This window comes from Piliocolobus tephrosceles, chromosome 4 (genome assembly GCF_002776525.5).
Source record: "Piliocolobus tephrosceles isolate RC106 chromosome 4, ASM277652v3, whole genome shotgun sequence".
NCBI lineage: Eukaryota > Metazoa > Chordata > Mammalia > Primates > Cercopithecidae > Piliocolobus > Piliocolobus tephrosceles.
This window is the reverse complement of record NC_045437.1, coordinates 32,297,194-32,369,282: the sequence shown is the minus strand read 5'-3', so window position 1 is coordinate 32,369,282 and position 72,089 is coordinate 32,297,194. Positions and strand designations below refer to the sequence as shown.

At 38.0% G+C, this 72,089-nt stretch overlaps 1 pseudogene; it reads right to left on the bottom strand.

The window, feature by feature from the left end:
• Positions 1–32,399: 32,399 nt before the first annotated feature.
• Positions 32,400–33,322, bottom strand: LOC111545597 (annotated as a pseudogene).
• Positions 33,323–72,089: the final 38,767 nt, after the last annotated feature.

Sequence of the window (72,089 nt, the reverse complement as noted above, 5' to 3'; positions counted from 1 at the left end):
CAAATGCAAATTGTGCTGCTATAAACGTGAGTGTGCAAGTATCTTTTTCATATAATGACTTCTTTTCCTCCAGGTAGATATCCAGTAGTTGGACCGCTGGATCAAATGGTAGTTTTACTTTTAGTTCTTTAAGAAATTTCCGCACTGTTTTCTGTAGTGACTGTACTAGTTTACATTCCCACCAGCAGTGTAGAAGTGTTCCCTGTTCACTGCATCCACACCAACACCTACTATTTTTTGATTTTTTGATTATGACCATTCTTGCAGGAGTAAGATGGTATCACATTGTGGTTTTGAATTTGCATTTCCGTGATCACTAGTGATGCTGAGCATTTTTTCATATGTTTGTTGGCCATTTGTATCTCTTCTTTTGAGAATTGTCTATTCATGTCCTTAGCCCACTTTTTGATGAGATTGTTTTTTTCTTGCTAATTTGTTTGAGTTCATTGTCGATTCCGGATATTAGTTATTTGTCAGATGCATAGATTGTGAAGATTTTCTCCCACTCTGTGGGTTGTCTCTTTACTCTGCTGACTGTTCCTTTTGCCATGCAAAACCTCTTTAGTTTAATTAAGTCTTAGCTATTTATCTTTGTTTTTATTGCTGGGACTGGTTAGTTTTGATGAAAGGGGGAAAGGTCTCCAGGGAATATGATACCTTAAAGAACAGCAGATGACAGGGACCTTCAGGAGAGTGCCTGAGATACCCAGCTGGGCTATGCGAAGGTACTGAGTGTTGGTGAGAGGATGGCTAGAGTAATTAAGGAGAACATAAGAAGGGAAGAGAAAATTCTAAGAGAGAAATTTTTCATGGTGTCTACCTTGGCAAAGAGCCTTGACAAAGGCTCCTTGAAAAGCATGAGCTCACACATGGAGCAAGTGTGGGGTGCTCAGAGCACCTAAGAATGCTGTTCCTGACTTTGATTATGGGCAGAGGCTTAGGAATCCAAGACCAGGAATTAATTGTCCCCTGGAAGGCAGGTTCCTGTGTCTCTCTCCAGCTTTTTAGTGCTCCCCGGCAAGTCAAGGTGAGTTGGCAGGAAGAGGGAAATGAGTTAATTTCAAATATAGAATTATTTTTCTTATTAGTCATGAGTGGCACATTCTCTTCTATAAAATAAGCCCAAGAAAATTGGAATGGATATATCCTGCAGATCTAAGAGAAAAAATAATGAAATTCTGATATGAAATTAAATGAAAGAGGAATTCTTTCTGGAGTATCAGTTTATCTGGGGCAATGTCTTTGCTGCATGAACCCAATGTTTAAATGAAGACAGAAAAATTAAATCAGGTAGTCATAGTTTTAGTCATACTATGTTTTTCCTATATTGCCTATTGCATATTAGGGGATTTATGGACAAACATTTCAGGATTCACCAACATGTTGAATGTTATAGAAGTTAAATAGTGCTGCAATCAGATAACAAAGTATTTCTCAAGTCATTTACATTAGAGCTTCCAGAGTATCCCTTAAAATGTTGCTTTTTATTGGGCTGTATGTTGTAAATACACGATTAGTTTTTTATACCTGGTCTGAATAAAGATATACAATCTGCATGCATACCCTTGGAAAGAGGAAGCACTAGGACAGTGTTTTTCAGTCTTTTTTGAATGCAGTCCACATAAGAAATGCATTTTACATCATGATCCAGTACACACACACACACACACACACACCCCTGAATCAAACATTTCACAAAATAATACCTTTACTACATGTGGCACATTCTGATATTTTCTATTTTGTAAGGCTGGTTTTGTCTGTAAAACTGATCAGTTTGAAATACAATCATTCTAGGAGGCTATGAATTAAATATCTGGGTTGGAATTGGTATTTTAAAGCGAATTTTCCATGAGACATTTTGCAAACACTTTTTTGCACATAGTCATCTCTGCTGCAAAACAAGAAAACCAAGGCAGTATATAAACAATGCCAAAACTAAGCTCTATTCAATCTATCCAGTTAAAGAAGCCAATGCAATTACTTTCAAGGTGGACAATTGGTTTCTGACTGTTCATATCTGTCAAAATAGTAAATGTTACAAATTTTTGTGTTTTATCTGCTCTGGAATTAATAAAATGACTAGAAAGTGCTCTGAATAATTAAAAAAGGATGCAAGAAATGAAGGTAAAATTAATTTAAAATTTGCTGTTATTATTAAGGCTTTTAAGGTAAAATCTTCAGTCACTGGAGAAAGTCACCATTTCTTTGTTCTTGAAAGAAGTCTACATTTAATTGACAGAGTTCTATTTGATTAACTTGTTCCATACTTGGAATTTGGGTTGTCCATAGCTAGATAATAAAAGAACAAGGGATTTGATTATTTACATGTAGATTCGGTTACTTTTCTTAACAAAAAAAAGGGTTAAATTAAAATATTCATTATCTGCATTTTCAGTGTAAGATACAGTACTTGGTTCTGTTTCTTGGTTCACCCAATGAAATACATCTCTTGAGCCAGTGTTAGGACTGAACTCATAGACACACAGAAACAGACTTAGTCACTCACATTTTTAATGAACACTTACTCTTTTTTTTTTTTTGAGACAGAGTCTCACTCTGTAGCCCAGGCTGGAGTGTAATGGTGTGATCCCTGGTCACTGCAACCTCCACCTCCCGGGTTCAAGCGATTCTCGTGCCTCAGCTCCCCCAGTAGCTTGGATTACAGGCACATGGCACCACACCTGGCTAATTTTTGTATTTTTAGTAGAGACGAGGTTTTGCCATGTTGGCCAGGCTGGTCTTGAACTCCTGACCTTACATGATCTGCCCACTTCAGCCTCCAAAAGTGCCGGGATTACAAGTGTGAGCCACCATAAGCACTAAAGTAAGCATTGTTAGAACTGAATTAAAGCCTTTATAGGCCCTAAGCACTGACAAGATTATTCCGTGTACCCCTCCCCCCCATGGACACACCACAGACAGATTAAAATAAAAATAGTTCTAAAATACAAATTATGTAAAGAAATCATCAGAATTCTTTTTTCCACACCCCATTATAACTAATTTGATAATTTTTGGAAACATCAAATATTAAATTCACTCAGAATCTTTTTTTCTCATTTTTTGGTGCTTGTGTTTTTCTTATTCTCTACACATCTGTTTAGTCTGCCTATTGGATACCTCAGGCCTAGACAGTGTTAACTTTAGAGATAAAAGACATGCTTTCTATCTTCAGTGACAGTACATATGGTCCAGTGAATAGAAAACATTTATAACACTGTAGGTCTTAAATCACCAGCCACCCTCCCAGAAAGCCTGGCTAACATCCTTTTCTATGAGAGCTGCATTTTAAATGACTGCCTATTTGCACACTTGAATTTTGATTGCAATACTTAGCTAAGGACACACCTGGTCCAAAAATCTATAGTAGTACCTGTTTTGTTTTTTAACATTGAACTTTGAGAAGTAGGTTAAGTGGAAATCAAAACATCAATATTCTAACATACAGTACCTATAATTTGTTGTATTAAATTATACACTTCACTGTAGCAAATGAGATATGCAAATTTATTTATTTATTTAGTTAGTTTTGAGATGGAGTCTCACTCTGCCGTCCAGGCTATAGAGTAGTGGCGCAGTCTTGGCTCACTGCAACCTCTGCCTTCCAGGTTCAAGCAATTCTAGTGCACCTCAGCCTCCTGAGTAGCTGGGATTACTGGCACTCACTACCATGCCTGGCTGATTTTTGTATTTTTAGTATAGAGATAGGGTTTCATCGTGTTGGCCAGGCTGGTCTTGAACTCCTGACCTCAAGTGATCGGCCCACCTTGGCCTCCCAAAGTCCTGAGATTACAGGCATGAGCCACCATGCCTGGCTGCAAATAGACTTAGATTAACTACGACCTAACAGTAAAGTATACATATAATTAGATTTAATTATTTAATGTAATTTAATAATATTGCAACAGATTTGAGTGGTTTAGCTATAATTTTTCCTAAAGAATTGGTTTGTGTATCCTTCGCCTTGGAGATTTCAAATGATTGTTGAGGGCAGGCAAGAGTTGTGCCTTATTCATCTTTGTAAGCTCAGAGTCTCAGAATGTCTGGCACAAAGCAGGTGAGCTGTACATTGTGAGAGTGATGGCAACTGAGCTGAGGAGGTTCATTTCTTGGAATATACCCTGGAAAAACCAGCTGACAGGCTTCTTTCTATTCACCATGGCCCATACTGCCCCTTAACAAGTCATATTTTTGCTGAAATAATAACATTCTGATTTATAAAGACTAAAAATGGATCCCCATGTTAGAAAACATAGATACCAAAATACTCCTGTGTACCCCTTTTAAACATTCATTTCACATCTACCATTGTGAGTGGTAGCCATTCTAAGATGAAGGTTTGTTCCTTTTTGTTGGAAATGTAGGGGCCCAGGACTGTCTCCTATCTTGGGGAGCAGTATACAGAGAACAGTGTGGCATCATACTTCTGAGCACCACCACCTGCTGGAGGGTGAAGCAGAGGGAGACTGGGGATAATGGTAGCAATCGGGAAGGCAACGTTTTGACAAGTCTCAAGTTAAGAGGACTTCATATTGTGAACTTGCTAAGCCTTGTGGGGAAATAGAGTTGAGGTAAGCATTAGAAATGCACAGATTGGAGACCTGGATACAGTCAGGAGGTTATTTCCATTGCTAGTAGTAACATAAGAAGGGCTAGAACTGTAACATTCAACAGACAGGACACAGAAATAGCCCACTGAAACTTTTTTACAGCTTTATTAGGGTAAAGTTGACATATAAACCACATATTGAAAGTGTACACTTTGATACATTTTCACCATATATACACACTATGAAACCACTGCCACAATCAAGATAAATGAACATTACATAACTCTCAAAAGTTTCCTTGTATCGTTTGTAATTCCTGCATCTTTCCAGATCAGGCAAACACTGATCTGCTTTCTGTCATGATGATCCATTTGGTGTGAGGTAAGGGCCAAAGATGGTTGGCTGGCTAATAGGTTGGTTGGTTGGTTGGTTGGCTGATAGGTTGGTTGGTTGGTTGGCTGGATGGTTGATTGGTTGGTTGGTTGATTTTACACATGGCTGTTTAATGCCATTTGTTGAAAAGATTATTCTTTCCCCTTGAATTGCCTTGACAAATTTTCCAGGAATCAATTGGCCATATATGTGGCTATTTCTGTATCTGCTATTCTGTTCCTTTTTCAGTCTTAATGTTAATAACAGTCTTGAATTACTGCCATTATAATAAGTCATAAAATCTGGTAGTGTAAGTCTTCCAGGTTTATTCTTTTTTCAGACCTGTAGGGTTATTACAAGTCCTTTGCATTTTCGCAGAAATTTTGGAATCCAATTCTCAATTTCCACAAATAAGTCTACTGGGGATTTAACTGAGACTGACTTGAAAATATAAGTCAGTTGGGGGATAATAAGCACCTTAACAATATCAAGCTTTTCAATCCATAAGCACAATGTATTTCTCCCCCACTAAGGAATGTACCACAGTTTTTAATGTATAGATCTTGCACATTTTTTGTCAAATTTATCCTTTAATATTTCATAGTTTTATCATGGTAGAAATGGTATTTTTATTTCAATTTTTGGTTATTTGTTGCTAGCATATAGAAATACAATTGATTTGGGAATACTGACTTTGAATCTCTTTCACCATTAAGTATGATATTACCTGTAGATTGTTCTTCATAGATATCCTTCATCAAGTTGAGGAAGTTTCTTTTGTTCCAGTAAGAATACTGAGAATGTTTATCAGGAAGAGATGTTAGATGTATACTTTTCCTGCATCTATTGAGATGATAATATTGTCTCTTAATATGATGAATTATAGAGACTGATTTTCAAATATTAAATAAAACTTGCATTCTGAGGATGAACTCCGTTTGGTCATGAGATATCCTTTTAAAATACTATTAGATTTGATTTGCTAAATTTTGTTAAGAATTTTTGCATTTGCATTCATGAGGTTTTATGATTGTCCCAAACAACGCTCTATTTTGGTAATGTTCTCAATGCATTTGAAGAATGTATATTCTGGCCGGGCGCGGTGGCTCAAGCCTGTAATCCCAGCACTTTGGGAGGCTGAGACGGGCGGATCACGAGGTCAGGAGATCGAGACCATCCTGGCTAACATGGTGAAACCCCGTCTCTACTAAAAAATGCAAAAATCTAGCCGGGCGAGGTGGCGGGAGCCTGTAGTCCCAGCTACTCGGGAGGCTGAGGCAGGAGAATGGCGTAAACCCGGGAGGCGGAGCTTGCAGTGAGCTGAGATCCGGCCACTGCACTCCAGCCCACGCGACAGAGTGAGACTCCGTCTCAAAAAAAAAAAAGAATGTATATTCTTTTGTTGTTGAATAGAATGTTGTACTAACGTCAATTAGATCAAGTTGTTTGATATTGTCTTCTAAATTCTAATTTCTGTCTTCTTGCTCTATCAATTATTAAGAGGGGTTATTAAAATCTTGACAGGCCGGGCGCGGTGGCTCAAACCTGTAATCCCAGCACTTTGGGAGGCCGAGACGGGCGGATCACGAGGTCAGGAGATCGAGACCATCCTGGCTAACACGGAGAAACCCCGTCTCTACTAAAAAATGCAAAAAACTAGCCGGGTGAGGTGGCGGGCACCTATAGTCCCAGCTACTCGGGAGGCTGAGGCAGGAGAATGGCGTAAACCCGGGAGGCGGAGCTTGCAGTGAGCTGAGATCCGGCCACTGCACTCCAGCCTGGGCGACAGAGCGAGACTCCGTCTCAAAAAAAATAAATAAATAAATAAAATGTATTTATTTAAAAAAAATAAATAAATAAATAAATAAAAAAAAATAAAATCTTGACAATAATTTTGGGTTTATCTATTTCTTTTTGAGTTCTATCAGGTGTTGCTTGATGCATTTTGAAGCTCTGCTGTCATATTTGCAAATGTTTAAAATTGTCTTTTTGATGAATTGACTAATTTTAACAACTTTATTGAGATATTGAGATGTAATTAAGATGTAACCAACATACCTCAACTTCATTTTATTATATTGTACAATGCAGTAGGTTGTAGTATATTTACAGAATTTTACAACCATTCTTGCTGCCTAATTTCAGTACAGTTGATATGCCTATTTCGAACATTTCATATAAAAGGATCATGGAGTACACGAGTATTTTTTACTGGTTTTTGTTACTAAGCATAGGTTTTCAATGTTCATCCATGTTGTAGAATGTATCTGAACTTAATTTCTTTATAATGTTTATCCATTCATTAGTTAATGAACATTTGGATTGTTAACACATTTTTCACTACTATTAATAATGATGCTAGGAGCATTGATCCACAGGTTTTTGTGTGAACATATGCTTTCATTTCTCTTGGGTAAATAAAATTGCTGGGTAACATGGTAACTCTAGGGTTACAGCTGAGGCACTGCTACATATTTTCTAAAGTTGCTGTTCTATTTTACAACCACCAGCAATGTATGAAGATTCTTCTTTGTACATATCTTCATCAATACTTGTTATTGTCTCAAGAATTTTAGGCATCCTCGTGAATATGAAATTTTTAGTTTTATTAATTTTTCTTTATTGTTTTTCAATTCTGTTCTTTACTTTTGCTCTAATCTTTATTGTTTCCTTGCTTCTTATTTTGAGTTCTTTTTCTGCTTGCTTAGAGTGAAAGTTTAGATTATTTATCCAAGATTTTTCTTTTTTTTAGTACAGCCATTGACAGCTATAAATTTTCCTCTGAGCACTGCTTTAGCTTTATACCATATATTTTGATATGTCTTTGTTTTCATTCATTTCTAAGTACTATCCAATTTCCTATGTGATTTCTTTGCTGACCCATTTGTTATTTCATAGTGTGTTGTCTAATTTCCCCATATTCGTGAGTTTCCCAAATTTCTTTCTGAGGTTGGTGTCTGTCTTAATTTCTTGTACCCAGAGAATGTACTTTGTATAATTTCAATCCTTTTAAATGTATTAAGGTCTGTTTTATGATACAGATCTATTCTGGCAAATGATCCATATACATTTGTGGGAAATCTGTATTCTTCTGTTGTTAGTAGAGTGGTCTCTAGATATAGTCAGATTATACTGTTGTTTAAGCCTTCTGTCTTGTTGATCTTCTGTCTAGTTGTTCTATCCATTATTGAAAGTGGGATATTAAAGTCTCCAAGTTTTTGTTTGAAAAAGTTGTCTATTCTGTCTATTTCTTCCTAGAATTCTGCCAGTTTTTGCTTCATGCATTTTGTGGCTCTATCGATAGTTGAATATGTAAGTGTTATGTTCTCATGATGGATTGACACTTTTATCGTTACTAGATGTCCTTTTGATTTCTATGAATCATTTTAGTCTTAAAGTTTATTTTGCTGATATTAGCATAGCCATTTCAGCTCTCTTTTGGTTATGGTTTGCATATTATATTTTTATTCATCTTTTTCCTTTAACTTTTTTGTGGCTTTGAAGCTGAAATGTGTCTTTTATAGTGTCAGTGTAGTTGAGCATGTTTTCATCCATTCTGCCACTATATGTCTTTTGATTGAAGTATGTAGTCCATTTACATTTAATTTAACTACTAATAAGGAACTTTTTAAAAACAGCTTTATGGAGTTGTAATTAACATATTATTACCTATTTAAAGTATACAATCCAATAGTTCTTAGCATACTCACAGGGTTGTGCAACCATCACCATGATCAATTCTAGTTTTTAATCACCCAACAAAGAAGCTCCATAACCGATAACAGTCATTTCAACTTCTTCTGCCTCCCTCTATCCTCTTCCTTCTACCACCCTAGTCCCAGGCAGTCACTTATTTACTTTATTCGTCCATATATTTACCTATTGTATCTTTAAATATTTGCCTAATCTGTACATTTTTCACTCCCATCTAACTATAATTACATATCCTTTAACTAACATTTCCCCGTTCCCCTGGCCACCCAAACCTCTGTTAACCACCTAAGCCTCTGGTAATGGTTATATAATTTAGATGAAATTATATAACTTAGATAGTTATATAACTTAGAAGAAAGGATATATCATTTAGATGTTCCACATCTAAACCAGTATTTTTAGATTTCACATATGAATTGAGATCATGTGATATTGGTCTTTCTGTGTCTGGATTATTTTACTTAACATAATGTTCTCCAGGTTCATCCATGCTGTTGCAAATGACAATATTTCATTCTTTTTTGTGGCTGAATAGTATTCCATTGTGTATATATACCACATTTTCTTTATTTATCCATTGTTGAACACTTAGGTTGATTTCATATCCTGGCTACTGTGAATAGAGCTCCAATAAACATGGAAATTCGACATACTGATTTTATTTCCTTTGGAAAGATACCCAGTCCTGGAATCGTCAGATCATATGGTAGTTCTATTTTTAAAATTCTGAGGACCCTGTATAGTGTTTTCTATAATGGCTGTACTAATTTACATTCCCACCAAAGTATGTAAGCATTCTATTTTCTCCACGTTCTTGCCAACATTTGTTATCTTTCGTCTGGTTTTGATTTGCATTTCCCTAATGACTAATGATGTTGAACATTTTTATATACTTGTTGGCTATTTGTACATCTTCTTTTGAAAAACGTGTATTCAAATCTCTTGCCCATTTTTAAATCAGATTTTCGCTTGCTATTGAGACTTTTTAGTCCTTGTATATTTTGGATATTTACCCCTTATCAGATGTATAATTTGCAAACATGTTTTCACATTTTGTAGATTGTCTCTTTACTCCGTTGGTGTGTTGTTGTTGTTGTACAGAAGCTTTTTAGCTTGATATGATGAGAAGGTACTTTTATGTCTGCTATTTTGCTCTTTGTTTTCTAAATATCTTCTGTATTTTTGTTCTTTAATTACTTTATTACTGCCCTCTTTTGTGTCAACTATATATTTTCTAGTTTGCCATATTAATTTGCTTATTGTTCTTTCACTATTTTTTAAGTTATTCTACTAGTGGTTGCCCAAGAAACTAAAATTAACATCTTAACATAAGTAATCCTGTTCATATTAACATCACTTTAATTTCAATAGCATACATAAACTTTGCTCCAATACACCTCTAGTCCTTCCTCCCTTCTCTGTGCCATTCTTGCCAATCCAGTTAAATTTTCATACATTATAAGCCCATCAACACAGCTTTATTACTATTGCTTTATATAGTTGTCTTTTGAAATCAGATAGAAGAGCTACAAACAAAAGTACATTTATAATGTATTTTATATTAACCTTTATTATTTGTGATCCTTATTTTTTCATGTGCTTTTGACTCATTGTCTAGTGTTCTTTCATTTAAGATGAAAAAATTCCCTATCATTTTTCTAGTAGGGCAAGTCTCTCAGTAATGAATTCTGTCACACTTTGTTTATCAGAAATGTCTTAATATTTCCTTCATTGTTGAAGGATAGTTTTACTGTATACAGAATTCCTTATTGGTAGCCTTTTTTTCATCACTTTCAACATGTCATCCCACTACCTTCTGGACTCCATTTTTCTTTTCTTTTCTTTTTTTTTTTTTTGAGACGTAGTCTGGCTCTGTCGCCCAGGTTGGAGTGCAGTGGTGTGATCTCGGCTCACTGCAAGCTCCACCTCCCGGGTTCACGCCGTTCTCCTGCCTCAGCCTCCTGAGTAGCTGGGACTACGGGCACCCACCACCAAGCCCAGCTAATTTTTTGTATTTTTAGTAGAGACGGGGTTTCACTGTGTTAGCCAGGATGGTCTCCATCTCCTGACTTTATGATCCACCTGCCTTGGCCTCCCAAAGTGCTGGGATTCCAGGCATGACTTTTCTTCTTGCAATGAGAAATCAGTTGTTAATTTTATTGAAGACTCAGTATACATAATAAGTTATTTGTTCTTGCTGCTTTCAAGATTTGTGTTTGTTCTTGTCATTTAACAGTTTTGCTAATGTGTTTAGGTGTGGCTGTCACTGAGTTTATCCTACTTGAAGTTCATTGAGTTTCTTGGATGTATAGAGTAACAGTGTTTTTAAAATCATATGAAGATGTTTGGCGTCCTCATGTGTTCTTTCTCCACATATTCTTCACGTGTTGTTATACCCCGTTCTCTTTCTATTCTCTTTCTAGGATCCCATGTAGATATGCTAGATAGTGTTCCATAAGTATCTGGGGCTCTGTTCAATTTTTTTCATTACGTTTTTCTTTCTGCTCGTTAGACAGCATGATCTCAATTGACCTATCTTCAAGTTTGCTGGTTCTTGCTTCTGCCAACTCAAATCTGCTGTTAAACTTCTCTAGTGAATATTTTTTATGAGTTATTGTACTTTTCAACTCCAAAATTCCAAATTATTTTTTATTATTTCTATCCCTTTATTGATATACTCTATTAAGTAAGATATTGATCTCATAATTTTCTTTAATTACTTAGGCATAATTTCCTTTAGTTCTTTGAACACAATAGCTGATTTAAAGTCTTTATTCTTTAGGTCCAACATCTGAGCCTCTTTGAAGACATCTTCTGTTGACTGCCTTTTTTTTCCTATTTAAGAGCCATATTTCATGTTCCTTTGCATATCTTACAATTTTTGTCATAAACTGGACATTTTAGGTAATATAATGTGGCAACTCTAGAAACGAGACCACCACCCTCCAGGATTGTCTCTTGTTGTTATTTTGTGACTTTAAGCCAATAAATCTTAAGCTCCTTGCCAAGGAATTCCGTGTGTTTGTTGGAGCACACCTTCGGCATTCCAGCAATTTGCCTTATCCTTCACTTTCTGCTTGCACACAGCCTCAGCATCAGAGCAGAGAGATGCTGGACGTTTTTGGTTCTTTATTGGGCATTCACATAGTCCTGCACATGTGCATGGCCTTCTAAATCCTAAGGAATGCACCTTTACAAAATCCACCCCACCCCTAACCCACCCATGGACATTGAATTCCCCAGACCTTCCTTTTCAGTGTTTTGACCAGCCTCTTGTTTGCACCAACTAGTACTGCAGCCTCAGGCAGCTGCAATGTTACATAAATGTCACTGATTGTTTTCAACAGATGCCCTAGGGATCCAGCTTTCCCCACTGAGAGAGCCCTAAGTGGGTTAAATAATGACAAGCCCAGTGAGTGTCTTTTCCAGGGGGGCTTCCAGAGAGGTCAAAGAGTGACAAATTCTCTGGGAATATCCATATTTAGGAGCTTCAGACCCAATCTTTCCCTTTCAGTGGCTTTAGGTTGCTGCCTTTCAAGCCTACCACAGAGCTGAGGAGAGGAGGATGGGAATAAGGCAAGTCAAAATGCCAAAAACCTCATTATTCTTACTGAGATTCAGCTGCTTTTTTTGAAAAAAAAAAAATGGTTTTCAAATTGTCGTGAGCTCATTGACTAATTTCTAGAACTCTGAAAGGTTGAGTCAGCTGCTTTTCTTAAAAAAAAAAAGTTCTCAAATTGTCGCAAGTTAATTTGTTTTATTTTCAGTATAAGAGTTTTATAAGGGTGTGATTCTGTTTCCTCCTTTCCTAGCCTTTGTGCTGTGATTGTCTTTCATTTTACCTCTAATTGGTACAAACCCCACAATACATTATTGTTGCTTTAACTAGTGGATTGTCTCTCAAAGAGATTTTCAATTAGAAAAAATTATATATGCACTCACATAGTTACCATTTCTGCTGTTCTTCACTTCTTTGCATAGATCCCTATTTTCCTTTGGTAGAGTATCTTTTTCTACCTGAAAGATTTCCATGAGTGTTTTCTGTAGTGCAGTGCTGCTGATAAAGAATGCTTTCAGCTTTTATATGCCCAAATGTTTTCTTGCCTTCTTTTTTGAAAGATATCTTCACCGATTGTAGAATTCTAGGTTTGTTTGTTTGTTTTTAATACTTTAAAGATGCTCCATTTTCTTCTGGCTTTCATTGTTTCTGATAAATGTGTTGTTGTTCTTACCATTTTTTTTCTGTATGTAATATGTCTGCTTCCTCAGACTATAAAATGTTTTCTTCTTTATTGCTTTTAAGCAACTTGTTAATGATATACCTTGGTACATTTTCTTGTCTCTTGTACCTGGAGCTTGTTGAGTTTCTTAGAGCTTACATCAATTTGGAAAATTTTTTATGTTTTTCCAAATAACTTTTATCTCCACTCCCTCTCTTCCATACACACATAGAGGCCATTTGAAATTGTCCCACAGCTCATCTGTGCTCTGTTCACTTTTTTCCAGTGTTTTTTCTGTTTTTCATTATAGATCATTTTTATTTTGTATCTTCAAGTTTACTAATATTTCTGCTGTAATATCTAATCTGCTATTAAGTCTATCTAGTATACTTTATTCTCAGATATTGTATTTCTTATGTTTACATGTTCAATTTGAGTCTACTTTCCGTCCCTCATGTCTCTACTTAATAAGCTTAAGCTTTTACCTTGTTGAATACATGGAATTATAGTTATAACTATTTTTGTGTTTTTGTTTTTGTTTTTGTTTTTGTTTTTGAGATGGAGTTTTGCTTTTGTTACCCAGGCTGGAGTGCAATGGCACCATCTCACTTAACTGCAACCTCCAACTCCTAGGTTCAAGCAATTCTCCTGCCTCAGCCTCCCGAGTGGCTGGGATTACAGGCACCTGCCACCACTCCCGGCTAATTTTTGTGTGTTTGGTAGAGATGGGGTTTCACCATGTTGGCCCAGCTGATCTCAAACTCTGGACCTCAGGTGATGTGCCCACCTCAGTCTCCCAAAGTGCTGGGATTACAGGCATGAGTCACCGTGCCCAGCCAATTATAACTAATTTGTTTATTGTTCTTGTCTATTAATTCTATCATCTGTTTCATTTTGAGATCTCTATGTGTTTTTCTCCTTATAATGAATTGCATTTTTCTGCTTCTTTCCAAACCTTGTAATTTTTTATTGGATTTTATACGTAGTGAATTTTATTTTGTACTGTGCTTGATATTTTTTATAAGGATTCTTGGGATTTGTTCTGGATCACAGTTAAGTTTCTTGGAAATCGTTTGATCTTTCAAGTCTTTCTTTTAAGCTTTGTTATGCAGTAACATAACAACCTTCATTCTAGAGCTAATTCTGTCCCGTTACTGAATCAATAACTTTCTGAGCACTTTATCCATTACCCTGTGAGTTAACAAAGTTTTGTACTCTGGATAGTTTGTACGTTATTTGAAGTGTAAGATCTGGAAATTGTTTCCTCTGCTCATTTCAAGTAGTCTTTTTCTTGGCCTTGTGTCATTTTCTCACACTTATGTGCTGATCACACTTATTTCTGCTGAAAACTTGAGCGGAACCTACTGCAGATATTCAAAGCTCTTCTCTCTCTCTCTCTCTCTCTCTCCCTCCCTCACTCCCTCCCTCTCTCTCTCTTCTCTCTCTTTCACTGTGCAACTCGCTATTCTGTGGCACACTGCCCTGTGAACTCTAACTGCCTTGGTCTCCCCAGGCTCCCAGCTGTCCCTTCAATTCAGATGATCACTGGGTTCTGCCCAGGTTCTCCTGTCCTACACTGTGGTCTGGAAGTTTTCTCCGGGCAGTAATCTGGGACCCTGATATGGCTCACTTTTTTTTTTTTTTTTTTTTGAGACGGAGTCTCGCTCTGTCGCCCAGGCTGGAGTGCAATGGCCGGATCTCAGCTCACTGCAAGCTCCGCCTCCCGGGTTTACGCCATTCTCCTGCCTCAGCCTCCCGAGTAGCTGGGACTGCAGGCGCCCGCCAACACGCCCGGCTAGTTTTTTTGTATTTTAGTAGAGACGGGGTTTCACCATGTTAGCCAGGATGGTCTCGATCTCCTGACCTTGTAATCCGCCCGTCTCGGCCTCCCAAAGTATGGCTCACTTTATTTGTTTTCTCTCTTTGGGGGATCACAGACCAATGTCTAAAAACTATTATTCATATTTTGTTGAGTTTTTAGTTGTCTTAGTGATAAGGGTGACTACTCCCTGTTACTGTAGCTTTGTGGGAAGCTGCAGTTCTATTTGGTTGAATATGAGTGACGCTTAGGAGGTAGAATTGACAAAACCTGGTGACTGAGTGAATATCAGTATGAGGGCAACATTGCAGTCTACAATTATTCCCCATGGATAGATAATTGCATCTGAACAGTTTTCACTAACTGATTCGTATTAATCACTTGCATTTGTATAGCACTTTATATTTACTACCCCCATACTATTGTCTTCTTCTTCATTAGTGAAAAGGAGAGCTGGTAAAGTTAATCAGTAATAACACCCTTACCATTTGCCAGCTATGTGCTGCCAGGAAGTCCACAAAGCTGTATATATTATATAAAGTGGTATTTGTGAGATGGGAGAGTTCTTTTGACCCCCTTGCGGGACTCATGAAAGGGGTGGCTCATTTATTCGACTGCCACACTCAATCCCTTATGGGAGGGACCACACTAGCTGATGGGTGCAGGAACCAGAGCAAATGAACGCTGGAACTGACTGGTCACTCCTCTCTGATGGGAGCAGGTTCTGTGTGGGCTCCACAGCAGCATCCAAGCGTGTTACAATGCTCTTTTAGCTTTGCTGTCCTGGAGGGGTTGTCTGCGACCCACGGAGCCCCAGAGGGTGTGTGTTAAAATCAGTGCTTTTTTAACATTTGCCATCCATGGACAGTTAAGTATTAACCAGCTCAGTGGAGGGTCAGGGTGACAGCCTTTTACACTCTGCCCTCTTGGGTGCACAATATCCCTCTTGGTGCTCAAGTTCTTGTCCAGTGTCCAGGAAGAATTAGGTCACATGAACAAATCGAAGGGTGGTGAATGTGGAGGACTGTAATGGTGGAAGTGGCTCTCAGCAAAAGGTAGAGCTAGAAAGGGAATGGAGCAGGAAGGTAATCTTCCCTTGGAGTCTGGCTATTCTGGGCCAAACTCCTCTGTGACCATAGTCTCCAACATCCAGCTGCTGCTTCTCCTCTCAATGTCCAGAAGCTTCTCTCGTGTGTGTGTGTGTGTGTGTGTGTGTGTGTGTGTGTGTGTGTGTGTGTCTGCTGAGTCTGGAGTTTGGAGTTTTTATGGGCACAAGATAGGGGTCAGGGTGGGCCAAAAAGCAACATTCAGTGGGGAAAACAGGGATAGTTCTCACTTTGGGCTCTGGATCCAGGCTTTAGGGTGGAGCCCTTGCCAGGGACCCTGCCCTCTTCTGCTCGGTATTTCCCTGTTTTCCCTGTCTCCTGTCCATATCATTTGCTTCAGAATTTCAACCCATGAAACATCCACAGAACAGTGGAAGTTTTAGTGCCTCCTCTTTTCTGTACAATATCCAATTCCACTATGCCCCCTACCAAGAGTTACTGAATGGTCTTTCTCCTTTATTCTCTACTCTCAAAGTCTACCTTCTTCCTTATATTCACCTCTTTCATAATCATTGGGAGATTTTTAAGAAAAGTCTTTCTTTGGAACGTCTTTTCTCTTTAATATCACAGCTACTCTCCCTATCCTCTGCTATATATTATATGTGATTCATTAGAAACAAACATAATATTGCCTTGTATCCCATAAGGAGGTGGATATATACCACTCTGCAAGAAAGGGGTGGAAGATGATGGAATATGTGTAGTGGTATTGGCAGAGGGAGAAAGCCAGTCCTGCCACACTTCTTTTATAGATATAGAAATTAAGCCAAGGGAAATCAAGTATAAAGTATATAGATCATGAAAGAAACTAAATAGGTATGATAACTGTATGCAATGTGTATTCTTGAATTAGATGCAGGATTGAATTTTTTTTTTTTTTTTTTTGCTATAAAAAACAGTGAAACAATTTAAAAAAAAACTTAAGTAATCTCCTAATTTTAGTAATTATTATGGTGATTATGTAAGAGAATGTCCTTGTTTTTAGGAAATCCACACATAAATGTTCAGGGGGAAAGAGCATTATGTCTGACTCTTCAACAGTTCAGAAAAAGATACTAGACAGACAGATTAGATTTAAAGCAAATGTAGTAAAATAACATTTAGGAAAACTGGGTGAAGAGCATACGAAAATTATATTGTGTATTGGTCCATTTCTGTTACTAGAAGGAATACCTGAGACTGGGTAATTTATAAAGAAAAGAGGTGTAATTGGCTCATGGCTCTGCAGGCTGTACAGCAAGTATAGTGCCCACCTCTGCTTCTGGTGAGGGCCTCAGGGAAGCTTACAATCATGGCAGAAGGTGAAGGAGGAGCAGGCATGTCACATGGTGAGAGTGGGAGCGAGAGAGTGGGGAGTGCAGTCTCAGACTTTTAAACATCCAGATCTCCCACAAACTAACTGTGCAAGAACTCACTTTTCACTGAGGGGATGGTGCTAAACCCTTCATGAGGGATCCGCTCCTGTGATCCGCTCACCTCCCACTAGGCCCCACCTCCAGCACTGGGAATCCCATTTCAACATGAGATTTGGAGGGAACACACATATAAATCATATAAATCATATCATATTGTTTTTGCAACTTTCCTAAAAATCTAATGTTGTTAAAAAAAAAAGTTGATTTTTTTTTTTTGAAGTATCTGGATCATATTTGATACAGTCAGGACTAGATCTATTTCTCTTGGCTCCAACATCCACTTCTAGTTATGTTTCCTTTACAAGTTGGTTTGGGAAATTTTTCTCCTAGAAAATGTAGATTGATTTTTAAACATGCCCCAACCCCCCAACATGCACACTTCTAGTCCTTGGTGAGAAAAAAATATTCAAATGCCTAGTATATTTTTTTACTAATCTTTAGGTCTCCGTGTTTAAAAATAAACACTTCAGCTCTGCCAATGGCATCTGTTTCTTTTATGCCCTGGGGGCCATTGCCCAGTGGGATTGTTTTTGAGGTGATAGAACATACTCTGAATTTTCCAAGAACTAACATGTTAACATATGGAATTATTTTTGAGGACATCTTACAACCTCGTCTCTTCTTTGAACAAACAGTTCTAAATTATCTGTCACTCTGCAAAATCTCATGAACTTCAACAAATGCAAACATATTCAATTTATGGAAGCAGTCAGTTCCAATATTTTCTTTATGCATTTTTTCCTTCACTGGGATATTTTCTCCTGACAGTTTTAATGATGTAAGGAACTCTTAGTTCTTTGCTCAAAAAAACAAAACAAAGTCACTTTTTACAAATAGTGATCCTCTTTAATCAGCAGCTGACCTCTAGGACTCTGGTTAATTCATTTCAAAAATAGTTTAGAAAACAAATGATTGCATGTATGTAAAAGGCTCCTTAGCCTGAGTGGAGCTATTTTTTTCCATTTTAAAAGCGGGGATCTTTTAGAGCACTCTCTTTCTCTAGCCTCCACAATCACATTTTGTGTCTTTTCCCTGGATGTGGCTGTCTTTTATCTCTCTGATAGCAACAACTTATTCCACGACAGACTTCATAACAACAATCTGCTTGGTCTTTCCTTGAAACTCTGCTAAAGAAACTGGATTCAAGAGAATCTGCTCAGCAAATTTATGGCAGTAGTCCAAATCTGATGGAAATAAAAATATCAATGACCCCCTAGGTTGCTCTAAGGAGTAAGCAAGAAGAAAAAAAAAGGTTTAACTTTGTAAGTACTGCCCCAAAATCTAGAATACTGTGCCTTGTGTTTTAGATACATATAGACACATCTTATCCTACTCAACAAACCCTGCTCCATCCCCAAAATGCTCCCACTTCACTGTAAAATTTTTAAGTACTGGGATTTTTTTCTGCTTATCTTTGCATTTCTGCAGCAGAAAACTGTTAGGAGGGATTGAGTAGAGGCTTTTGAGTTCATTTAACAAGAGGGAACTCACTGTGGAAACTAGCGGATCTGCTTTTGCTGTAGAAGATCATCTTTGAGCAGGATTGGGAGCTTTTTGTTGTTTATCTGAGAGAAGAGAATCATTTCTTGTACTGTGCTTGACCATTTGCATATGTAACAGAAGCCCTGTGAAGTATTATTTGAGAGAAACCCCTGCCCCCAGAAAACACCCTTCATTGGTCGCTGAAATCCTGCCATTAAAAATTTATTTTTCCTTCAACTTGATAAAGAACATCTACAGAAACCTACATTTAACAACATACTTAGTTGTGAGAAACTATTTTCCTGCTAAGTTCAGGAACAAGGCAGAGATGTCTACTTTCACCATTCATATTCAGCATCATATTGGAAGTTCTACTTGATGCAATAAGTCAAGAAGGAAAATAAAAGGTATATAGATTTGGAAATAAAGAAATAAACTGTCTTTGCTCACACATGACACAACTGTTTATGTAGAAAATTCCAAAGAATCAAAAAAGAAAACTTCCTGAAAGTAATAAACAATTACAGTAAGGTTGCAGGATACAAAGTTAATATGCCTAGTTTTTTTTTTTTAATCTTTAACAGATACCATTGATGATATATAGGAAGTCAATTGCTTTCCTATATACCAGCAATGAACAATTGGAATTTGAAATTTAAAGCACAAAGTCATTTATATTAACACCAAAAAAATGAAATGCTTGGGCACAAATTTAACAAAATATGTATAAGATCTGTATGAGGAAGAGTACAAAACAAATGAAAGAAATAAATCAACAAGATATAAATAAATGGAAAGATATTCCATGTTCATGGGTGGGAACATTCAATATTGTTAAGATATTCATTCTTTCCAACTTGATATGTAGAGTCAACACAATCCCAATAAAAATTCCAACAAATTATTTTGTCAATAATTTGATTGTTATAATATAAATCAAATGATTCTGAATGTTCTATAAAATATAAAAATGTGCAAAATAACCAACAAAATATTGAAGAATAAAGTCATAGGATGTACATTACCCAACTTCAAGACTTACTATAAAGTTACAATAATTAAGACAATGTGGTATTGGCCAAAGAATAGACAAATAAATCTATGGAACAGATAGAAAGCCAATAAATACAGCCACACAGATATAGTCAATTAATCTTTGACAAAGGAGTAAAGGTAATTTGATGGCAAAAGAATAGCTGTTCCAACAAATGATGCAGGAACAAGTGGACATCAACAGGCAAAAATACATGAATCTAGACATAAATCTTACACTTTTCACAAAAATTAACTCAAAATGGATCATAGCTTGAAGTGTAAAGTGCAAAACCATAAAACTCCTAAAAAATACCATAGAAGAAAATCTAGATAAACTTGGGTTTGGCAGTGACTTCTTAGCTACAACACCAAAGCACCATCTATGATAGAAAAAAACTGATGTGTGACTCCATTAAAATTAAAAGCTTCTGCTCTATGAAGGATTCATTTAAGAAAATGAAAAGATGAACCACAGACAGGGAGAAAATCTTCGCAAAACAAATATCTAATAAAGAACTGGTATCCAAAGTATACAAAAAACTCTTAAACTTAACAATAAGGAAGAAAAATGTGATTAATTAATGGGGAAAAGACCTTAACAGAAACCTCACCAAAGAAGATGTACAGATGACAATAAGCATATGAAAAATACACAACATCATACATAATTAGAACATTCCAATTAAAACAACAATAAGATACCACTACATACCAATTAGAATAACTAAAATCCATAACACTGACAATACCAAATGTTGGTGAAGATGGAGAACAACAGACACTCTCATTCATTGCTGATGGGAACACAAAATGGTACAGCCACTTTAGAAGACAGTGTGGCAGTTTCTTACTAAACTAAACATATTCTTACCTTATAATCTGGCAATCTAGCTCCTTAGTGTTTACCCAAATGAGCTGAAAACTTATATCCACATAAAAACCTGTACATAAATGTTTATAGCAGCTTTATTCATAATTGCCAAAACTTAGAAGCAACCCAGCTGTCCTTGGATAGGCAAATGGATAAACAAACTACGGTATACCCTTACAATGGAATATTATTCTGTAACTCAAAGAAGTGAATAATCAAACCATAAAAAGGCATGGAGGCATATTGCTGAAAGAAGTCAAGCCTTAAAAGGCTGCATACTGTTTGGTTCCAACTGTAGGACATTGTGGAAATGGCAAAACTATAGAGAGAGTAACAGGAGCAGTGGTTTGGAGGGGTTTTGAAAGGAGGGAGGGAAATAAGAGAAGTGGCACATGGGGAATTTTAGAGTAGTGAAATTATTCTGTATGATACTTTAATGGCGGATACATGACATTATTCATTTGTCAAAACACAGAGCTTTACAACACAGGGTGAACCCTAATGTAAACTATGACTTTAGTTAATAATGTGTCAGTATTTGTTCATCAGTTGTAACAAATATACCACATTAATGCAAGATGTTAATAAAAGCAGAAACTGTGGGAAATGAGTGGGAAGGGGAAATGGGGAGAGGAGGCATGAGGGAACTCCGCCATTTTTCTGTAAATCTAAAACAGTTCTAAAATAAGAAGTCTATGAATTCCTTAAAAATTATTTCCTGGGAAATTCAAAGGAATTTTTAATAATTCTCACTTGTAAAATTTCTGTGAATAATTAACTAACATATTTGTATGCAAATGAGTGGATCTCATTGGTAGTCTTCTACTCAAGAGTCTCTCTGCAGAATGAAATTTCCAGGTTTCATGAGACTGGGGGCTGCTGAAAGAGCAAGTTTGATTCAGAAAAGATCACTAGGTCAAAAGTCACCTTTGTATTCTAGTTACGAGCTGTCATGATACTAGGTCTCCACAGGAGAAACATCCTCTCTTTTTCACATTTATGACTATTTCAACATCTCTGAGTAAGGGGCTAGAGAATTTACAGTTTCTCTAATACTTACAAGTAATGAAAATTCTACTGCCTTTGTACTTGGAGATAACAAAATGCATCAGTATGTATCAACAGCATGTATTAAGTTTGCATCTCACTTGAGCAAGTTACTTTAACCTCCTTTAAAATAAAGATAATAACTGTTACTTAGATCAAAGGGTTGTAGTGATGATTAAATGAGGTAATATAGGTATTTTATGAGGCTTCAATAAAATATTAGCAATTGTTGCTACTGCCACTACTGTTGCTGTTATGTCTTGCCAATAGAATACTTTCTGGGGAAAATGCTGATAAAATGTAAATTTCAGAATGTCTGATTTTAGTTAGAAGGCTAACTGTGGTTGTAGGAGGTGAGAGGATAGGGACAAGAAGGATATCTGGATGAGGTAAAAAAGAAACTAACATTTTTTTTTTTATCAGCTACTTGGCCCCTGTAAATCAAGCATCACGTGCATTGTTATCTCAGGAATCCTCGGGCAACCTTATGAGGTAGTCCTTTTTATACTAGATGGAGAAACTGACATGCAGGGTAGGTAATTTACCCAAGGTCGTGCAACTAGTATCTCAACTCACAATGCTGAAGTTCAAACTCAGGGCTTTTTTTTTTTTTTTTTACTTAGAATCATGTGAACTTCCCTGTCTGACATGTAATGTCACATGGGCTGAAAGACTAGGCTTCTTCATTGTTTGGACTAACTTAGACTACCTTCCTTGTGGTCAGTGTCTCAGAAGCGTAAAATTTGTTTAACCTATTTTTGAACAAATAAGAAAGTGATTAAATGAATGAATTAGGTGAATTAATCTATACAAAAATACAGAATATTAATATAAATCAAAAGTGGACTTTATTTTCACACTATGGGTGTGCTTGTCTCAAAGTTGCAGAACTTCTAGAAATGTAGTTATATTTTAAATGCTCTAAAGAACCTCCCTCATTTGAAGCTGATAGTTTTGTGAAGGAAAAATTCCTTTTGAAATAGGAACAATTGCCTTATTTATCAGTAGGTTTTTTATTTCAATGGGTTTAATTTTTTGAAAAATGAGGCACCCCATAGAGGACTGAGTAAATGGTCCTAAAAGTTTGCTTGAATGTCACTTTGTGAAATGAACACAAATCAAAGCTGAGTCACTGAAGGCTCTCACTTTTTCTATAGCACTTTTTTCCCACCTTATAGAGGCATACACATTGGCTCAGGCAACCAGTTTTGTTTGTTCGTTTGTTTGTTTCTGGCTAAGTCTCTTCCAGGCTTCCGTTCAGATCATTCTTTTCTGTTCTCATAGGAAGATGAACATGTTACCTGGTAGAGGCAATAATCTAACTTGAATTTGTGTTACTGATTAAAACTAGTAGTAAAAGGCATTCCTGCTGTCAGAAGTGTCTAAAATATTGAATTAGTCAACAGGTATTTGTAAAGTCTACTCTGTGCTAGACAATAGAGACAACAGATGTAAACCACAATCTCTGTCTTCAATGAACTCATAATGCAATAAGTGAGATGACTAGATAATCACCTTTTGAAGATTATTTTTATTTTTATTATTCTACAATAATATGGTAAAACATTTGCATGTAAAATGCCATGAAGAGGTAAGGAAATAATCAAGATGTAAAAGCATTAGTGAGTGGGAATTATTATCTACGTACCAGGCCTTATGCTCACTAAATTCTTAAAACTACTCTTTGAGATGCATATGCTTACCACCGCCCCCACCCCAACCACACCTTTTACAGATAAGAAAAAGTGCCAGTGCCAGGGAAAGGCAAAGCTGGGAGTTCAAACCCAGTCCTACCAATTCCAATAGAGTTTTTCTCCCAAAGTAGCCACCGTTTTCTGAATATGTTCTATGCACCCGGTTCTGGAGTAGGCAGTTCAGTATGTCTAGATGGTTCAGGGAGTGTGGCTGGATTTGAGTAAACTCAAATGCTTCTCTGAGAAGTGAAGAGTGACAGCCTCACCCCAAGTATCAGTTGATCAGCACGGGAAGCATTGTTGGGGGTGTATGGAATTGTGCTTTGTTTTGTTTGTTCTGCTTTGTTTTGTATTTAGCTGAAGATTAAGAGGAACTTGGAGGCAGGTGCCTAAGGGAACAGGAAAAACCAGGACAATGGAGAAGGCCTGGCCTACTTTCTTTCACTCATCTCATGCCACCTCCACTTCAAACTTGAATGGTCACTTTTTGTTAGAAGGTAAAATATATTTTTTCCACGAAAGTTCTTGTGAGACTCGAGGCATAGGTAGTACTGACTAGGGTCTCAGATGACCCAACTGAATTCAAAATGAGGCATACCCTGTAATGTCTACTTGTGCCCTACATAGGAGGAGGGAGGAGTATCTTCCTAGTATATTCATTTCCTAAAGCACTTTAACAAAGTACTCCAAACATGGTGTCTTAAAACAACAGAAATTTATTCCCTAATGGTCCTGGAAGCCAGAAGTCTAAGATCAGCTTCACTGTGCCTAAATGAGGTGCTGGCAGGGTGATTCTCCCTCCAGAGGCTATAGAGGAGAATCCGTTCCTTTCTTCTTCCAGCTTCTCATGGTTACTGCTTTGGCATCCAGCTTCTTGTGGTAGCTTGTAGCTGCATCACTCTAACCTGTAAGGCCAGTATCTCCAAGTTTCTCTCTGCCTCCACCCTCACATCACCTTCTCCTCTTTTTCCTATGTCAAATCTCCTTCTGCCTCCCTCTCATAAGAATATATATAATTGCACTTAGGGCCTACTCTGATAAACCAATAAAATCTCCCCATCTTAATTAAATCTGATCATCTTAATGAAATCTATAAAGACTCTGTTTCCATATAATATAATGCTCACAGATTCCAGGGATTCAAATATGTATATCTTCAGGGGTCATTTTTCAGCCTATCACATCCAGGATTCCTGTCTTCCAAGTCAGTGGGTAGGGGCCTCATTTGAGGCCTACAAACCCATGGTCTTCCCAAAGGGTTCACAAACAGAAGAAGAGGAGCGGTCAGTACTGAGACCCTGGGAATCTCCTTGACCTTGGAAAACTCCTGACTGTGACCCAGGGAAACCTTGATTGAATTGGGGAGTTGAGTAGGGAAGTAGGGTGGGCAGGGTGACTGCCTACAAGAGCAAGTATGAGCTAAGAGCCATGGAAGTTTGGAAATACATTTCCATGTGTGCTACACACTGCATGCTTATGTTCCCCCCAAAATTCATATGTTGAAACCTAATCCCCAATGTGATTGTATTTGGAGATGGGACCTTTAGGAGATGATTAGGTCATAAGGGTGGTGCCCTTATAAATGGTATCCATGGCCTTATAAAAGAAACCCAAGAGCTCCCTCAGCTTTCTACTACATAGGAGACAGTAAGAAGACTATGAACCAGCAAGAGCCCTCACTAGATACTGAATCTACCTGAACCTTGATCTTGGACGGCCCAGCCTCCAAAACTGTGGAGAGATAAATTTCTGTTATTTCTAAACCACCCAGCCTATGGTATTTTTGTTATAGCAGCCCAGAAGGACCAAGACAGTCTCTACACATACTCTCGCAGACTGATAGAGGCTGAGACATTTGGATGAGCTATAACCAGTACTTGATGGGCAAAACATAAAAAGGTGCAATCATAAAGTAACTTTACTTTCCTCCCTGCCCTTGGCACTAGCTCAATGGGTTCGTAACTGGTAACCCATTGTAACTCAGTAACTCAGGCAGCACCCATAATTTTCTGATTCGTTTTGAATATTAGGAGTCCTCTGGTCAGTCTCACCCCAGTAATTAAATGTCTAGTCCACTATCATGATCAACTTTTCATACTTTATTTAAAGCTAAAGCTCCTTCCTTCCTCTGGTTCGGGGCTTCTTCCAGGTAAGAAACCTGCAGTGGGGGAAAGGAACATGGTCCTTTTTATTTCTCAGACTTGAATTTTTCTCCTTCTCTCCCCTCCCCAAATCCTACAGAGTTACTGCTGGGAGTGGGAGTAGGGAGAGGTAGGGGAAAGTTCCTACTGGACTAAAAGATATGTAATCTGATAGTAGCGCTCTCAGGGTATGGCAGATTTCCAATATTGATTTTTTTCATGAGCATTTTTCTGGAGTTTCTTCAAGATTCTGCTAGTAGGAACATCAAATGGCAATTCTTAGGTCAACAGCAATCTGACAAGGTGCTAACGAGTCAATCCTTGGGCCCTGGGAATCCAGCAGTCAACGCACACAGATGTTCCCTGACAAGGTTCATTAAGTCCCTTTTAAGCTGGCTGTAAATCAACTCTCTCCCAAAGTGTCGCCATCATGTCCAAAGTAATCTTTCATATGACCAGGCTATGTAGTCCCCAAAAAGGCAGCTTACCCCATTGCAGCCTACATTTTCTCTTCTCTACCATCTTAAGCTTCTAGAATGAAAAAAAAAAAAAAAATTGCAACTCTTAGGCAAAAGCTCCACTAAAGAGGAATGTCTTTGCAGTTACTGAAGTTAACTTTTCGTAAAACTCTTCTCCCTCTTTTCCTCCTTTGGTTGATTTCCTCCTCCTGTTTTCAAATACTTGGTATTTTAAACCAGAAAAAAAAAAATAAAGGCTGTAATTTTGACTTCCCAGGACCCATACTGACCTACGGTCTCCAAGCAGCAGATCCAGAGCACGTTAGATGAAATTCAAGGACCTCCAGGCAATACTATATCCTCCTCCTCAGGGTGACGGTTTTTCCACTGCCTCAAACCCTATATCTTTCTTCTGCAGCTGCTCAGCACAGAGTTTTGGTTCTAAGACGTAACAAAGGTGCAGGAAAAGGCACACTCTTTAGTCATCTCTGGGACCCTGCTCCAAATCTCTATCTCCCTGCTCTAGAAAGATAAGTTGTTTAATCCCATTCAGGGCTTCTAAAGGAAAAAAACCCTAAGTCAGATTTCATTTATTCTGTTCCCTTAAAGCTAACACCAGTTGGCCTGAGAGGACTCTATTATTTCCCTTTCTCTTGAGTGGCACCAACACTTCAGAAAAAAAGTCAAGTCTATTTAGAGGCTGATGCCCTCTAAAGCACACTCGACACAAAAGCCCTTCAGTGACCTCAGAAACTCTGGTTCTCAGACGATATAGGTCCATATCCCACTTTGTTGAAGAAATGTGTACATTTTAGCCTTTGCTATTTTATGTTGGTGCAAAGTAATTGCATTTTTTGCCATTAAAAGTGCAAAATGCTGGGTGCAGTGGTTCACGCCTGTAATCCCAGCACTTTGGGAGGCTGAGGCAGGCGGATCACCTGAGATCAGGAGTTTGAAACCAGCCTGGCTAACATGGCAAAACCTCGTCTCTACTAAAAATACAAAAATTAGCCAGGCATGGTGGTGGGCGCCTGTAATCCCAGCTACTCGGGAGGCTGAGGCAGGAGATTTGCTTGAACCCGAGAGGTGTAGGTTGCAGTGAGCCAAGATCATGTCACCGCACTCCAGCCTGGGCAACAGAGCAAGACTCCATTTCAAAAAAAAAAAGTAATTGCAAAAACTGCAATTACTTTTACACCAACCTGATACCTTTCTAAAATATTGACTTCAACTTTAATTTAACCTCATCATTGCAGAGCAAATGGAAATATTCTGATATCTCTGATAGAGCAAGTAAAGCTTCTAATCAATGAAAATAAGCAGAGAAGCTATCTCCAAATACAGATGTTTCTTTTAAATAAGAAAAAAAGAACTTTTCTTCAGTTCTTACTAATATTTTAAAGCTTAACAAACTGGAAAGCAACACATGTTATATATATTTGTTGACTATTTAAAGATCCATATAGATTTCAAAAATGTCATCCCTGAAAGACAAATAACATATGGTAGAATTTAATATTTATGTGCCTTTGTGGAAAGGAATTCATTGTTTTACAATGGAATTTTAACGGGAGATAAATTAGACCTGAAGCAAGACTGAGTTTCTTTAAAATGAGTCCTGGATAAAGAGTGAAGAAGTGGCAGTTAAGAAATTCTAAAATTGGGATAATTTTTAATGCATACATTAAAAATAAGCACTTATTTGTTTAAATTAGACCTTCATGATAAAGTACCATTATTTTATAAAACGCTGATTCTAGTCAGTATCAATATGCAATTATAAAACTATAATTCACAATACTTAGGAAACTCAAAATCACTATGTTTTAATGCAATTAATTAAAAACTACTATAAAACAGAAAGATTTTCAGTTTTTCAAACATATTTATAATTGGTGAGAAGTATAAGCAATTTTATTAACAATAAGCATTATTATTATTAATAAATCTTCTAATAGTGTGTTTCATTTCAAGGATATCAGCCAAAATTGCTTTTAGCTAATGTAAATAGCCTGAATTTTACAGACAGAAATACACAGTTTCAAATTCTAAGTTTGTCACTTTCTAAATGTAACTTTCAGTTATTTACTTGGCTCGTCTGTGACCAATGTCCTCACTAGCAAAGAAATAATAATCCTTATTCCACCATTTGTGAAAATTAAATGACATAAAACTGCACTTCCATTGAAGACAAACTGAGACATTCAGAACAACTTTCCCAAATAAACAGCTGGAAAATAATTTTAAAAAATATTCTGCTTGAGAGCTTTGGGGAACCAACAAGATAGGGGAGAATTACAGAGCTGAAATCTGGGGCAGAAACCCACTGAAGTAAGCTCAGCTTGGGACCTATTTTCCCCTCTATTGTATGCGGGTTCTGGAAGAGGATGCTGAGAAGCCCAGAAGCTGAGCAGAACTTTCAACCAGCTCACATGAACAGCAGCGCCGTAATGGTGTTCAGAGTCTGTTCTCAGCAGGGATCCTGAAAGGCAGCTCCTTGGGAATAGTGGTCTATCCGAGTAGACTAGCCTTCACAGAGACTGAAACCCAGCTTCAAATCATCTCAACCCAAACAGTAAGAAATGAGAGAAGAGAACACACGGTGAGATGAAGAGAAATCAAGCAACGACATAGTAGATTTAAACTCAAGTGCATCAATAAGTACATGAAGTGAAAATGGGCTAAATGCTACAATTAAAAGACAAAGATTGACAGATTGGCATAAAATGTATGTATATTCTTCTTAATATGGGCCGAACCTAAAATATAAGGAACAGTCTAGAAGTAAAGGAATGAAAAAATATATACCTTGTAAATACTAATTGCGGTCGTTTTAAAATAGGACTACTAATTCCTTGATACTTCTCTCTTCAAAGGTGGAGCCTATTTCCCCTCCCTTGAGAGTGGGTTGTATTTAGTGACACTTCTAATGAACAGAATGTGGCAGAAATGCAAGTGTGTGACTTCTGAGACCAAGCCATAGAATACATTCTGGCTTCCTCCTTGATCTCTCTCTCTGGATTGCTTGCTCTGTGGGAAGCTAGCCGTCATCTCATGAGGACTCTCAGGCAGCCCTATGAAGAGATCCATGTGAGGAACCAAGGCTTCCTGCCAATAGCCAGTGAGGAACTGAGGTCTCCAGTCAACAGCTATATGAGTGAGCCCTTGTGGAAGTGGATCATCCAGCCCTGGTCAAGCCTTCGGAAGACTGCAGACCCACTTGACATCCTGGCTGCAACTTCATGAGAGACTAAGCTGCACCTAGATTCTTGATTCTCTTAAAGTGTTAGGAATAATAAATATTTGTTGTTTTAAATGACTATGTTCATGGATACTTTGTTAGTCACCAATAAATAACCAAAAGAAAGCTGATAGAACTGCACTAATATGAGAAATATTCATGTATGTGTGTGTGTGTATATATACACAAATATATATAAATATATAAATATATATAATATACATAAAGTATATATAAGTTTATATATAAAGTATATATATACTTTAAAGCAAAAATGAGAGACATTATGGGAAGAGGATTTAATTTAACAGTTATATATAATAATGTCACCTACTAAAATAGCCTAAAAACATATGAAGCAAAAACTGATGGAATTACAAGATGAAACAGGCAAATGCACATTCATGCTAGAAGATTTAAAAATACTTCTATGGAACTGACAAAACAGGCAGACAGAAAAAAGGTATAGAATATTTGAACAACCCAGTTAGAATTTATGTATTTAAATAACCAACAACTGCAGACCATACCTTCTTTTCAAATGCGTGCAGAAATTTTTTTAAATTGCTAGACCATAAAGCAATTCTCAACAAATTTCAAAGGAGTAAAATCACACAGATTACATGACCATAGACTAATAGATAATAAAAAGATAACTAGAAAATTATCATATGTTTGTAAAATATAAAATATATTTCTAAATAACCTTTGGGTCAAAAAGAGATCACAACAGAAATTAGAAAATACTTTGAACTTAGTGGTAATGAAAATATGTGCAGAATGCAATAAAAGTCATGTTTTAGAGGAAAAAATCTATAACCTTAAACATAGATGTTAGATAAGAATAAAGGCCAAAAATCAATAATTTAAACATCCATCTCAAGAATTTAATAAAGGAAAACAAATTAAAACCCTCAAAAATAGAAGTTAGAATTAATGAAGACAGAAGCCAAAATTAATGAAACACAAAACAAACACATGAGAGAATTTAAAAAACAAAATGGATTTTGTGAAAGAATAATGAAGTTATGAAGGGGTTTGCAATAATCCCACCTGACTGAGTAGTAATTTAAGAAAAGTGTTTTCTACTCTGAATCATGGCTCCAGAGCTGGTGGCACAGAAACAAAACAGACAAGAGAGCGTCCTCAAGTATAAAAGCTAACAGTCTAGCACAAAGACCAACAGTAAGCAGACAGAAAAAAGCTCTGTTACAAGTGTGACAACAGTGGCAAAAACAGGGAGCCACGGGAATTCACGGAAGAGCAGAGTGCTGAAAGATAAGCGAGATGTAGCTAGATGGAACATTAAAGAAAAGATGACTCAGGAAAGAAGCATCACGTACAAAGCAAGACACAGCTAGTATCTTCTGGGACCTGGAAATAGTTTTACATAGCTACAGTGGGAGGTATGAGCACAGAGTGAAAGCTTTTTACTTCCCAAATGCCTCAAATTCATTCACTCACTCTATCTCCAATGCCAAACCCTTTCATAAATTACCACATTTTGCCTAAACTACACAGAAGCCTCCCAGGTAGTTTTCCTGCATGCGTTTCCCTGTTTCACACTCCAATCTTCACACTGAAGCCAACATAATTTTTCTTAAATATACAACTTCAATCCCCAGCTATAGTTCTTGTAGCACTGTGTACTTTACCTTCATAACATTTATCTTAGTTTGTAATTAAATTTATTTTATTACTACTTATTTAATTACAGCTGATCCTTCCACTAGAGTGTTTAGGAATTGGAGATTATAAGCTCTATGCATTTTGTAAAGCCTTGGTTAAAATTATAGCTAGAACATTAAGTTGTAAGTTGAAACATTATTTCATAAGAAAATAAAGAATAATACCATTGTGATGACAGGTCTCTTGAAAATGTAACTGAACTAGTTATCATTCTTTGTCACTATACAAGACAAGAAAGTCACTATACAAGATAAGAAAATTAAGTTCCAAAGATACTTATACTCCTGCGACCATCAAACATGAAAACCAGAGAACCACCAGCCAGGTAAGATAAAGTTCACATTTAAGTTAAACATATACACATTTTGTGCTGTCATATTCTGTCATCATGAAATTTGTTTGATAATGATAAGCAGCTTCCCCTGATATTCTTCTACTGTGCTAACTACATTTTTTCTCTCACAGAACATTAAAAAGCTGTGATTATAGCAAATTGATATTTTTACATTTTTGATGTATTAAACACCAAAACATCTAACAAACATAGTTAGACTATGTTTTGTAGGAAACTGAATTTGGTTCCTGATATAGTTTGAATGTGTGTCCCCTCAGAATCTCATGTTGAAATGTGATCTCCAGCGTTGAAGGTGGGACCCAGTGGGAGGCACTGGATCATGGGGTGGTTCCTCATGAATGACTTAGTGCCATTGCCTCAGTGATGAGTGAGAAAAGTGTTTCTCACTCAGTTAGTTCATGTGAGATCTGTTTGTTTAAAAGAGTCTGGGACCTCCTCCCTCTTTCTCTTGCTCCTACTCTCTCCATGTACATGCCAGCTCCCCCTTCAACTTTCATGTGACTGGAAGCTTCCTGAGGCACTCACCAGAGGCAGATATTGGCACCATGCTTCCCATACAGCTTGCAGAATCTTGAGCCAAAATAAACCTCTTTTCTCTATAAATTGTTCAGTCTCAGGTGTTCCTTCCTAGCAATGCAAATAGACTAAGACAGTTCCTTAAGTGATAGTGAACACACTAGAAAATAAAGTTCCAAAGATATTTATACTCCTGTGACCATCAAACACGAAAACCAGAGATTAAATTAAATTAAATTAAATAATTATTAACTATGGGCTAACTTATCTTATTCTCTAATTCTATCACTATTTAAGTCACATATGTAAATGATATGAATTCATTTGCTAGTTAGAAAGCATTGAGGCCCTTTTTTTGCTTCATACAAGTTTGTTTGAGAAAAAATAAATTATAATTCTAAGAGATTCAATTTTAAGTGAATTTTTTATTGGAGTAGAACACATAGAAAGTTTTCCAAATTATGTGTCTGTCATGAGGTGACTCTTCACAAATTGAGTATATTCCAGATCAAGAAACAGAATACTATCAGTGCCCTAGGAGCTCTCCTTGTCCCCCTCCAGCAACTGCCCCCCTGAAGGGAGCCTGCATCCTGACTTTCAACAATTTATGTTCATTTTTTCTCTTTTGAACTTCATATAAGGTATACAGTATATAGCCATTTAGTTCTTGCTTTTTTTTTTTTTCAGGCTTAATTCACTTTATTTTTCTTGTATAAAAACCCTATGTTGTAGCCACAGCTGGAGCCTGGGTCTGCTGCACGGAGACTCTGGTGTGGGTCTTGACAAGGTGGTCAGTGAATTCCTGATAGGAAGACTTGGTAAATACAGTCTCCTTCCAGAGGTCAGGGGTCAGGTAGCTGTAGGTCTTACAGATGGCATCAAAGGTGGCCTTGGCGAAGTTGCCCAGGGTGGCAGTGCAGCCCCGGGCTGAGGTGTAGCAGTCATGGATACCAGCCATCATGAGCAGCTTCTTGGGCACAGGCGCTGAGACTAAGCCAGTGCCCCTGGGTGCAGGGATGAAGCGCACCAGCGCAGAGCCACAGAGGCCTGTCACCTTGCAAGGGATGGTGTGGGGCTTGACAATCTTGTTCCCCCAGTAGCCTCTGCACACAGAGTTTGGCCAGGGTGATGGCCCCACGGATGGCGGTGGCCACCTCCTTGGAGCACTTAACACCCAGGCCTACGTGGCCATTGTAGTCCCCGAAAGCAACAAACGCCTTGAACCTGGTGTGCTGGCCAGCATGGGTCTGCTTCTGCAGGGGCATAATCTTCAAAACCTCGTCTTTGAGAGAGGCCCCCAAGAAAAAGTCAATGATCTCAGATTCCTTAATGGGCAGGGAGAAGAGGTAGATCTCCTCCAGGGACTTGATCTTCATGTCCTTGACCAAGCGGCGCAGCTTGGTGATGGGCATGCACTCCTTATCTTGGCCTTGCCTCCCTGAGCTCCGCACCTCGGCCCCAGCCCGGCCTCCTCCACGACCACGACCCCGGCCCCAGATACCACTGCCTAAACCTCCACGGAAGCCACCGCGGTTCCCCATCCCAGGGCCACTAGGGCCTCTGGGCCCCCCGCTGCACCGGCGTCATCTGCCATTTGGTGTTTTCTCGGAGAAGAAGAGCTAGTTCTTGCTTTTTATGCTTCACATTATATTTGTGAGATTCACCCATGTTGTTGTATATATTTGTGGCTCATTTATTCTTATTTCTATAAAGTATTCGGTTGCATTATATTAATTAAAAACAAATCAAACTTAGATAAGGAGAGACTTTATTCAAAAAGACTATTGCAATAGGAAGAACATGTCAACCTCAGATATCTGCAAGTGTCTCAAAATCAAACAGAAAGAAGCTTTTCCTTTTTATGGAGGGAGAAGGACCAGCCAGACCTTTGTGGAGAAGGGCATAGAGTGTGGGCAAGCAGGCGGCAAAACCAGGATATTCCAATAGGAAGTGTTTTTATCTATGGTCAGTTGATTTTCAGGATGAGCTGTTAACAGATGTTCTGCTCCTTAGTGTTTCAGCGCTTGCTTAAACTTGCAGGAGAGCCAAAGTCTAGGAATCTTTGTGGAGGAGAGAAGCCTGACTAAAGTTTGGTCAAGCCAAAGCAGAGGGTAAGAAACAAACTATTGTGAACACGTGGTCAGTTCCCCTTGTTGCTTAAGACAGTGTGTTTTTAAACACCACTAGGGATGGAATAAGAGTCATTGTGAAGCTGAGTTTGATCCGTCATTTTCAGGGGTGGGCTGGTCTTCATGTTCTTGACCTTGAATGACCAGCTGTCATGTTGTGAGCATGCTGTCTGTCTGACAGCTGGTGGAGGGTCTTAGAGATCAGGCACTTAGCATAAGGTACACCTTGTGATGTGATCTGCTTGGTCCAAAGGTCTTGAGAAAGCTCTCTACCTCTCTATTTGCAAGATCTATGTCTACCTATAATGGTTCTGCTCCCTAGAAGTACTCAACATCTGTTGTTCCTGTAGCCCAAAGTGAATCAGAAATGTGAATGAGAATGTTTTGAATGTGGGGATTGTCAATGGCTTGGGAGGCTATGGGAAAGGCAAGAAAACTTTCCCCAAATTGAGGATATCATCTTGGATATAGTACATGTGCCCCAGTTATCGTGGCCAGGACTGATATGTGACTTCTTCCTCAAATTCTGGACAGTTCCTGCTCCAGTTGAACTCTCTTGTCCATTATTCTCCATGCTACTTTTGTGATGAAGAAAGACAGAATAAATACCTCAGCTGTGTTTGCAAAAAGCCTGGTTCTAACTAGCCTTCCTTGGCCAAGTGCCCACTGATGTTGTAGTGAAGTCAAAGAGCATTTGTCTTCAAGATTCAATGGCCTATGAAAGTCAATAATAAGTTTAATTATGTCACACTGAAACTTTGTGAAATATAAGATACTGGTTTTCAGAAAATTGACTCATTGAGAAATTCATAAGACTCACCAATTTCCGTAGTCTCCACAACCTCTTTCACCTTCTGCTCAAGCAGAGGAGGAGGGCATATAGAGACAGGTCTTGAGTGCAATTGGAAAACACAGTGAGTCATTTTTGCTTGTCCATTCCTATTTGAAAGAAAATATCATTTTAGTGATTTAATTTTTGGTACAAAACCTGGCTTAGTCCTGGAACTGTAAGTGCTTCCACACCTACTATTATTAAACCCATCATTAAGAGTCACTTATTTTTTGGTAATTGGAATTGCATGTTTGAGAGAGTAAACTAAAACCACCTTGTGACCTGGCTGCTACCTTGTTGGGGCAGTTCTATCCCAGAAAGTGGTTACTTAAAGAATATTGTGATGACAATAGGTGAGATGATGTCTACACCCTGAGCCAGAGTTATTTTAGAGACAGTCCCGTGGTAAGTGAATCACATGTTTATCTTATAGGGAAAATATGGATTGCACATTTTTCTGTTTATAAAGAGGAAGAAAAGAAACATTGTTGCCTAGAAAACTCTCTGCTGAGAAATGCCTAGTGGTAATGGTATAATTTTGATGCCATGTGACAATTGGATTGAGAAATCTAATATTGCAGGCAACATTGTAGAAGAAAGTTAAGATAATTTATAGCTCATTCTGAGTGATGATCCAGCTTTGGGGTGTCCTGGTTCCTGGATTTTCTTCCTTCTCTTTCCAAAAGCCTGTTTAGGGACGATTTTATTGCTCATTAGCACCTCGCTAAGACAGCTGGCAAGAAACGATGGAGATGGAATTTGCATCATTCAATGCATTTGTATTTTTTGGATTCATAGAAGATTTCTGAAGAAAAGAGCACCAAAATAACTGTGAAATGAGCTTTGAAGACCTCTGGGAAGTTTAATAATGTATCTTGTCCTTACACCATAGCAATTATAAGTGCATCTATTTGACTGCCTTTATTGTAAGCACCTTTCTTAGATTCCCAAAGCAAATCCCATAATGCCACAAATGATATCAGGGCCTCTGACATAGACCTTTTCTAAGTGCTGGGGACTGGCCTGTGATAAATAGTTGATCACTTTCCAGCCCTTATTGGTTCCTTTGTGATTTCATCCCTGTGGGGCTCTTCCAACATCAAGCTTCCAATTTGAGGGCATCCACAAAGCCAACTGACAAGTACAGGAATCAAATACTATACTGTAATGTTTATTCTTTTCAGTGTGATCACTTGATGTTTGATTTGTTTTCTGGCTTGCCTTTGAGAGCCTTTGTTTTCTGGATTCTTGGCTGTCTTGCCCCTCCCAGTGACAAGCAGCACATGGCTTTGTTTCTCCATAATCTCCATAATCGACACCTCTGTTTGTGCTGATGAAGTACATCCACTAAGCCTCTCGTGTAGAGCAACTTACTTTACTTTCTAGAAGTTGGGGGAGAGGTGAACAGATGCCCTGTTGTGTCTCATATTCAGAACTTATTGGTGACCCTGGGAGAGAACACATTGTGACTTTCTTTTGGAAATGTCAACACCTTACACATATCAGACCAGAATTTGTCTTCTATGCCAAATCCAACATAAACTTATCTCTTGGAAGAGAGATACTGCTCTTCTGGATGGCTTGGAAACTCGATTGGAAAAGCTGTGACAGCAGCTGCCTCGTCGCTAGACCTAACACTTGTCCTCCCTTTAGTATCAGTGTGATTTGTAATCAAATTCAATTAATGAAACTGGTATTCTTTGATTCCTTTTTAGTAGAAAGTGATAGGGGACAGTTTTTACAATTATACCTGAGGCAAAATTTCAATGTGAATGTTCAGCCATGTGAAATGATTCAGAAGTGAACTTTCCAATTTGATGCTAATACACATCTATAGTGGCACTTTACATTTTCTTATTCCAAATCCCATATTATTAGCAAAGCAAAGGGGAAAAAATGAGATCCCTACTAGTACATTTATCCTGTGTTGAAGGGGCCAGGTAGAAGTTTCCATTGCAGTTGTGGACCGAATTGCGTCCCCCTGAAATTCTTATGTTGAAACACTCAATATGACTGTACTTGGAGAAAGGATCTTTCAGGAGGTAATTAAAGTTAAATGAGCTCATAAGGGTGGGACCCTAGTCCAATATGACTGATGTCCTTGTAAGAAAGAAGAGAGACAGCAGAGATGCACACATGTGCGTGGAGAAAAGACCATGTGAGGGCACAGTGACCAGGGAACCATCTGCAAGCTGAGGAGAGAGGCCTCAGGAAAAACTCCTACCCAGCTGACACCTTGATCTTGGCCTTCCAGCTTCTAGAACTGTGAGAAATATATTTCTGTTGTTTAAGCCACCCAGCCTGTGGTATGTTGTTATGGCAGTCCTAGATGACTGATACAATTGTCAAAAATGTCTTCTTGGGAAAAGGTGAGAAAGTCAAGCCTTTGAGCTTTTGGTTAAATTTATCTGGATTCTATGGATTTAATTTGGTTGCTTTGAACAAAAATAATGTAGTCCTTTTATAAAAATCATATCAGAGCAGCAATAGAAGAGCACAATTTTGAGTTCCTTAGAAATTCAAATCAAGACTCACCAGATGGGTGGGGTAGGCTTTGATGTATTTGACACACGAGGAACTCACGTGGAATTCCTCGTGGAATGTTGGGCATGATTATTTCAACCAGAAACACCTAAAGAAGGAAATGTACTAGTGTCCTCATTGTGGTTCTGTTATGTTGATCATTCCATAAGCTATATCTTTCTCTTTCCTATCTGCATCTCCCAGATTTTCTTCAGTGTGCTGGCATATCTTTTATAATGGAAAACTAAAACATAATTGGCTTGAAAACTTTATATATGTGTCTGTGTAGTTATATACATAACATTTTAAGTGGGAACTAAATGGTGAGAACACATGGACACACGGAGGGGAAACAACACACACTGGGGCCTTTCAGAGGGTGGAGGGTGGGAGGAGGGAGAGGATCAGGAAAAACAAGTAGGTACTGGGTTTAATACCTGGGTGATGAAATAATCTGTACAACAAATCCGCATGACACAAGTTTACCTGTGTAACAGACCTGCACATGTACCCCTGAACTTAAAAAAATTATGCTGCACAGGAAAAAAAGAAGCTTGTCGTATGCTTGCCATGATGTGAACGTACTTGCTCCTTTGGCCTGACTGAATAAACAGGCTCCAGTAACCAGGGAAACCATTTTACTCCCAGAATCAACAATAGGATGGAGCCTTGCTGTCTAGGATAAGATGGGACTGGCTATTCATTCTAAGGCCCTTCCTTCCTTCTTCTTGACCTACAAGCTGGCCTCCCTGCGGCTCTCTTATCTTGAACTTGTAGGGAGCATACTCCAGCTCAGAGAAAAACTGCTTCTCTCTTCCCTAGGCACCTCCTTCTGTTTCATTACCTCTTACCAGTTGCGACACAGTCCAAGGTTGTGATTCCAGACAGCAGTGGGCTTGGACATTCCTTCCACACTTTTAGAAAGTCCAGAGGTTATCCAAACAGCCAGTGGCAAAGAGAAGTATCTCTCAAATGATAATACAAAAAAAATCAACAACTAAAATTGAGACTGCCCTGGCCACCCAACAACTGTGCTGATTGATCTCACTATATATCCATGACCACTAACCTCAAATGGGCAATCCTACCACATATGCCTAGTTTATTCAGCTTTCTATTTTCCTAAATTACTAGTTCACATCTTTTTCTCTACCCCCAAATCTCCTACTCCCCCACCTTCCCCATTATTCTCATTTATAACATTATATTCTCATTATAACATTTACAGACATCATAGAAGCAGTCACCATCAACGTTCCACCATCAAATCTATCAAGTCATACCTGCATTCAGTACCCAAACTGCAATTCTTCAGCTACGTTGAATTTACTATCATTGCTTTACCAAAGTCTAGTCCCCCTCCACCTGGATCATACCCTCTCACCTGCTCAGTTATCTTGTTTCTTGTATTATCCTCTCTCTAATGAGTACTCTCATCAGCACAGAAACACTGATACTAAATTGACTTTTCAGAGCCCCAGCCCCACCAGTAAGAATAAGAGCATTTAGATTCTAAATACTCTTATTTATATTTCTAGATCCTAAATATTTAGATTCTTTCACAAACTCTGTAACCCCCTTTCCTCTTCTTTCTTCCTTAAAGCCTTCTTGCCTCACATATGCTATTTTATTTTATTAGGCGTGGTACAAAGAAAAACATAATTGTGAATTTAGTCCCTGTTTTCGCCAATGATTCTCTCACTGGCTTGTGGATACAACACTCTTTCTAAAATGTGGCCAGCTTTCTAGAAAACGCTACCTGAAGATGCGGAAGGATAAGTAGTGTCAATTCTCTATTTATTAACAACAATTTGAAGCGTATTAACTAAATTCAGATTTATTTTAAGATAAGTGAATCTTGGGAAAAAATCAAAAAGATTGTTTAAATGGTAAGAAAATTAGACCTAGATTTATCTCCAGGCTTATTAAGCTGAAGAAAGACTTAAGAATGTTCTTTTTTAAGTAGGAGAATTATTCATTTACAATGATTAACTGATTATCAATTGCATCAGTAACGAAGAAAAAATGGATGTTAATAGAACCATGAGCATTAGTGTATTTCTTAATCTTTAGGGATTGAAATGTATTACTCAATAAGTTTTAGCATTTTTTGCCCTAGAGTAGATATTTTCATATAAAACATAACTGCCTCATTAGAATGGCTGTTCTTGAAGTCAGAGGAAGGTAATAGATTCTCTCTCCAAGACTCTTTTACCTCTATGATTCTGAAATGTTTTGTGCTATCATATCAGAGTTATTTTTCCTTTAGTCAAATGAGTTTTTTCTGTTCCCCAAGCTGTGATGAACTCTCAAGAAGCAGGTACATTAACATTTCTAATCCAAACATTTGAAATCCAAAATGCCCCCAAATCCGAAACTTGTTGAACACTGACATTATGCCACAAATGGAAATTTCCACATCTGACTTCAAATTTCAGGTGCAAACTACACAGCTTATTCGACATTCCCAAGGGAGAAATGACCCTCCCACCCACCCATTTAGCTGCATTATGTCTTTTCTGCATGCAGCATGATGGTGATGCCAAACAACCACAGATTGTCCACATGGGTGGCTGAGGTAGTGACACCTTTGCTTCCCAATGGGTCAATGTGCTCAAACTTTGTTTCATACACAAAATTATTTAAAATATTATATAAAATCACCTTTAGTTTATATGTATAGGGTATATATGAAACATACATGAATTTTGTGTTTAGATTTGGGTCCTATCCCCAATTATATATATTCAAGTATTCCAAAATCCAAGAAAAATCCAAAATCTGGAATACTTCTGATCCCAAGCATTTCAGATAAGGCATGCTCTACCTGTAGCAGAAATGGAATTTAACTGCTTCCAGCTGTCGTGTCCTTTATCTGCTCACCTGAGCAGGTCCTTCTGTTAATGGTATTCTCATCACACAACCACAAGGAATTTTGCTCTTTTGTTTCTATTTCTTCTCTTTTATGAGACAAAGTGACAGAAGCCATCAAGGTTTAACTATTTTTCACATTTTTACAACTCTGTGCGTTCTTGTGTAACTGGCAAATACCATGAAATGGTATTAATTACTGCACAGAGGAAACCTTCAACTCACAATAGATTTTACCGTACAATGGTCATGAATGCAAAGAGTGCATCTGACCTTTAATTCATCTGCTCCGAGCCTTAGTTAGTGGCCACAGGAATCCAGGAGCAATGTTATGTCCATGAACATGAAAGCGTTGACTTTGACAGGAACTCCAATTTAAGTTTGTGCTTCTGCCATGCTCCTAGCAGAGGTAAGCCTTTTTGCTATATAATTTATGTGATTACTTTTTAAACTACAATGCAGAAAAAACTGCATACCTGGTAAGATGTACTAACCATGACAAAGCTGTAACACACTATGCGCTACAGAAGAAAACCAGTAAATTGCCTGGATAGTTTGGGCAAAAGAAGAAAACAAATCCACATTTACATGAAATATCCAAGTAATTCTAATTTAGTACTTTGGGGCCTTTAATATCTAGATGATGGTACTTCTGTTTAATGCCTTCTGGATCTGAGTGATGTCTTCAGTGGAGGAAATTTTTCATTGGATTTTTTAATCATGAAGGTGATTTTTAAAAAAAATGTTGTAAATAACTAAAATCATTTCATTTGGAGTGATATCTAATAAGTAAAACAGCTTACAACATTTTATTTCATGTTTCTGAGACTGAATCAAGGTGTAACTTTAAAGTAAAAATGTTGATTGTCTTAGCTGGCTCATAGCAGTCCCTGGGGAGCAGTTGAGCGATGGCTGCTCTTCTGCCAGAATAAGGGTTGCTGGAATGAAGGTGCTATTTTGAAGGGCAATATTATTGATATGTTTAGGTTTTGTTTTAGAATAAACAAAAAAGTTTTATTTCCCTTCTTCTCAGTCATAGCTCTTCTTAAAAGTATATCCCCCCTTTTTTAAAAGAATTTTTCTAGCATCTCTTGCAGTGTCTCAAGCCTCTTTTAGTGTCACAATGTCAAAGCCACTAGTTAGTGTCAACAAAAGAGTCAAACTCTGCAAAACATTTGAAGGGATTTATTGAGCCAAATATGAGTGACTATGGCCCGTGACACAGGCTTTAGAAGGTCCTGCGAACATGTGCCCAAGGTGGTCGGGGAGCAGCTTGGTTTTCTGCATTTTAGAGAGGCAGGAGACATCAATCAAATACCCCAGACAACAATGTCACTTCATTATGCCAGAGTCAGGTTGGAAAGTAAGTCATGATATATAGGGTTAAATAAAACCCATCTGATGAGAATTTATGGTTTGTAGGACATGGCTCCCCAGACCCCTTAGATAGGAATTTGGGCAAAATTTTAAAAAAAATCAGAACTTAGTCCTCATTAGAATTCAGCGTTCTGTATGCAGGAAGGGACAGTACAACTCTCCTGGCCTCAGCTTGTCAAGTAACCATCAAGTGCCATGTCCTTTGCCCCAGTTGCACACAGCATGCCATCCTAATGCCAGCCTTGTCACGAAGTGAAGTATTCAAGCTACACAGCTTGGGAGAGGGGTCCAACTGGTGCATTTTAAGAAGCCATGGTGAGAGTTAAATCTCGAAAAGTTGATGATGTCTCTCTGGAAGCACCCATTTAACATTCCATGTTACTGGAATTTCCAAGAAGACAGAATTACATTTATATTAATACTATGCTTCATGAGATGTTACATTTTTTCTTGGTGTAGAGGAGACTGCCAGTGTTCTGCCTGCCATTACTGTGTGACCCTCCCCGGTCTTCTGTGTGCTCTTGCTTCCAAAGCTCACACCAATTTTCTTGGAGGGCTACCAAAGTGCTCCTGGGCCTCAGCCCACACAAGCACAGAGCTGAAAGTCCCCAAGCAGCCCTCAACAAGTGACTGACTGGTGCAGGAGTATGAGGCACAGCTTTCTTGCCCTGGGGTCAAGAAAAACGCCGAGAAGATAGGCACAAAATGGGAGCCAAGGAATTCTAATTTCTATCTGTCACTTATCAGCCCAACACTAGTGACCCTAAACAGCTCATTTTTTAAAATCCGCTATAATCTATTACATAAAGCTTAGTCAGATTTATATGAATGCTTTATTCAGATTTATGTCAGTCAGTCAATAACTTGCATTGAGGATTCCGTGTAGACAGAATACTGTGCTTATATTTAGATTCTATAAAGGATACATGAACATCTATCCTGAGGCATATAGAGCTGCCAATATATTCTGTTTGTTCTTCTCTGGTTGATGAGGGAAGTGTCTAATTCCTATGAATTCCATTGAACTTTACAATGCCTTACAACGTATATGCCTATGGAAAATTATCAATGGCATTTGGAAATACAAGGTCCAGAGTTGAGATCATAGCCAGAGAATAGAGAATGGTTTGCTTGCTAAACAGGTCACAGCAGGGGAGGGAGAAAGGAGTCTCAGGGAAGGCTCTCCCTAGGAGACTCTAGGTAGAAGATTACCCAGAGATTAAAACAGAGCAGGTAGGAAGACCTACTACCTAGGAAAACATAGTGGCACAGAAGATAAAAAGAAGTGCTTTGAGAAAGATGCAGTAAGAAACTGTGCTTCTTCATGAGCAAATTCAATCTTACCAGTCCTCCTTCACATTGCTAGGGCTGCCCCACGCACCACTCCTGTTGCTGCTGCGTCTCCCAAGGGACTTGTGTGTTTCGGATTTTATCTTTGTACCTAACACTCTATTTCCATGACACTGTATTTGATAGTAGGGAACATCATCATCATCTTTTCTGAAGTTAGTTTGGCAGGCAGTCTTCTCTTGCAAATATTATCACAAGTTCTACTGAGCTTCATGGGACCCTCCTTAATCCTTCCTTTGGCTAGTTGTCTCTTGATATCTGAATGCCAAACAACAGCATCTACTGTAGCAGCAATAGCCAACAAATGCACAAGTTAAGTAAAAAGAAAAGCAAAATGAATTTCCAAAAACTGGAGGTATTTAACATAAATTTTAAAACATATTCAATGTCTTAGTGGTTTTCACTGTTGATTTCAGCCAAATGGGCAGGAACATTTTCAAGTTCAATTGTTTCTGGGCTGCTATATTCCTGTCCTGTTGTGGCCTTAAGAAATGTTCACATTTGCAAGTTGCACCAGATACCATCAGATCTAGTTCTCTCCCTGGGGCCCAAGGATGCTCTTCTTTTTCATCTTTTATTTTGATCACAGAGGTGTTTTCACAGAGTTTATCCCCAGTAGTAAATTACATTCCAATTCTTTGCGTCAGAACAACGTTTTCACATGCACACCCACGTCCGAGTTGCTGTGTTGCTACCAGTTTTGCCTACGGGTGCGGGTGTTTTTGGAGATGAGTCTAAAACATCTCAAAACCACAAGAACATGGAACAGTAAGAACTGATAATTATTAAAAGATGGTTTTCCGGGCTTTGAAGAAGTTTCACCCAAAAGACGACAGTCTTTTACTATTTTCACTTAACAACAAGAACAGACCTAAGTACAAGCATTTAAATTAGAAGGAAGAAAATCCCAACAATGCTGACGTATGGTATACATTGGAAGTGGTTCCAAAAGCTGAATGTGAAACGTTCTTCTAGGAAGATGTTAGAAATTGAACAAATTTGCACCAGTCCAGGAGGGTTTGGGTAAAGAGGGGTTCAGCAACCTCTATGTCCCTTCTCAGCTGTGCAATTCACAATAATACTGAATCACTATGAGCTTCAAAGTCACAGTCTTTAGCTATCCAAAATAATTCATGGAAAAGCATTTACAGTAGTGTAGGCACTGCTTTTTCATAGTACTCAAATGGCATGGTGGTTTTGGTTGGCATTGAAAATTAAGTGAAAGGAATTCTGGATTTTATAAAAATTAAAGTAAAACAAGTGAAAAATATTATCTGGAATATGTATAACAATTTATTTGCAGTCTCAGATAAAGTTATGTGATATTGTCACCTCAGTTAGCCTCATATATCTTGAAGCAGCTCTGATTTTCACGTTCAGTAAATAGTTATTGAGCCTGTAATTCAGGACTCTGTGCTAGGCATTGGAAATGCAGTGATGAATGAAGTAAAGCATCTACCACCATGAAGCTTATAATCTTCTGGAGATAGAGTTTAAAGAAGCAAACAAACAGATAAATTACCAACTGCAGAATACGAGAATGAAATAAACAAGACATCATGATAGAGCATTACAGTGAAGATTTACAGTCATCAGAAAAAGTCTCCTAAGTCATTTCTTGGTTATACAAAAGGATCCAACATGTTGTTTTAATGTAATTTATTAAACTATATGAAATTGCCATAATTTGGCCATATTTAAGCTAAAAAATGGCAATTTTGATGGGCAACCTAACAAAAAGAAGCTATGCCTTTATATTTAAACTAGTCAATTTGAAAAAATGCATTTATAAAAAAATAGTGTAACTCTCATTCTCTAGACATGCACATGCAAACAAATAAACATGTTTAGTGTCTTTCTGTTTTTTCTAAAAACCTGAAAACTGACAAAAACTGGGACGGAGAACAAGTTTGAGGCAGGGCAGAGTTTTATTGCTGTATCCAGGATGAGAAAACTGAGACCCAGAGACCTTAAGTGACTTTTCAGCAATCCCTCAGTGGTGTCGCAAGTATTTTAAACTAGAGCTAATAGCTGCCTAGCTGTTATGCTTCTCCCTATTATTTAATTGACTGTACTTCACAATCAAATTTGTTGTTTTTCCCTGTCCTTGTATTTTTATATTTTATCAAAAGATGGCCTTGCCCAGTTGTGGCTGAGACTGCTATGTGTTCGTCAAGTTCCAAATTTCCTTTTCCTCGAGGACACAGCTAGACTACATTTCATGGCCTCCCTTGCAATGAGGCACATGCATTTACTTAAGCTCTGGTAATGGAACGGAGTTGGAAGTGATGTGTCCTCTCCAGGCCAGGCTCATGAACTCCTTCTACATAATGCTCCACACATTCTCTCCTTCTGCATCTGCTGGAAGGAGAAAGGATTTTAAGGTCTTGGAAGAAGGTGGAGCCACAGGATTGAAGACTGAACTTGGAATGACTATATGGAAAGTGACTAGAGCAAAAACAAACATCTGTCTGAATTCTCTGGGGCAAATAATACATTCTAATTATATTAAGCCATAAGATTTTTAGAGATTTTTGTTATGGTAGCGAATGTCACTTGCTTTAACTAATACTGTGACATTGTTATTTTTAAGTGGCTTTTGTTAGTATTCTGTAGGCATAGCCTGAGTTAGAAGGTGTGTTACTTTTTTTATGGATGCTGTAATGAATTGCCACAAACTTGGTGGCTTAAAATCACACAAATTTATTATCTTGCTGGTCTGTAGGTCAGAAGTCCAACATGGCTCTCACTAAGCTAAAATCCAGATGTCCTTTCTGGAGGCTCTAGAGGAGAATCTGTTTTCCTCCCTTTCCCAGCTTCTAGAGGCTGCCCACATTTCTCGGCTCGTTGCCTCTTCCCATCTTCAAAGCCCTTGATGGCTGGTCACATCTTTTATATCACATTACTCTGACACTGACTCTTCCACTTTCCTTAGCCACGTGAATGGTCTTGTGATTACACTGGGCTCATCTGGCTTATCTAGCATAATCTCCCAGTCTTAAAGGTCATCTTAACTAGAAATCTTAATTCCATCTGCAAGCTTAATTCTCGTTTGCCATGTGTCCTAACATAATCACAGATTCGGGGGATTAAGACACAGACCAGACAGCTTTGGGGGTCCTTTATTCTGGCTACACCCCAAGGGTACTTAAAACATTGCTTTAAGATACAACATAAAGGTGGAATCTAACCTTAAACTTAAACTGAGGATGAACATGTTTACCCAGATCTTCATTATATTTTGATATCTCTCAGGATAAAATTACTGTGCCTCTTACAAATACTAAAATGATACTGGCGACCAAAAGTGTCTTTAAATAATTCAGAGTATATATACCTAACACCACATAATCATTATTTAATTTGTACATTCTCTAGAGTTCCATATTTTTCCAAGATAGAACGTGACCAAATTTGAGCCACAATTCAGGATAATCTCACCAGCTGGGAAAAATTAGGAAAAGTAATGGTGTAAACATTTTTTGTCAGGTAAACATTATTCAGAGGATCAGTCTTTGCATCTTTTTAGGATCCTCAATTAGAAAGAACTCCTACTATGTGTGTATGCATATACACAATCATACATGTGCATGCATTCACACCTGAGAAACATATCCACCCTCTCCCCCAGAAAAATAAAAACAGAGTTTGAGGAAGAAAAAAGAAGACTTGAACTGAAGTTATAATGAGAAAAGACACTGCAAAAATAACATTGTGGCTTCTGTGGGATCCCATATTTATCCTCTCAGATGCTTCCAGAGCAAACATAGTCCATTTATAAATGAAAGGAGGATTTTGCTGTCAACCTAGAAGCTTCACCTGAGATCTGGGGAAAGAAAGCCCCACCCTCGCTCTTTTAGTCTCTTACCTCATTGCCTGGGAGCAAACACTCCCACCCCTAAAACTCAGTCTTGGTCTCTGAAAATGTAGGCATAGGCATCTTTGCTTAGCTTTGCAGTACGGAGAAGGAAAGCAGTTAATATGTAAATCTCCTCGAGAGATAGTTTCAACACAGTTTTGTAATGTCAATGATTATAAGGTTTCTCTTGAATGAAAGATCATATCTTCCTGGACTCTAGTCTCAGGATGGAGTACAGAGACTCTACCTGTTATTCAAAAGTTGCCTGGGCACCACAGGAGAGGTGAAAAGGGAAAATCAGTGATTAGGAAGGAGATGTGCCCCCTGCTAATATCCTGAGGGCTCAAGAATAGAATGAAGACTGGATGCAGTGGCTCACGCCTGCAATCTCAGCACTTTAGGAGGCCGAAGCAGGTGGATCACTTGAGCCCAGGAGTTCGAAACCAGCCTGGGCAGTATGCGGAAACCCCATCTCTACAAAAGCGCACACACACACACAAAATAAATAAAAATAAATAAATAAATAAATAAATAAACAAACAAACAGGGCATGGAGGCACATACCTGTGGTCCAAGTTACCCAGGAGGCTGAGGTGGAAGGATCACTTGAGCCCAGGAGGTTGAGGCTGCAATAAGCACTTGAACCCAGGAGTTCGAGACCTGCCTGGGCACTATGCTGAAACCTCGTCTCTACAAAAACACACACACACACACACAAAAACAGTAGGGCATGGAGGCGCACACCTGTGGTCCCAGCTACCCAGGAGACTGAGGTGGGAGGATCACTCAAGCCCAGGAGGTTGAGGCTGCAGTGAGCAGTGATGGCACCATTATACTCAGCCTGGATGACAGAGTGAGACCTTGTCTCAAAAATTAAAAAACTTATATATATATATATATTTATTTATTTTTTTTTTTCTGAGATGGAGTCTCCCTCTGTCACCCAGGCCGGAGTGCAGTGGCGCTATCTTGGCTCACTGCAAGCTCCGCCTCCCGGGTTCACGCCATTCTCCTGCCTCAGCCTCCCAAGTAGCTGGGATTACAGGTGCCTGCCACCACGCCCGGCTAATTTTTTTTTTGTATTTTTTAGTAGAGATGGGGTTTCACCATGTTAGCCAGGATGGTCTTGATCTCCTGACCTCGTGATCCACCTGCCTCCGTCTCCCAAAGTGCTGGGATTACAGGCATGAGCCACTGCGCCGGCCAATTATATATATATCTAATATATAAAATATATATATAATATATATATAATATATAACATATATATATAATATATATTTTTTAAACTGTCCAAAAAGATTAAATATAAATATATATTTTTCTTTATATATATCTATGTAACAATAGAAAGAGAAGAGGGTTACTAATTAGGCAGGGATGGATTTAAATCCTGACTTCACTATACTTAACTTAGTATCATACCATGAACAAATTCCACAAACCCTCTGAACCTGGGTTTTTTCCATCTTTAAGAGGGTGATAATCATTCCTACTTTCAAAAGAAGACTTCTGTGATGACTAAATGAGAGTATGTTTGTGAGAGGTCCTAACCCAGAACTTGGCCCATGAGACTTAGGAACATTTCAGTACACTTTCACAGCTCCTCCGATACACCTGGGCATATGTGCCCTCAAATCTATTCCTCACCCCTACCCTGTTTTTTCTTTCTGTCTCGGATGGCATAGCCCCCTGCAGGCCACTTTCCCCATACTCCCATATCATCTGGCTTCTGGCTGGGCTTCTCCCATGGGAAATACTTGTGTGAATTAGAAGACTGGGGTTACAGGAACAACCCAAGGTATTTTATTTCCCTTCTTCCTGTCCCCAGCCTTTAGTGGTTGCTCTGGTAGCAGCTACATTTTCTTTATGTCCCTTCTAGCAGACAGACCCATGATGATTCCGGCTTTGATCAAGTGGTCTCAGTCCCTTAGGCATGGGGAGAGCCACTTTCTTCCAGCTGTGAGATGATAATGGCTGGCCTCAGGATTCACTCACTGAAGCTTATGCAGCCTGATTTGACGCTCTACTTCTCCATCACTTGTGTTAACTGGTTCCCTCCATCAGAATCCCTGTTTTAGATGCTGAAGGTAGTTTTGGTGTTTCTGGTTAGATCCCAAATAATACAGTTCTTTTCCTCTTTCCTTGGCAGTGAAAGCAGAGGGAGCAATATAAAGATTGGGAAGCAGACTGCCTCAGATTTACTAAATCCCAGCAGACTTTGCTGTAGTTACCTCCCTATTCTTTAGCTCTTCGGTCTTTCAGTCCTAGTTTTGACTTAACCATCACTTGCTCCCTCTAAGTGATCAATATGATCCAATGATCTATAGAGAAGGAAAGTACCAAGAAGCATCTACCACTACCTCAGTGAGTGGTTTGAAGCGTACCATGGGTCTCTTCAAATAGAAGAGCCAGTTAGTTTAGTTGTTCATCATACTGAAGCTTAGAAACCAGGGCTTTCCAGCAGGTAAAATAACTGCCAATGGGCTAGAAGTGTTCTGATGTGCAAAGTAGGTGGACAAGATGGGCAGTATTAGTGCCTTGGGAGAAACCACTTAAGGGACCTATTACTCACTTCACTCAGGCATCTGCACAAATGACACTCAGAGAAGCCTGACTACCCCATCTATAGCCACCCCATCTAGAGCAGCACCATCACCACCATTACTAATCTCTTTTCTATCACTTAAAAGCATTTGTGAATACCTACATTTATTCCTTTATCATTTGTTGCCTTCTCTAGCAATGGAAGCCTCAGGAGGTCAAGAGCTTTATTTATTTGTCACTAAAAGTCAAGAACTTAGCACTGTACCTGACACTTGTAGTAGACACTCAGAAAATATGTACTGAGTGAGTGAATGAATGTGACAGGGTGCCTTGTGTCTGGACCTGCCTTCTCCAGGCTACACAAGCCCTACCTCAGCCAAGGGTATTACCAACTTCTACCTGTAAATCCCAAATTAACCACCAGGAGGCCCTTCTATGCCTTAACAGAAAGCATGCAATCACCTGCTTTCAAGCAATGAGTTATCCTCACTTGTGAGAATTTCTTTTCTTCTTCCTCCTCCTCTTCTTTTCCTTCCTCCTCCTCCTCCTCATCCCTTCTTCTTCTTCTTCTTCTTCTTCTTCTTCTTCTTCTTCTTCTTCTCCTCCTCCTCCTCCTCCTCCTCCTCCTCCTTCTCCTTCTCCTTCTTCTTCTCTTTCTTCTTTTTCTCCTCCTTCTCCTCCTTCTTCTCCCCCTCCTCCTCCTCCTTCTTCTTATAGCCTTATTGAGATATGCTGCATATACCATGAAATTCACCCTTTTAAAGTACACAATTCATCAGTTTTTAGATATTCACAGAGTTGTGCAACTATCACCATTATCTAATTCAGAAGATTTTCTTCATCCCAAGAAGAAACTGCATACCCATTAGCAGTCACTCCCCCACTCCCAACCCAGTAACTGGAAACCACTAACCTACTTTCTGTGTCTATGAATGTGCCTAGTCTTCACATTTCATATAAATGAAATAGTATATTATGTAACCTTTTGTGACTGTGTTCTTGCGCTCAGCATAATATTTTCAAGATCTATCCATGTTATACCAGGTACCAGCATTTCTTCCCTTTTTATTGCCAGATACTTTACTGTACAGATATACCCTATTCTTCCTTTCATCAGTTGATGGAAATCTGGGTTGTTTCCATTTTTTGGCCATCATGAACACTTGCTGTGAATATTTGTACACAAGTTTTTGTGTGGACATATATTTTCTTGTATTCCCCAGCTTTATTAAGATATTATTGACAAAAATTGTATATGTTTATGATATATAATGTGATAATTTGCTGTTTACTTATCTGAGTTTATCTTGTTTTGCCTCTTCTTTTCTTTTTTTTTTTTTTAGAAAGAATCTCACTCTGTCACCCAGGCTGGAGTGCAGTGGTGCAACCTCAGCTCACTGCAACCTCTGCCTCCCGGGTCCAAGCAATTCTCAGGTCTCAGCCTCCCGAGTAGCTGGGACTACAGGCATGTGCCCCCACACTTGGCTAATTTTTGTACTTTTGGTAAAGGCAGGGTTTCACCATGTTAGCCAGGTTGGTCTTGAACTCTTGACCTCAACTGATTCATTTGTCTCAGCCTCCCACAATGCTGGGATTACAGGTGTGAGCCACTGCACCTGGCCTTGGTTTTGCCTCTTTAATCCTTATTGGTTTTTGTTTTCTGAATATCTACCTGGACCATTTCTCCTATTCCTTGCTCATCTATTTGCATGAATACCTACCTAGCCTCTGACTCAATCTTTTAAACTAGCTACAAACTCACGTGTATGTCTTGGCTTCTCACTATTGACCTAACTGCTACTGACACCTAACTTAGACTCCCAGTTCCTGGTTCTCCTTTCTTATGTACATCCATGTTCCACGTGTCCTAGTACTCACATGTTAAAATAACAGAAAGAGAAGACAGAGAGGGAAAAATAGGATATACTGAAAATGAAACGTTTTCTGCTTTACTATTTTGTCTTGGGTTAAACTTAACCAAGAGCACCTTGAGTTTCGACTTGTTTGAGCTGATGACTGAATCTATAACCTCGAGGAAAGTTATTTGACCTTGTGGTCCAGCTTGCTCCAACGTAACAGAAACGGTATAAAGCAGAAATGGAATAAAGCAGAAAGCTAATGCAGATCTGCACATTGCCAGAGGATCTCCAATCCTGGGCTGATAAACAGTAAGTAAAATTAGCCCGGCTAATCCCTAGATGTTGCAGGCTTCTGTGCTAAGTTCATGCTGTCGAAGCAACACCTTTTCAATTCCTTACGTAACAGTATTTTGGGCTTGGGAACAGCCTCACTGATCTCCCTGTTTTACTGAGATAGCATACTCCTTAGTGGAATGGAGAATATTTGGCCTGGGAGCTAAGAAAGCTGGATTCCAGTTTCAAGTCTGCCACTCATTAGCTACGTGACTGGACAGTTCACCTCTCAGGGCCTTCCTGTTCTCATTTCTATATAAACAGTTTGGACTTCGATGATCTCTGAAAGAATTTCAAGCTTTACAATCCCATGTAACCAAGAAAATAAGTAAGAGCATTCTCTATGGGGCACCTACAAAATTTGCTGGTGTACGTAGGGTTTTTGCCAAAAGGACACTCAAAACAACATCTTGACTATGATGTGGTGAGAGAAACTCTGGAATCTCAGTGCTTTTTTTTTTTTTTAATAATCCCTTCAGCTTTTTTTGGGCTTCCATTTCTTCATCTATAAAATAAAGAGTTTGGGCAAGATCATCTTCAGCTGCCCTTCTTTTTCTGAGGTTTTATAATTTCTGCATTTCTGTGACTATAAAAAGTCTAGCCAGGCACTGTGGCTCATGCCTGCAATCCCAACACTTTGGGAACCTAAGACAGAAGGATTAGTTGAGCCCAGGAGCTTGAGACCAACTCTGGGCAACATAGCAAGACCCCCCATCTCTACAAAAAAAAATTGAAAAATTAAAAATTAGCCAGGTGTGGTGGCTCACACGTGTAATCCCAGCACTTTGAAAGGCCGAGGTGGGTGGATCACCTGAGGTCAGGAGTTTGAGACCAGCCTGATCAATATGATCAAAGCCCATCTCTATTAAAAATACAAAAATTTGGCCGAGCGAGGTGGCTCAAGCCTGTAATCCCAGCACTTTGGGAGGCCGAGACGGGCGGATCACGAGGTCGGGAGATCGAGACCATCCTGGCTAACCGGTGAAACCCCATCTCTACTAAAAAATACAAAAAACTAGCTGGGTGAGGTGGCAGGTGCCTGTAGTCCCAGCTACTCGGGAGGCTGAGGCAGGAGAATGGCATGAACCCGGGAGGCGGAGCTTGCAGTGAGTGGAGATCCGGCCACTGCACTCCAGCCTGGGCAACAGAGCCAGACTCCGTCTCAAAAAAAAAAAAAAAATACAAAAATTAGACAGGCATGGTGGCGCATGCCTGTAATCCCAGGTACTCGGGAGGCTGAGCCAGGAGAATCGCTTAAACCGGGAGGCAGAGGTTGCAGTGAGCCGAGATTACACCACTGCACTCTAGCCTGGGCAACAAGAGTGAAACTCCGTATCAAAAAAAGAAAAAATTAACAATTAGCCAGGCTTGGTGGCGCACGCCTGTTGTCCCAGCTACTTGGGAGATGGAGGCAGGAGAATCACTTGAGCCCAGGCATTCGAGGTTGCAGTGAGCTATGACTGTACCACTGAAGTCCAGCCTAGGCAACAGAGAATGGACCAGTCTCTAAAAAAAGGTCTATTTGCCTGGCATGTACTATGAACAAGTTACAAGTTTTCTCATCTTTAAAAACAAACAACTACTGAATGACACTTGGAATTTTGGTGAAAGAGGTATAAAATTCTTTTCACCTTAATAAGTGAATATTTTACCATATGGAAAATATGGTAAATTTCAGGAGGAAAAAACATATCATTTTGTTATTCATGATCAGATAGATAGATAATGTATAATAGAGGGCCTAAAAAAGGAGTAATAGCTAATATGCCTATGTGACTTAATGTCATTGCCAGTGTCACACCATAAGCCATGTTTTGTCTTTGATAAAATGTGGTCTCAACTGATCCAATCCTTGCCCTTATTTTATTTTTCATGCTTTTGAAATTGCACCCAATCCTTAGAACTTGATCTACTAGAGTCAATATCTCTAAGATTGATTGAAGAATTTTATTTTTAACTAAACTGTCAGCATTATCCCCAGAAGCACATCATCTTAATTAACATTGAGAAGAATTAATTTCTTAACTTCATTAAAAAATATTAATTAAAAATAGATTAAGAATAAAAAATGCTTGAAACCTGTGATTCATATTGTTATTATTTTCCAATAGGGAAAAAAAAGCATAGGGTAAGTCTTCCTAATCCTTAAAGAGAAAGCATATGAATACCATTGCTTGTCTTAAAGAGAAAAATCTTGTGATAATTAAAAGAAAGGCATATGTAAAAGCACTTAGTACAGTGCCTGGAAGACAGTAGATATTTTGCAAATGTAATTCTCCTTCTTTCCTTTCTCCTTTCTACAGATGGATTCCTAAACAACCTTCAAGATGATCCTGAATCCTGAGAGTTCCAAGTCCTCCCCGCTCTGTCATTCACTTTGGTTCTGCCCTTTTGCTAAAGCCTAACAAATATCTCTATGCTTCACATATTCTTAGGCTGTTCATTTTATTTCTACTTGTGTCTAAACAGATGAAAGTCACAAGACATGCCTAGTCAAGATGCAGCACGCTTTAAGGATTCTGCCTTTTACCAGGGTCTATTTTTAAGTTTCGAGCTCTGAGAACATACTGTGTATGGATGTGAGTAATAATGCTTATTCAGCTTTCCTTTTGAGAAAGGTTTGGGATCTTTCCCATCTCCTTCTAGGACAGCAGAGTTTCCAAGCTACAGGTAGAGATTAACATTCTCTCTGGGGCACCTACAAAATTTGCTGTTGGGCACTCTGGGTTTGGGGTACAAACTGGCAGATTTAACAGGCTTCTAACATCCCCTATACCTCAATTATAGCTAAAATTATTGAGTTCCATTCTCTGTCATTAATTTATGCTTTACCAGTTTTTTTAAATGGTAACTAAAACTGTTCGATAATATATTAATACTTAGTCTATTTATATGTAATGATTTATGGTAATAATGTATTATATATTTAGTTTATTTATACCCATCATTTTATCACAAAAAATTGGGGTAGCTTTTATCAAAATACATGATAAATGTATAACATAGAAAATCAGGGCCAAAGAAAAAAGGTGCCTGCTAGTCTACGTGGTTGTTGTGACTGGGCCTTTCATTTAATTATGACTTCCCTGGCAGCCAGGACGATGTTCTCATCAGAGAGGCAGAAGTACACCAGTATCTAGAAGTGAGATAAAACTATACCCTACATTCTGAATAAAATTATACATGACTTCACATAGGAGACACAGAACTATTTAAGGACCGAACTGTCAGTATAGTCACAACAAATTAAGAAGTGGGTTTCAGATGGCAATTTTCGATGGTATAGAACTAAAGAATAACTTTGAAAATGTGTGATATTTTAAAGTGTTGAGACCAGTTCTGAAAGTGTCTGGAAATGCAGTTGATCCCAGCGGAAAATGTAGGGTGTTTAGAGAAGGGAACAGACTCAGTGTCTTGGATAACGCTCCAAGAAGGCCACTTTTTACAACTCAACTGCTGAAAGACCATATAAGAGATCACACTTTTAGAGAAAGGTTTAGCAGTCTGGTCTTCTACACTAGGAAAAATCCTTCAACTCTGAAAATCAAATGAGCAAGCACCAATGTGTTAGGCGCCTATCTCATGCTCCAGCCTGAACTGATGACCACCCTGTGTATGAGTGTATGGGAGCATTGTATTAAGAATCTTCACAATAACCTGACTTTATTTAACAAACTAGGATTGGCTGAGGTATAAGATATTTTCATCAGGCTGCGCTTTCCTTACACCTTCTCATTTAAAACCCACATGTCACTTCAACAGGCGTCTTTCCTCACCTCCTGTGTTCAGGTCGGGCTCTCTCATGCATGGTCCTAGCTTACCACTCATCATACTTCAGCTGTAATTCGGTGTTTAATGTTTTTCCTGCCCTCCAGGCAAGAAGAGGACAGGAAGCCTATCTGTCTTTCTCTTATTAGGATATCACCGTGTCTAGAATAGTGCCTGCTTTGTTATTTGTCCTCCAATTCATTTGCCAAAGGATTGAACACGTGGATAATTTCGCTACGTTTCAGTTTCACTTCCTAGATCATTCCATTCATCAGGAGTGAGCTCACATAGTATGTATGTTGGATGTAATAGGATGTAAACATCATGTAATCTTTAAAACCATCCTATGAGAGAAATATGATTATTATCTCCATTTTACTGATGAGAAAACTGGGGCACCAAGAGGGTAGATAATTTCCCAGGATCATACTGTTGGTAAATGGTGCAGCTAGGATTCATTCTTGGGCAGCCTGGCTCAAAATCCACAATCTTCACCTTCGGATAATGTGAAATCTACAACCAAATTACCTTTAGGGATCCTAACAATTTCATCTTCTCACACTCAAGAGTGTAGTAGAATCTACCTACTGCACTCTTACTGACTTTAATTATGGATAACAACTTGTTTTAACCTGTGTCTCCTTGATAAAAAGCTAAGATTAGATATCATCTCACTGTTTATTGACTCATTGTATTTTTTGGAAACTAGAGCATGTGTTTTTTAATTGATAGGAAATAAAGAGCAAAAAAAAAAAAAGGCCAAGAAATAGACCAATAGAAATAGTTTAGGCAGGCCAACAGGCCTAACTAACTAAACTAACTAAAATGTTGCCGTTAGAGACTCGGAGGCAGGGGGAAAGTACCAACATCAATTGTCTCTGTTATCAAGGAGGTCATTAATTGGTCCCCCAGGCCAGTCCTCTTTGGAGAGGAAAGGGGACAGATGTTACTAATTTTATCAAAACGACAGGCATAAAGCAGAGGACTGTCCCAGACAGACTGGGATGCCATGTCACCTTACCTATTTTTTACCATTGGATTAGGCTAGTTTTAGTGCTGAGCTGTGGTGGTTGCTACTGGTTATCCCAAATAGTTTTATTCTGCATATGATGTGGGCCACGTTCATTTTGTAAGATTCCAGGAATTGCACAACTATGTGTACTGTGCAATTTGTCACCTCAATTTGTCCTCTTGGGAGACTACACACCTATTCCAATGATGTTGCAATTGTTCAGAATATTTTCTGTAATTCTATTTGGCATCTCCTTCTGAACCAGTTAATGGTCTCTTTAAAAAGTCAATATGAATACATCTTGTTAATCTTCTTATTCCACTTATTCAGCTCCTTGCATGTAGAGACAGTCAATAAATATTTGCTGAATTCAACAAAATGGAATTAGTTTCCAAAAGTTTGAAATTACATTCAGAGGACAAAGATTTCTCACTTCTGAGTCTATTCAGTAGGACGAAACTCAGAAAAGAAGACTGGAAATATATATATATATCTCTATATATGTACATGTATATCTCCACATCTATATAAAACACATTAAAAATGCCTGTCTCTGGGTTTTAGGATTATAATTATGAATTCAGAAAACAATAAGAACAAGAGAAAAATTAAAATTTCAATATGAACATGTATTATTTTTAAATTTAAAAAATTATGATTTTGTTTTGTCTTTACATATGATGCCTCATACATATTTGAATAATTTCAAAGAATTTCTCAAATATGTTACATAATCTTGCCATTTGGGGAATATGTGTGCAACTTTCAAAAGTGATGACTTTGAAAGGGACAACACACATTTAGATGAGTACATTCTGTAATGTTTGTTTTAAAAAATAATCCACCGCTTTATAATCATGCTTCTATTTTAGATGTTTTTGTGAATATAAGTCATGACATGGATCCTATGAGGGACATGATTTTAAAAATAAGAGAAATAAACAGATGACACTTAGGGTCAGGGCACACAGCCAGCTGCCTGGGGCGTAGTCTCTAAAGCTGTGCTGTCCTCCAGGCCTGTGAAATCGAGCAGCCATCGTGGTTCAATCAACAGTTCTGCTTCGTGATAAGCAAGATGGGCCTTCACCTGGCCAGATATCGAGAGACGGAGAACGTTAGTTACCATTCCAGCTTTGTGGAATGAAATCGAACCATAGAAGTGGCAACTGTTTGCCTCCATTGGGAGTGCAGTGAGGGCCTATTGAGCTTTCAGACCAGAGCCTGGGGAGGGCATACAGAGAGGACCCACATCAATACACGTGTATTTCTGTCAACTGCATAACCAACTAAAACAGCCACACCCTCAACTCAAACTGCCCCATAAACCAAGAGCTAATTAAACACAAACAGAGTTGTTATCACTCACCGCGGGATGGAGTGGTGTATGGTGAGGGCGTTCTGAGTGAGGGTGTCCATGTCAATAATGAGGCTTTCTATGAAGAGAACTTTCTTAAACTTGTTGATGGGAGAAGGAGAGGGTGGAGGGGGAGGGCACCGTGGCCGCGGTGATTTAGGTTAAAGGAGGCCATTTCACCGGCTTCTCTTGAGCCAGGCCCCTGGAAGGGGGCCACATTTAGAGCAGATGTTCCCCAGTGACTGTGACTGCTGCTTTCTCTGTAGGGGAAGACGGGGCTGGGCTGAAAAGGAGGCGGGTCCATGGGAAACCAGCCCTGGTTCCCCTCTGGCAGTGGAAAGGAGAAGCGTGCTGCCCGTTGTCAAAAGAAAACATTGTAAAGTACCTGTTTATGTGCTGAAGTAATTTCTAATTACGTGGTCTGGTGTGGTTAGAAGAGGGAGCTCAGCCCCAGGACAGTGGCCATCCTGTTCTTTCTGCCCTGAGCCTCCTTGTGTGACTGACGGGCTGCGAGTCACCTCACCTCCTCCCTTCTCCAAGCTCCCACCTCTATGATTTGGCTAAAACTTCGCATTCATTCAGTCATTAGCATCCGGCATTCTCAAGCCCCTTAAAACTTTAGACTAATTAATAGCATCCGTTTGAGGCTGGAAATCATTATAAAGATGACGATGCCTTTAGTTGATGGCACACAGAGTTTAAGACGTTTCCTGCCAAGGGCCAGAATCCCTAAATGTGGGTGAGAGCTAATCTTGGGCTATCACCATTCAACTCCACACCCTCCTAGACCACACCAGGGACCTCACAGGGTGCTCTGAGGATAAACGAGTGCTTATTCAGCCTTTGGGACAACTCAGATTAGGTGTTGGAGAAATACAAAGCATTTCTCATACAGATGGGGGTTTACTTTCTCAAAGCCACACAAGCATTCTTGAACCCTCAGCTTGTGGGGTAGAGCTCCTTCCTGGGCATCTGCTCTCCACTGGAGACGTCACAAGTACAGGCTGTTAGAAGTAGGATGAATTACTGCTACTTCATTTTGTTTGTCAGTTTTCCTCTGAAAAGAAATCACAACATACTCCTTGAAAAAATAAACTTTAAATAATCAAAAAGTACATCGAGTCCAGAGTGACAGTGAAAAGAAAAATCCTGCCTCAACATTTATCCTATACCCACCCCCAGGGACTTCCAATTAGACTTCCCAGGGCCAAACACTCTCCAGCTTCTTATTTGTCCTTCCAAGCAATAACAAAATTAACAATATTTGGAAGGGCAGAAAGCACAGTGTGACTGCCAGCTCCATTATTTTCTAGCTACGTAATTTGGCCAAGTTCTTCAAGCCTCTCTAAGCTTCAGTTTTCTCATCTATAAAATGGAAATAATTATAAAACCTACTTCTCAGGGATATTTTGAAGATTAAATAAGATACTCACTTTGTACAATTAAATAATGTTCACTGTTGGTTTTAAGAATACATATACTCCTTTTTTGACAAAATAGAATCATTCCAAGTATGAGTTTTGCAAAGTGGCTATTTTTTATCCAATCTTCTGCCATGCCCAAAAGGATCTTCCCCCATGTTAGTTTGTAAAGATGGGGTAATATTCAGAGTGTTAACAACCAGCCTGACCCAGATCCTGAGCAGCCAGAAAGAATGTACTGAATAATTTGAACAGATGCCAAGCAAAATTAGCAGATGGGTACCACTGAATATCAGCAATGTCTAGACAGCCACCTTATTCTCTTTTATTTTAACCACCTCTTTAGTTTCATTAGAACATTCCATCATTTCAATAGTATTTTTTAAAAACATGCTTATATATACTTGATTTCTTGCTTAATGACTTTGTGTCAAAAAACATGCTCTATATGACTTCTATCGTTTGGAGTTGGTTCAGAATTATTTTTGGCCCAGTACATGGTCAAATTTTTTGAAAATGTTCCATGTGTACTTTGAAAGAATGCACATTCTGCAGTTGTTGAATCCATGTTTTTTATATGGCATAAAATCAAGTGTTTTAAACTGTGTTTTCCAAATTTCTGCAATTCCACTAGGTTTTGTTGTTTGTTCTGTTGATTATGGAAAACAGTATATTAGAAATGCATCATGGGAATTGTTGACTCTTCAATTTCTCCTTGTTTGTTTTGTCAGTTTCAGTGGAGGCTATACTAAGTGATTTCCAATTATCCTCACTGTTCTAATCCAGGCAAAGTCTACTACTATCTTCTTATACATTATGTGGTTCAGTTTTGCCTCCATTGTGGTGTATAAACTATGATAGTATCAACTTTTTTAAGATAGTTAAACTTTTTTAAAGAAACTTGATAAGCTATTCACTTGATTTCATGTGTATCTTTAAAAAATAGCCAGGCTGGGCAACACAGCAAAACCCTGTCTCTATGAAAAAATACAAAAATTAACTGCGTCTGGTGGCACACACCTGTAGTCCCAGCTACTCAGGAGGCTGAAGTGGGAGGGTCGTTTAAGCCTGTGAGGGAGAGGTTTGCAATGAACCGTGATCGCACCACTGTACTCCAGCCTGCGAGACAGAACGAGGCCTTATCTTTAAAAAAATAAAATTACAATTAAAAAATAGAAAACCATCAAGTTCAAGATGTCATGGGTTTATTGCTTTAAATGAAACTAAAATTAGCTATTTAAGTTTTTAAAAGAGAGTCAGTTTAAAGGAAAGTAATTCATGAACAAAGTTACAGATTATACTACATTATGTTAATGTAGTTCACAAAAGACTGAGGTTTAAGAGACTTTGAACTAGGTAATAAATTAAAGCAAACCTCTTACACAACAAGAAGCACGATTTTAAATTGCTGGGCACCCTGTGGGCAGAGAGTAAATAGAGTGATGTTTCTTTATAATGCTACAGTAGGAGTTGGGACTAATGTTGGCATTATATACTAATAATGGCTTTTAAGGGTTTTGAGTTATTTATACCCTGCTTTTTTGCTGAAACAATTTCAAGTGTTATCTAGGTGTAGTTATTTGTGCTTTCTAAAGAGATAATATTTACCTTTATATATTGACATGTTTAAAAAAGTCTTGCTTTATGTATTTAATGTATTGTTCTTCCGAAACCACTGTTTCAACTGCTGATTTCTGGTTAAACCTGTGCACTTTACTTCTCTACCTCTCACTTTTGGGTTATTTCACCAGCTTTAGGTGAATAAAATAAGTGAGGGGGCGGTTGAAGTTTTGATTTGGGATCATTTGTGGGAATGTTAGTTTACCCTTCTTGAGGCCACTAATATAAGTAATAGAGAATTTCCAATAGTTTGATCACTTAAAAAAACTGACAGGATTTGGGCTACAATTCTCCAATAGTAACATGGTTTATATCTATGTAGTCTTTAAATGTTGCAAAGTACTTTCACAGACACTGTTTAATGTAGTCTTCACACAACCTTGTGAAGAGTGTTGTTATACAATGTATGAGGGTACTCTAGGATGATTATAATTTAGAGTTGTTACAATTAGAGAATTGTCTTCTAGGACATTTCTAGGACATTTGAAAGCAGCTGGTGTATTTCAGGAGAAAATTTATATTCAGAAATAGCCTTGTTTTGTCCAGGGAGAGATCACTATGGGGCTGATGGAGGGCAGTACATTACAGACAGTTCTTTGGATTAAAATGTTAAGAATTTGGTTTCATAATGTAAAGCAAGTCTATTAGCAAGACCATGAATCCAAAGATTTAGACAACTTTTAAAATTTGTTTTAAGTTTCCTTATGCTGAAAAATTGTATTGATTCTTGGGGTGAGTGTCTATGCTCTTGCCTCAACACTGGCTCATAGGAACAGTACAACTGACTGATGGTCAAAAGGAATGAACAAAGTTCACCTTCTCTTTCACATCATCTATGATGTACTATGACATGTACTATTCTTAGGTGTGAGGTGTGTTAGCTAAACCAATGATTTCTCAAATATGGTGTCAGTAAAGGCTTAATAACCCAGACATCAGACTTTGGGATATATGCTGTGAACTATTGTGATATCTGTGTCTATGGCATGTGAGCCAGGATGCATCTTGAGGATGGGGGTTGGCATTTTCTTGAAGAACATAGATCTGCCTATCATGATTCATCCTGGGGAAGGAAATGAAGCATAAGCTGATGAGTCTTGAATATGCCCATTGTTAGGAGCTGAGCTGGCTTCTCTTCTCATGGAAGCTTGATAAGAGCTATACAAATAATCAGGGTTTGGGTCTGGAAACTTCTGGGAGCAAATAAATGTGAAGGTGGGCTCACCATAAAACTAATGAAGTTTAATTTCCAGCATTCTTTACTTTGTAGGCCCCCTTCAAAGATCTTGGGAGGGGGCTTAACAATGTGTGTACATGGTCATATGTTTTTAAATTTACAAAGGTAAGATACGTTTGTATTCTTTTTCTTATAGAAAGCCCCCAAATTATATAAATATTATTGGCCACAGAATCTGGATCTGTTTTTGTTCTAAGGTAATTGATGTTATACTTTTGTTATCTCGAAGCCTTTGTTACCGTTCTGCTAAATATTGTGGCCTTGTCTCACCTGTTCTTTGGAGGAATTGAAGGGGACTAGGTGTACACTTTGCATGAAATGGTGTGGGGTTATGGCAATATCCTGGAGAAGCTGGTTATGAAATGCAGTAGGTTGACTGGCAAAGAGTGGAACAGAGGTCTGGAATGACTGTTAGGAGTCAAAAGACTGTGGCAGAACAAAAAAAGTGTGCGCCAATGCAGGAGCGTGCCTAGAACAAGCATGCTCACCACAACTTCCATATATATTAAAGGCAAGGGAACCTTGAAAGAAGATCCTTAACACCACTATTTATGTGTGGCCATCTCGAGTCATATTCATTTTAGAGATTAGAAGAGCTAAAGAGAACAGAGACAGAGCAAACAATTTGAGCAAGACTATTAAGCTAGTTACCAGAATTAACAGGAATAGAGCCCAAGTCTCCCTGATTTCATGGTCGGGTTCAGTCATCCTGAAAGTGGTACCTTTCAGGTTATAAGGTTATATGTTCCTATCTAGGAAAATTGAGCAAAAGGGGAAAAAAGCAACTTTAAACTCATTTTTGTTGCTGTTGTAGTGACATATCTACTTGTTTACATGAAATGATTGATAACATCCCAGAATTCTTTGGAGGTTAGCCCAAGAAATTTCAACAAATTTCAGACTAGACTTTGTAGTCAAAGCTCTGTTACTATGTGTTGCTGTCTAATTCCATTTATAAGAATTCCAAAAGGGGAAAAAACTAATCTGTGGTGATAGAAATCAGAAAGTAATTGAGGAGTGGACAGGGGAGTTGATGGGAAAAGGGGCATAAGGGAACGTTGTTGTTCTAGATCTTATTACTGTCAAACCTCCTCAAACTGAATACCTAGGAACTGTGCATTTCATTGTACTTAATTAAACTTTAATACAAATATAAAAATAAACTAAGACTAACAAAAACACCCATAAAAATTAAAAATTGTATTACATTTAAACTCTGTTACTCTGCAGTGGCATGGGTAAAGACTCCCAAGATTCAGGGAGGTAAGATTTTCTGTTCTTCCTGTTGCAAGGGAAAATGTTTCTCCACATTACTACGTGTCACATATCTGTCTCGCTTTTATCTCTCACTGTCACTAGAGAACATAGAGAACAATGCCACTGGCAGACACAATATGATTATCAAGCAAAACAATATTATTACTAGAAAAACTGGCAAATGTTTTCAGCAAAATCTTTTCCCAATTATGGGGTTGAATTTCCTTTCTATCTTCTCTGATCTTCCAGTGTTTTTGCTGTGGATTTTTAAAAATAAACTCTAGTACGACCCTGTAATTCTAGGTGCCAGTGCTCTGGCTCAACAGGATTAATTCCAAGTAAATACAAACTTGGTTTCTGAAAACTTTTATACTAACTACCTTTTGGACATATTTTTAAATAAAAGTGTATATTTTTCAGATTCTAAAGAAAATACACCCTGATATAAATAAATACAATCCCAAAAATAGTCACTATTCACATTTTAGTGTATGATAGTTCCCCCTTATCCACGAGGGATATGTTTAAAGACCCCCAGTAGGTGGCTGAAACCACTGATACTACCGCTGATAGTACCACTGATAGTACCGCTGATAGTGCTGAAACCCTGTATATACTATGTTTTTTCCTATACATACATACCTATGATAAAGTTTCATTTATACATTAAGCACAGTAAGAGATTAACAACGTAATTATTAATAATAAAATAGAACAATTATCATAACATACTGTAATAAAAGTTGTGACAATGTGCTCTCTCACTCTCTCAAGATATCCTAATATTGTCAGACCACGGTTGACTGCAGGTAACTGAAACTATGGAAAGTCAATCTATGAATGCAGCAGGACTGCTGTACTTTTCTTTTTGTCGTGTTCCATGGGTGAGATCATGCTGCATACTCAATTTTTTTTTCACCTTTTAGAACAAAACATCATAGTATAAGAATTTTCTGATACTGTCAGAATTACTGTCTAACATGGGATTGGCTTGCTAATTATTGGTCCTTTACTTTCAAATCATCAGCTTTCCAATGACTATTTTCTTGTTATATGAATTAATAAATCAGAGTCTGTCAATAGCATTTTTTGAAGTTTCATGTTAATCAAAATTATATAACATCTTTCAAAAGTAACAGGTAGACTGTAAGCAACTTGAGGGCAGGGATAATACACCCTCCATCTTTGCATTCTCCACAGTGTCAGCACAGAATGGGAACTAAATAAGCACTCATAGCTTGAATGAATAAATAAGCAACTCCCACTTGCATAATATTTCCACACAACAGGGTTTCAGAGGTAAGTGTGTAGAACTCAGTGCCTATTCCTTACCTTCCGGAAGTAACATGGATTGTGCTGAGAACTCAAGCAAAAATAAAATAACTTTTAGACTACTTCTGTCCTGCTCTGGATTTGTAAGCCACCTTCTCACAACAGCATGGACCATATATATATACTGACACTGCTCAGCAAGCTCTAGTTAAAACTTTTTTAGATGTTCTAGCCATAGATGTTCTAGGGTTTTTCTAGCTGATTATCACTGAATATGATTTGGAAGTGCGTGTTTTGTGATGCCTGTTTTTGTTTTAACACTCAGGTATCACTTGACTATCAGAGAGGCCTTATAGAACAGAAATTCCGGATATTTGAGAGAATTTTTTATTCACAGAATTAGTGAATTCTAAAAAGTTTAAAACCATAGAGAGCCTAAGTAATCATCTATTTCAAGGTCATTTTTAAAGAAGAGGGAGGTAGTCAGCTGATTTGCCAAGGCATTGGGCTAGCCAGAGTGATGCAGCAGCATTTTCACTTCCATTTTATAATTTTTATGTGAAAACATACCGCCTCCCATGGGTCTGTCTAAGATTTATTAGAAACAATTCATGTCTAGGAAATACCATTTTCATTTTTGATAAGATCACTCCGAATGTCAGGGAAATGTGCTTAAGCAGGAAATTTGACAAGGTGTTTTATATCTTTGTGCTTATAGAGGAGTAATATAAGCTAGATGCTGAAACAGTTATTGTTGTGTTTTCAGTGATTCATTTTACTCTTTGGCCTTGTGAAAAATGACAGACAATAAATATGCATAAAGCATAAACGTGTAGCTTAATGATTTATTATAAGACTAACAGATGTGTAATCACCAACCAGATCAAGGAATAAAACATTATCAATGCCTTAGGAACCCACCCTTAAAGTGATCATCTGTAAACACAAATCTCAGCCTCCCCTCTAAATATAACCATTATCCCAACATATTTCTTGCTTTTCGTTGTAACACTAGGGACTGATCCCTAAACACTATGGATTACTTTTGTGTGTTTTCAAAATTGATTTAAATGGAATGAAAAAGTGTGTGTAATTTTATATCTGGTATATTCTGCTCAACACTATATTCAAATCTATCTAAGACCATGGCTATACCTACAGTTTATTTCCTTTATAAGATTCCATTACTTGAGAATTCACAATCTTTTAAAATTTATTTTCTGTATTCATTTTACTATTAAGTGACATTTGGGTTATTTCTGAACTTGGTCTATTATAAATAATGACTGGGGCTTTTTTCCATGCATCCTAGCATACGTATGTACCCAGTTCTGCTGGGTATATACTTAGGGGCAGAATTGTTGTATTATAATGTATCTGCACCTTCAATTTTAATAGATAAATCTCAGAGTTTTCCAAAGTGATTGCACCAATTTGTACTACCACTAGTTACATATGAGCTTTCATTGATCTATATCCTTACTAAAATGTGGTATTGTTGGGGTTTTTAAATTATTGTCAGTCTGATTTGTGTGTATCTTGTAGTTTTTATTTGTATCCTTCTGGTTACGAGTGGGGTCGAGTAACTTTTCATAGATTTATTAGCTATTTTTCTTTCTTCTTATGAGGTATATGCTCAAAACTTTTGTCTATTTTTCAATCAGTTTTTCTGGCATTGTTTATATACCCTGGTATGATATTTACTGATTATATGCAATGAAAATGTTGAAAATTTTTTCTGCCATTCTTTGGCTTGTCTTTTCAACCCTGAATAGTTTTCTTGGTAAGCAGAAGTTTTTAATTTTAATGTAGTCAGATTTAGTAGTTTTCACCTTCAAGGTTAGTACTTTCTTGCATCTTATTTAGGAAATCTCTTACTCAAATGCAATGAAAATATTCTTTGGTATTAATTTCTAAAATTTTATTGTTTTATCTATCACAGTTACACCTAAAATTTACCTGGATTTTTGTGAATGATGTTCTATAGGGTCAAATTTCCTTTTTTCCATGTGAATGCTCATTGGTCTCTGCATCATTACTGAAAAGACTGTGCTTTTTGTAACCCTCTACAATGCAACCTCTTTCATAAGTATCTTCATATGGATCTCTTCTGTAGCTCTTTTTGTTCAAATGATCTAATCCTCTCTTCTGACAATGCCATAAAAGATATTAAAGCTTGCACATCCTCATATATGGTAGAACAAGTCTTTCTTTTTTCTTCTCCGAAAGTTCATTGGTTTTCTGGCCATAATGCAGCATCAGGGATTAGATTTATTTGTTGACTAATACATTAGAAAAGGAAATAAAATAAACTATTCAACTAATCCAAAAGAAAGCAGAATAAAGGTAAATAATAACAAATGAGACAAAGAACAAAATGGCATCTATTAAAATATAAAAATTCTATAGCTAACATATACATAATGGTAAAAATTGAATGCTTTCCCTCTCATAGCAGGAACAAAGCAAGAATGTCTACTCTCACCACTCTGGTTGGCATTGTACTGGAGGATCTAGCCAATGCAATAAGGAGAGAAAAAGAAATGAAAGGTATACAACTCAGGATGGATAAAAGTAAAACAATCTTTAGTCACACCATGATCTTATGTAGAAAATCCTTCAGAATATACAAAAAGAGTACTCCGTCTACTAATTCGTAACAAAGTTGCAAGCTACAAAAAAAAAGTACATTACATTTGTACAAATAATTTCGAATTAAATTGTAAATTTAAAATAAACTGAAGTTATAGCTTTAAATTAGAAATTGAAAGTTTAAAAAAATATTTACAAGAGTATTAAAAATACAAAACTCTTAGGAATTAACCTGACTAAAGGAATGCAGGACCTATATACTGAAAACTACAAATAACATTGAAAGAAATTAGGCAAGCCATGATGGCTCATGCCTGTAATCCCAGCACTTTGGGAGGCCGAGGCAGGTGGATCATTTGAGGCCAGGAGTTCGAGAACAGCCTTGGCAAAATAGTGAGACCCTGTTTCTACTAAAATTTTAAATTAAGAAAATTTTCTCTTTCCCTCTCGGCTCATTAAAAAAATAATTTCAAGAGAAATTTAGAAAGACCTAAATAAATGATGAGATATACTGTTTTGTGGATAAGAAGAATCAAATTAAAGTTTCACTTCTCCTCAATATTTATAGATATTTAAATATAATCTCAATCAAAGTCTGAGCAGTCTTTTGTGTGGAAATTGACAAGCTGATGCTAAGGATGCACCAAAGTCTCACAAATCACCACTAAAGAACTTAATCATGTAACCAAACATTACCTGTTCCCGAATAACCTATGCAAAGAAAAAAATTTTTTAAAAATAATCTAGTGAAAATTATTTTGAAAAAGAACAACAATCTTGGGAGACTTACACTGCCTGACTTCAAGATTTGTTTTAAAGCTACAATGATAAGACAGAGTGGCATTGGCATCAAGATAAAAAAATAGATCAGTTACATAGAATGGAGGGCCTGGATATACAGCCACACATATATGGTCAACTAATTTTTGAAAAAGGTGCAAAGGCAATGCAGGGTCAAAATGATCAAAAAATCATATTGGAGCAAATATATATCCATCCATAAGCAATGAAAAAAGGGACTTTGATCCATACCTTTTGCCAAATACAAAAATCGACTCAAAATGAAGCACAAATATAAAATAAACCACAAAGCTATAAAACTTCTAGGAGAAAATACTTGGTTAGACAAAGATATCTTAAACTATTTAAGCATGAATTCGGCATGATACATGAAGCATGTATGATACATAAGACATAAAATTTTAGAATTATAAAATGAACTTTAGCAAAATTAAGAACTTTTGCTTTTTGTAATAATTAAGAAAGTAAAAAGGCAAACCACAAACTGGAAAAATATTCGCAAAACATATATCTGACAAAGGGCGTGCATTCCAATTACATAAAGAACTCAACAATTCAATAATAAGTCAACTCAATAAAAAAAGTGAAAACGTTTTGAACAGACGCATCAAAAGAAGATACACAAGTAGTCAATAAAAAGATGATTAACATCATAAGTCACTAGGGAAATGCAAATTAAAACTGCAAATGAATACTACGGAAACCCATGAGAATGGCTAAAATTAGAAACACTGGCAATATCAAGTGTTAACAGGGATATAGAGCAATTCCAACTCTCATACATTGCTGGTAGAAATGCAAAGTGGTACATCCACTTTGGAAAATAGTTCAGCAATCCCACATCAAAACGTTTTTTCCAGGAGAAATGAAAACATATGTCCCCAAAAAGGCCTGTATGTGAATGTTCACAGGAGCATTATTCATAATAATTAAAAAACTGAAAAATACCCAATTGTCTGTCAAGTAGTGAATGAATAAGCAAATGTTGTTGTATTTATTACCCCGCAATTTTAAAATGACTTATTAATATATGCGACAGTGTAGATGAATCTCAAAACATTATCTATGTGAATTAAGACAAATATAAGAGACTCCTGATTATATAACTCCGTTTATGTGAGACTCTAGAATAGGCAAAACTGTAATGGTATAAAACAAAACATTGATTGCCTGGTGATAAGTATTGTGGGAAATGATTTCAAGGGACAGAGGGAACTTTTTGTGGGATAGAAATATTCTATATTTTGGCAGGGTATGGTGGCTTATGCCTGTAATCTCAACACTTTGGGAGGTGAAGGCAGGCAGATCACCTGAGATCAAGAGTTTGACACCAGCCTGGCCAACATGGTGAAACCGCGCCTCCACTAAAAATACAAAAAAAAATTAACCAGGCGTGGTGGTACACACCTGTAATCTCAGCTACTCTGGAGGCTAAGGCAGAAGAATTGCTTGAACTGGGAGGCAGAGGTTAGAGTGAGCCAAGATCGCACTACTGCACTCCAGCCTAGACAACAGAGTGAGACTCTGTCTCAAAAAAAAAAAAAAAATCTGTATTTTGATTGTGGTGGTAGCTTACATGATTGTACATAATTGCCAACATTCATCAACTCTGTACTTAAAACGGGTAGACTTTGTTATTTGTAAGTTATTCCTTAATAGACATGGGGGGAAATAAAGAAGGATACTTTCTCAAAAGAATAAAAAGGATGGTTTTTATCTTTTACCTTATATATTTCAAAATTGTTTGATATTTATTTTAGCAAACAAGATAAAAACCATCCTTAAGCTCAACATCACTGATCATTAGAGAAATGCAAATCAAAACCACAATGAGATACCATCTCACACCCGTTAGAATGGTTATTAGTAAACAATCAAAAAAAAAATGCTGATGTGGTTGTGGAGAAAAAGGAACACTTTTACACTGTTGGTGGGAGTGTAAATTAGTTCAGCCATTGTGGAAGAGTGTGGTGATTCCTCAAAGATCTAAAGACAGAAATATCATTCAACCCAGCAGTCCTATTACTGAGTATATGCCCCAAGGAATGTAAATCATTCTATTATAAAAATACATGCACTCATATGTTCGTTGCAGCATTATTCACAATAGCAAAGACATGGAATCAACCTAAATGCCCATCAGTGATAGACTGGATAAAGAAAATGTGGTACATACACACCATGGAATACTATGCAGCTGTAAAAAAGAAGAAGATCATGTCTTTTGCAGGGACATGGATGGAGCTGGAGGTCATTATCCTTAGCAAACTAATGAAGAAACAGGAAACCAAATGCTGCATGTTCTCACTTCTAAGTGGGAGCTAAATGATGAGAACACATGGACACACAGAGGGGAGCAACACACTGGGGCCTATTAGAGGGTGGAGGGTGGGAGGAGGAAGAGGGTTGGGCAAACTAACTAATGGGTACTAGGCTTAATACCTGGGTGATGAAATACAACAAACCCTCATGACACACATTTACCTCGGTAACAAAACTGCACATCCTGCACATATACCACTGAACTTAAAAGTTTAAAAAAAAAATTGCTAAATACAAAAAAAAAGAAGTAAAACTGCTCTAATTGATAGGTGGGACCTTCAAAAAAACTGTTCCACCATCCCTCCACCACAACCCATTGCCCTTGAGTTATCTCCAGGGCACCCTTGGGATCCAGGGAGACCTGAAATGGTTCACTAAAAATGAATATTTTGCATCAGAAATTGGTAACTAAACCACTAAAACAAAAACTAACCTTAATTTAGAAAACTTAGTTGGTTCCTCTTCTCATTTTTGGTGCCAAGAGCAGTGCCTGACTCCTGGTGGGTAATCTATAATGACTTGCATAACTATCTGTATAACCTAGAGATCTTTAGAAGTCAGCAGGTAGCGGAAAGTCTCTAACGAAACAAAGATAGTCCATTTGGGAAGGTTTTTTTGGTCTCTCTGCCTATTTCTTAATCTAAGGAACATTTGTATTCAATTACCCTAAATTCCTGATTAGTCTACAGAATTATATCACATGGTATAGAACCTTGTATCATGGAGCATTAATTACATGGCTCACATGTCATGAGGCAGGCAACTACTATGCTCCATATTGTCTATCTTTCTTCATAGAACAAGAAAATCGCTGACCCTGTCTTCTTGATTTCATAGCTAATGATCTGATAGCACTTAACAGAACCTCAGGCAGCATGAAAAAGACCTTCTCAAAGAGGCTTTTCCTGTATATTCAGGAGGACACATAGACCTGCATCTAGGCATCAAGCCTGTTGGATGTATTCTCCAAAGGATGACCTAATTCTAGTCTCCTTTATCTCCTGACTTAGGGTGGGTGCCTCACCATTCTCTGGACCCTTTCATAAGCAGGGGAGTTGTAGATGATACTGAGGAATCGTTAGCACATATATGTAGGAAATGTTAAAAGAAGTGATTGAAAATACAAAGACAAAACAAATTATGATAAGAAAATGAAAACAGAAGGGCAAAGAATCAAGCAAGATAGCTTGCTCACCCTTGGACAGGTAGTGACTTTTCTTTTCTATGTGGCACCTCATTCTCCCTGCATCCAGGTGGTGGCACTGGTGCTCTTTCTGCTTGCCCTGTGGGTGACATTCACTTAGTCTCCCTAAAAGAGGAGGAACTCTAAGAGATAATGAGACGAGGGCACTTGGCTACCCAGTGTTGGGTCCCTTGAAGCAAATCTCCTGAAGGACCATTTCCTTGCAACAAATTACCTTAACAAAGATGTAGTAAGCTATAAGCAAGGGAAGGAAAGGAAATGGGACCCTAACCGAATATAGCCTATGGGTGGAACATCCAGGGATTGAGCAGAAAGAGCCTTTCCGGTTTTTTAAGGCAGTCTTAAAGATGGTGGCATTAAACAATTTATATCCTAAATTATGCACATTGTTGCCACAAACACATAGGTCAGTTTCTATCATTCTTAACAACTTGTATAGCCTCAAAAACTTTATAACTATCCTCACTCTGTTATTCTACACGGTGCCTGATTTTATAGGTAGAAAGAAAGCATAGAGAGGTCTGCTAACTTAGGCAAGGTCACCTAGCAAGTTAGTGATAAAGTTCTCCGAAGCTTTGGTTAAGCTAAGGAATTCTCTAACTATAGTATAGGTGCTTTTGAACACATCCTTTGCAAATAAGCATTTTTCTACGTGTATCTAAAACTAAAGGCTCAAATGCAGAAATGGATCTAAGTTGCAAAGAGACCATCTCAGGCTTTCAAGTGGTCCTGAAAGAACGATCACTAGTCTTGTTCACCATGCAAATGTATCTGCATCATAACCTATACATAAGACAAATAACATTTTGAATCCTTCTGTT